Below are 58,150 nucleotides of genomic sequence, written 5' to 3' on the forward strand. Positions count from 1 at the left end.
TTTTAATCTCTCTATGTTCCTGTCCCTCAATAGGGCATGGACAACATCCTCCAATGCAGTCGTGGAAGGCGTATTGAGAAAGTGTGTTTAAAAATACAAACTAATATTTTTGTGGGGGAACTGTATAAGAGAACACATTACGCAGCACCTTAAATAATGCAAAATTTTTAATACCCAAGGTGGGCTGCAGGGGGAGTCCATATTATTTGTGATGGCCAGAATCCTGTATGCTAGTCATCTCAGGTTTTGGAGAGTGAATACATTTTTTCTGACCACAAAAATTCTTTAAAGTGTTGTCTCCTAAAGAAGGCCACCATATGTACCAGCACGAAGGCCCACCGACAACGCACAGCAAAGTGCAGCAGCACAGGGGCAAAATACAGCACCAATTACTTCAGCAGTAAGTACAGCTGCATTCTTTTTTTTTTTTTTTTTTAAATATGTCCTTTCAAGTTAAAGACATTGTGTCTTAGCAGTTACATGACTGCTGCAGCCAATCACCACTCTGATGGAATACTGAAAGGCTGCAGCAAAATCAGCAGTCGCTGACTAATGTGATGCTACCGGACTGAGAACACAGCACCAACATCGCTGAAGCTGTGCCCATCTAAAAGGGTTTTTTTGTGTTTATTTTTTATTCTGGGGCACTTTAGCCGTTCAGTAGTAGACAACCCATTTAGATATACTTATGTATAAACCAAGCATACTAACCCAAAAACAAAAAATTCACTGGTTTCCAGATGTACACCAAGAGCGGCTCAGCACAGACCTTTGCTTAGTTAACACAGGCGAGCCAAAACCGGTGACAGATTCCCTTTAACTGCTGCAGAACCTCTTTTGGAGTAATATGAAATTCCCATCTACCCTTTACTTGAAATGTGAACAGAAATCAGCATAATAACCACACGACAATATCAGCTCACATGTAAACTACTTTTATTAAAAGGAAACTTTTTTCTGACCAGAAAGCTTTGCTCCCTTTTATTATTCCCTCCGCAAACACCCAGGGGCCAGTCTGCCACAATACTGTATTATCTGTATGAAACAGTCATCCATACACAGGTGTGCACACATCCTAGAGCATTTACTGTTCACGGCACGAGAAAGCACACTACACTTATTGCTGTTAACGCGTTTAAAGAAACTCTTGCTCGATAAAAAATTTAGACATTAAGGGTGATGGCGGTCTCAGTGCAATGAAGGATGAAAGGGAGGGAAGAGTGAAAGGGAGGGATGGACAAGGGCTAATACTGGGCCTCCTGGAGTGGACAGGGTCAGAATATGGAATGTGAGTGCGGCTCCGCAGGCAGAGCTTTATGCACTGTACAGATACTTCAGCAGTAAGGCTTCTCCTGCCGCTAACCTCAGCCTCTGTAGAGGAACACTGCTGCCTTCTTTCCTCTCCGAGTTTGAGCTCAGAACTACTGAACACTGCTCCGGTATATTCGCATGTGCTATGGACACCTCCGTCTCCTCCTCGGGAGCAAAGTTTACTACAGTCACGAATCTTTCATTTTGGTCCCAACTTCGCACAAAAGCTAGCGCCTTGTCAGTGTGGTGGAGTAGTGTGAAGTCTCCATGAAGAAGGGATCGCTCTTTGCCCCGCAGGTCGCTCAGCCGCTTATAAAGACTGAGTAAAGAATCTTTATCTTCTTCCTGGGCCTAGAGAAAGTTAAAAAAATAAAGTCATAAAAAGTTTGTGAAAGACATTTTAGCCCTGACCTCATGTTCTCTTATCTGTCTGTAGCAAAGTAGGGTAAAGGTTGTATCCAAGAATCCATGGCACAGGATTAGGAGCACACAATACAATGAGCCGAGTCAGGAGGGGGATAAATGCGCTGCTGCAGAGAAAGCTGCCGACAGCAAGGACAAAACTGCAGCGTGAGCAGATATCGGGAACAAAGAGCAAAGAAAACATCCAAGTGCATAGGTTACTGCTGAGAATAAAGGTTAGAGAGATAGACACCATTACACCAGCTGATGCCTGCCCCCCTGCTCGGCCACCCCTTTGCACAGTCAGTCGACGCCTCGTCCCCCCGCACAGTCTGGCCGCTGGCACCACCCATGCCCCCGACACCATCCAACAGCCACCTGCCCCTCTGACAATTGCCCCCTGCTCAATGACACATTTGCATTATGCGGATCTTTATGGACTAGGTATATGCTCAAAATCCGAGCATCTAACAATCACCATTAAACCATAGTCCCAACTCTCTATTGTCCTCCATGGCCAGTTAGAGGCGTTGTCCACTTCTGCATAAGAGGTGAATGATGCACATGAGGTTATGACCCCTAAACACCCGCCATGATACTAATGAACAGGTTCCGTGCACGATTCCATGCCGATGGTGAATGCATCTCGGCAGATCTGTCGGGTTGTGAAGAATAGCACTGTCATCTCTGATGCAAAAACAAACCCTTTAGAGAAAACCCTTTAAATCTTTCAGCAAATAAAATGCTTTCCCAGACTCCTGAGCGGCAGGTCGGTCTGTGCATGCAATGATGTATTGTAATGCACTGCATAGACACAGGCTGAACGGCTTATATCGACACTTTGCTGACAACAAAATTTTGTTCAGGATTTCAACATGTCTGATCTTTGCGCTCAAGGGAGACAAGCAACAGCCAGATGTGGTTGAGATGCTTATTCCCTTCTCCCCAATGAAGAACATGTGTATGAGGACCTGTGGGAAGTTGTCCTTTGACAGTTCCTTCTAGCATCTGAAGATTTCTTTTTAAAGCCCCTCTAAGTAATAGTTACACACATCATCCATCTTTCAAAAATAAACACACTGTTCAATTATTCTCAGTTTGAAGAACATGCGAGAAGTCAACCACACAAGGACTTGTATGACCGAGGTCATATACATGTTTTGTACTAGAATATATCTACTCCTTACCTTAAATGAGATGTTCATGTTGAGGTCATTCACCTCATCCACTGTGCCTTCAGAGAAGCCATGATTTTTACCGCCATCCCACTGCATGTACGGGGCACGTGCCGGCTGCGGAGGAGGGAACACGTAAGGAACAACGTGCAGACTAGTCGGGGGCAGATTAACAGATTTGGCATAGACCACTTCATGTCTAGGCTTGTCCGCTGATGTCATCTTATTGTAAAGCCCTTACCTGTCCAGGCAAATCTTTAAGTCCAATCTCATCCCCATACAAAGTTAAAGGTGTTCCTTCAAGAGTGAAGAGCAGGAGCTGATACACACGCAGCAACTCATCCTTCACTGCAGACGCCACATGTCCTAAACGTGGTCGGATCTATAGGAAAGAAACATTATAAATGTTAGCATCGATCGATATACTTCAGCTTCCAGTATATGGCAAAGTCCAGGTATACTCACCGCCCACAGAATCTTGTCCTGTTCCCAAGCAAACCCTTGATACTGCCGTATCCGCTCCCCAAGAGAGTTGTCGCTTTCATTCCCTTTGCTCAACAGATAGCTGGTGCTTAATATCCCAGTGGTTGTGTCATTGAGGATACTCATTATCTGGTTGTTGGGGGAATCATTAGAGGAAATGAGCAGTACCCTGTCAAGAGAAAATACAAAACATGTCAACACGTGTCTTCAAACAATGAGAAGGACGCTACGGTACGAGAACATCCTAGATACTTGCCTGGCTTTACCCTCTGTGCTGTGGTTCGCAGTGATGTTCTGCAGCTCAGGAATGAGCTCACTGGGCTGTGAAGGGAAGAACAAAAAAAGTTTTATCACCGAACTAAGGATGTAACATGACGGAGCCTACTATAAAAGTGTAAGACAAACAGACTTACATTCTGGATCTTCTCAAATCCACTGATGAAGATTCCGCCAACACCCTTTTCAAGCCAGAAATGCATGGCATCCTGCAAGACGATAAATAAAAAAAGTTATTTCTTTCTTTACGATTGAACAGGAAAAAAAAAAAAGCAATTTCATGAGAAAATAGGGCCTGCATCACTTTCCATGAGAGTGGTGGTGCCATTTAAATAGCTGCACCACTCCAAGGGAAAAAGACGCTGGGGCAAATTTCTTAATCCAAATAGTATACACGTGGACGAGACAATCTGACTGTAGGGCTTCCCCAAATGTTCACCTGCGCTTGGTATTGCAGTGTTAAAGTAAATGGGACAAGACTGCAGTACCCAGCAAACGTGCCACTGTGTAGATGAAGTGCAGGAAATGCTGTGGCATCCTCTACGGGTCATAGTACAGCTGAACGACAAGAGTAGGCAGACACTGCCCAATGGGATACGGATAGAATATTCTGAACCTAAAAATGCCCCACATAAAAGGGTTTTTTAGTTTCAAAAAACAAACTGCACCTGTGGACAGTGGTTTTTGCTTCGAATCTTTGCCATTGTATTGACTGCGCTGCAGCCAATCACTAAGCTAAACAGCTACATCAGAGATGACAGCACGAGCAGCTAAGTTCACTTATTGTCTGCTGCATTGCTGACGTAACATCAGTAATACAGGCAGACCCCAGGAGGAGCAGTGGACAGTCCGTGCTGGACCAGGGGAGGGTGAATAAATAGGTTTATTTTTTTAAAGCAAACTGCAGCTAAAAAGACAGGAGTTTTCCTATAGTGGAAAACCCCTTTAAGCTTTATAGGACACAATCAAAGTAGTCAGCATTATGTAGGCAGAGCACATACTCATTGTTGGATAGGCCTGTATTTGTGGTCTCACCTGTATTTGTGTTAGCAGGGCACTCTCTGACCGTTTCATTTCCTCGTTGAACCAGACATCTTCCCCTCTGTAGTTAGGAGTGAGGTCCAAAACTATCTGAATGCCTAAAAATAAATGAAGAAATCTGCTTAATACACTCACTGCTATTCTCGTAGTTCACCAGCAGCACTGTCTCCTCGGGGATCCCATCATTGCTAGCACCTGCCTGAAGGGCACAACACATGGCACTCACTTTTCTTACGAGCAGCATCTAATAGGCTTTTGAAGTCTTCTATGGTTCCGTATTTCTGGTCAATCTCCTTGAGCCTGGTACTGGAAGGATCATCTTTAGAATTGATGTGCAAAGGTCCGATCACCAGACCCTTCACTTTCAGGCTGCTGAGGGAATCCAGGCGTTGCTGTATTCCTGGACATCGAAGGAACAGAAATGATGGGTGTTATTCTGCAACTTCTAACAATAGTATTTATCACCAACTTAACGTCCTCTACATCACGCAATCTGTATGTATCTGGCAGCACATTTTCTGAATAATGGCGCTCACCACAAACCCACTTCTTGGACTATAATGATCTTCATTTTAGCAAGACAAAAAGTTGTGGCCCTAAAGGGGATTCTCTACAAATATGCAGATGCTGAGACCCACCATGATCATCTGTAACCTGTCAAGACAGAAGGTCCTCTGTAGCGCCACCACAGGAGACATGAAGCACTACATAGTGCTCAATGAACTAAAAGGGGGTTGAAGATTTTCGAACGGCAACAGAAGGTAGTGGATGCATTAAGATTCAAGATAAAATACATTTACCCCAGCTGTCCTGTCAAGAGATGCCCTTAGGGTGACAGCTGCAAACAATCACTGCCCAGCATAAGACAGGAGGCCAGTGATCAGCTGCAGCTGTCATCTGTGAATGGTCAGTGCTGGGGTTTTAACAGTAAGAGTACAAGATATGTTCTATTAATGCTTCTGCCACCATTTAAAAAATCCTCAACCCCTTTTAATTCAATGGGCGCCAAGTAATGCTTCATACCTCCTGTGCAGCGCTGTAACATTTTCTTTAGCGGTGGCAATAATTCCTTATGAAGAAGATTTATCTGATATCCCCAAGATGATCAAGGTGCAACCAATCACAAGAACAGGGGTCTCAGGTGGGAATGATCATCGTTGTACACTTTATATGGGCACCGAGAACAGCGCCACCCACTACGACACAGGGACCGCCATTCTGGAGGGGATAAGTATTGATTACAGGGAGTTATCCCATAGTGTATGGACCGCCATTCTGGAGGGGATAAGTGTTGATTGCAGGGGGTCAAGCCATAGTGTATGGAGGGGCTTCTGGAGGGGAGAAGTGTTGATTACAGGGGGTCATAACAGTGTATGGACATCCATTCTGGAGGGGATAAGTGTTAATCACAGGGGCGGGGATCATCCCACAGTGTATGGAGGGGCTCCTTGCAGCCATTTTTAGATACTTTGAGAACAGTGACATGTGGCATAATGACAAGTACATGTCATGTAAGAAGCGGCACAGGCAGGAGCTAATGCAACACAGACTTCCGGTGACGTCACCCTGCCCGCAGTGACGTGTACAGCGCAGTCCCCATTCATTACTCACCAGCGATGTCCCCGACCCCGTCCTGGCCCTGGGCGTCCTGGAAGGTGGCGGGGTCTCCGATCTGGTAGAGAGGTCCCTTGTTCCACCACTCCATGGCCGGCAGGGGGCGGCAGCGCGGGGCCTGGACGATGATGACCACCGCTCCGGCCAGCATGCCGGCCCAGCCCAGCCAGAAGAGGACGAGCAGCGCCCAGCGCACCCGCACCCAGCCCGCGGTGCCGGCCACCTTCAGCAGCTCCTCCTTGGACAGGCCGGTGAACTTCACTGGCCGGCTGCCGCCATCATCGTCCTCGTCCTCCAGCTTCACCTTCACCACCCCGTTTTTCTCGCCCCCCACTGGGGAATCTCCTGCCCCCGCCGCCATTGGCTGCTTCTCCAGGTCCATCTCGTTCAGCTCCACGTCCTTCATGTCTAGCGCCGTGTCCTGCGTCATGTCTGCGGGGAAGAAGCCTGAGGAGAGAGGAGACACATGAGCTCCGGGCCTGTCCGCCACATCTACTCTGTGTACGGCCGGCTTGTGCCGCTCACCCGTAAGTGTATGTGTCAGCGATCAGCTGCAGACTGGCCGCGGAGGAGCAGGCTCCCCTATATAAGCACTCGGCTCCTCCCACTACTAAGGCTGGCCCCGCCCCTGCACGGGAGACACTGATGCAACAGCCGGAGACGATTTCCTAAAATGTGAAAGGAGCCCGAGTCACAGCGGAGCAGGCAGTCACTGACCCCCTACCACATAGTGCAGACGAGGAGATAGCATAAGGAAAGGCACAATGACATCCCCCACAGCACAAAGAGCATGATCACTTCTCATCACTCAGCACTGCAACTGTACACTGGGTAATCCGCTGCATAAAGGACTCCTGGGAAGCCCAAGGGCTTGTTCACATTTGCGTTTTTCAAGAGTAATAAAAAAAACACTGCAGTTTACAGTGCCAGCAAAGTGAATTATATTTCTAAAATCTCATGCACACGCTGCTTTTTTTCCTTGTAGATTTTAACCATTAATGCATTTTTTTTAATCTGCAGCAGGTCAATTCTTTCAGTGTTTTTGCTGCATTTTCCACCCAGGCAAATTAATAGGAGAAAAAAAAATATACACATAAGGGCTCTTTCCTGTAGTGGAAAAAAACAATACCGGAGATATCTGTGTCCCTGTGTGTGATACGTGTGGCAAACGTGTGCCGCATCAGTATTACACGTACCGGCGCCTGGGAATCAGCGGTACAGCTAGCACTGTTCCCAAGCGTCAGGTGCTGGACGCTGCCTCATCATTGTCCCCTGTCAGTGCGAGAAAGGGACAATGTTGACAGTAGTATTTTGCTCCCGCTGTCTCCTAATGTAAAAATAATAGAAATAAAAAAAATCCTTATACTCACTTGTCTGAAGGTGAAATAAGTGTCCCACGCAGTAATCCATCTGACCGCACATGCTGAGCAGCAGAGGAGAATGACTCGCTGCAGCTAGCGGGCCCCTGCACTGCACTGAGCTCACTGAGTGGTGTCCTGTCACTCTGAGCTCAGTGCAGTTCAGGGGCCCGCTAGCTGCAGCGAGTCATTCTCCTCTGCTCCTCAGCGTGTGCGGTCGGCCTCTAGCCATTACAGACGCTGATGCAGAATTGTTGGTCAGGTGGATTACAGCGTGGGACAGTATGTCGGACAGGTGAGCATTATGGTTGTATTTTATTTTTTTCGTTTTTTTACAGGGGACAATGGCTTCAGGGAATTAGGTGTAAAGGAGAGTATAATGTTTTTTATTTTACACTTGCTCGACACAGCGGGGACAGAATACAGCTATCAACATTGTCCCCTGCTGAGGCTGATCACAGCGCGAGCAGGGGACAATGATGACAGATGCCTGCTGCACCCGGCGCTTGGGAACAGCGCTACCTGTACCTCTGATTCCCAGGCGCCAATATGTGTCACGGATGACATCCGTGTGTCATCAGTGTGCACGTGAGCGGGACGTTTTGCTGCCCGTGCTGCAGGTAACAAACAGACATGTCAGCGTGTTTTGCCTACAGTCACACGGTCCATGGAAACACACTGACATGTGCACGGAATCTAGGTGTGTCAGTGTCTCCTGTACGTATGGAAACGGATGCCACACATACTCGGAACACGGACATGTAAGAGCCCTAAAAGTGCAACAAAAACGTGTACTGTATACAAAACTTTTCCTGACAACACTGAGTATGTGCAGAGGATCTCTCTGCTAAAAAAAAAAAAAACGTAGCCGCAGAGTTTTTTAGTGAAACATCTATTCTGACAAATTTTGTAGCGACTTTGCTGCTGGAGTTTTTTTTTTTTTTTTTTATTGTATGTATTAAAGCGAATCTGTCAGCAGGTTTTTGCTATTGAATCTGAGAGCAGCACAATAAAGAGCAAGAGACCCTGATTCCAGTGATGAGTCACTTACTAGGCTGCTTGCTGTAGTTTCATTACAATCAGTGTTTTATCAGCAGGAGATTATCACTCGCCAATCAGTGGTGCGGGCAGGGTTATGCGCAGCTCAGCATTCTGAGTTCTGCTACACCTACAACAAATAAAACAGAGATTTTATCAAAACTGCAGCAAGCAGTTTAGTAAGTGGCACAATCGCTGGAATCAGGGTCTCTGGCCATACGCCGCTTTCAGATTACATTGCAAAACCTGTTTATGGATTCCCTTGTAGGGTATGTGCACAAGTTGAGTAATTTGTGCACAGAAATTTCTGCATCTCTTGGTAGGAAAATGCAGCCTCAAAAATGTTGCGGTTTTGCTGCATTTTTGCCTGCATTTTCCACCCATTGAATGCACAGAAAAAAACACAGGCAAAAATGCAGCAAAACCGCACAGAGAATTGACGTGCTGCAGATTATTTTCTGCACGAAATCTGCAAGTCAAAAATACTCGACGTGTGCATGACACTTCAGGTCTCATTCACTTTGCTGGCATCAGGGTTTGCTAGCAAATCGGCACCAAATGTGCAACGTGTGCACACAGCCTAATACACTGTGTTCAGAATTATTAGGCAAGTTGTATTTTCGAGGATTATTTTTATTATTGATCAACAACTATGTTCTCAATCAACCCAAAAGACTCATAAATATTCAAGCTTAATATTTTTGGAAGTTGGAGAGGGTTTTTTTTAGATTTGGCTATCTTAGGAGGATATCTGTTTGTGCAGGTAACTATTACTGTGCAGAATTATTAGGCAACTTAATAAAAACCAAATATAATCCCATCTCACTTGTTTATTTTCACCAGGTAAACCAATATCAGTGCACGAAATTTAGAAATAAACATTTCTGACATGCAAAACCAAAACAATTAGTGATCAATATAGCCACCTTTCTTTATGATGACCCTCAGCAGCCTCCATCCATAGATTCTGTCAGTTGCTTGATCTGTTTTCGATCAACATTGCGTGCAGCAGTCACCACAGCCTCCCAGACACTGTTCCGAGAGGTGTACTGTTTTCCCTCCCTGTAGATCTCAAATTTTATGATGGACCACAGGTTCTCTATGGGGTTCAGATCAGGTGAACAAGGGGGCCATGTCATTTTTTCTTCTTTTAGACCTTCACTGGCCAGCCACGCTGTGGAGTAGTTGGATGCATGTGATGGAGCATTGTCCTGCATGAAAATCATCTTTTTCTTGAACGATACCGACTTCTTCCTGTACCACTGCTTGAAGAAGTTGTCTTCCAGAAACTGGCAGTAGGTCTGGGAGTAGAGCTTCACTCCATCCTCAACCCGAAAAGGTCCCACAAGTTCATCTTTGATGATACCAGCCCATACCAGTACCCCACCTACACCTTGCTGGCGTCTGAGTCGGAGTGGAGCTCTCTGCCCTTTATTGATCCAGCCTCTGGCCCATCAAGAGTCACTCTCATTTCATCAGTCCATAAAACCTTTGAAAAATCAGTCTTAAGATATTTCTTGGCCCATTCTTGACGTTTTATCTTATGTTTCTTGGTCAAAGGTGGTCATTTTTCAGCCTTCCTTACCTTGGCCATGTCCCTGAGTATCGCACACCTTGTGCTTTTTGATACTCCAGTAACGTTGCAGCTCTGAAATATGGCAAAACTGGTGGCGAATGGCATCTTGGCAGCTTCACGCTTGATTTTCCTCAATTCATGGGCAGTTATTTTGCGCCTTTTTTGGCCAACACGCTTCTTGTGACCCTGTTGGCTATTTGCCATGAAACGCTTGATTGTTCGGTGATCACGCTTCAAAAGTTTGGAAATTTCAAGACTGCTGCATCCCTCTGCAAGACATCTCACAATTTTGGACTTTTCAGAGCCCGTCAAATCTCTCTTCTGACCCATTTTGCCAAAGGAAAGGAAGTTGCCTAATAATTAAGCACACCTTATATAGGGTGTTGATGTCATTAGACAACACCCCTCCTCATTACAGAGATGCACATCCCCAGATTTACTTAATTGGTAGTTGGCTCTCAAGTCTATGCAGCTTGGAGTAGGACAACACGTATAAAAAGTATCATGTGATCAAAATACGCATTTGCCTAATAATTCTGCACACAGTGTAGTGGTGTCTCCCAAGCAGAATGGACAGGTGAGACTTTTAGCCTCTTCATGGCTTTCGAAGTATGAAATAATTAAAAAAAAGTTTCAAAAGACGGAACATGTGCACAGCAAGTTGTTTTGACATATATATGTTCATACTTTATGTTTTTTTGTAGCGCTTTTTCAGCCATAATCCACCTGATAAAGAGGTCTTGTGCATATATGTTCATACGTGGTTTTTTTTTTTTGTTCCTGCAGCAAAAATACTGCATTCTACGGTATTAGCAAAGTGAATGACATTTTTTAAAAAAATCCACATTTGGAATTCGTCTCAAGAAAATTCCCAAGGCATCACCAAGCAAAACTTCATTCACCTGATGGAGGTCAAAACGGTGTCCTTTTATGTTGGTGCACTATTTTTTTTTTTTAGTTTACTAGGAGAGAAAGCCATATTCTACCAAGTTTTCTATGCAGAGGCATCAAATTAAAAAAAAAAAATTACCATGAACTTTTTTTCCTTTTTTTTGTGGGTGCAGTATGCCCCTTAATGCGAACCTGTCACCAGGTTTGACCGATATGAGATACAGCCTCCACCTTTCAACTCTGATATACAGCATTCTATAAGGCCGGTTTCACATTTCCATATATTTACAGTAGCCAAAATACAGATTGTGGGCTTTAATAAATATGGGAGTCAAGTTTCTATTCTGTGACACAAGAGTCACTTTGGCACATACATAGCAAAAATAATCTGCTATGTAAGGCCGGTTTCACACGTCTGTATATTTCCGGTACCGGAGATGTCTGTGTGTGCCGCATCAGGAGCACACGTACCGGCGCCTGGGAATCAGCGGTACAGTTAGCGCTTTTCCCAAGTGCCAGGTGCTGAACTCTGCTCTCATCATTGTTCCCTGATGGGGCTGTGATCAGCACCAGCAGGGACAATGATAACAGAAGTAGTGTCTGCTCCCGCAGTGTCCCTGTGTAAAAATAAGAATAAAATAACAAAATCCATAAGAAATCCTCCGGCCATACAGTGTTATTGCAGACATTAAGGACAGACTAATGTGAACGGAGCCTATACCTGACCTTACCTTCCTATTTAGTATGTTTTAAAAATGCTGGTAAATTGTTCGGATATCTCAGAGACCTCCACCAATCCTGAGAATGAAGCTGATTTAGTGCTGTCCCATTCTTTCCAGACACCCTTTTGTGTAAGGAAGTATATTTACTTGAATGGGGCTCGGATTCAGATCCTTCCCGACAGCTGCCAGAGGTGCAGGAAGAGGACATACACCAAAACTTCGTCAGCTACATTGTCAGGATCAATGGGGGGTCCCACATGTCGGCCCCACACTGATCATAAAGTCATGTCTCATCCTAGAGATTTTTCTACAGACATGAACATCCATCTCTTATTCTCCAAGATGTACATTGTCTGCCACTAGGGCCGTTTCACAAAACTGCATGTATGAATTAATCCCTATCAAACATGTGTTCACACATATGTTCACCTATCTTGAGGATGGGTTCACAAAAGCATAGTTCATGGTCTATAACTGGACCGCAATGCCTGGTCTGGCTGTGTGTGTGTCTCATAACCCAAACTTACAACTCTGTAGACACATATGAGGATATCAGTTTGGGTCGGGAGACCTGCAACCAGACTGGGCATTTATGGTCTATATATGGACCCTGAACTACGCTTTTAAGAATCTAGCCAAGTTATTAAATTGCTTTAGTTAGTCGGACAACATGAAAATAGAAAAGTTCGCAATTGACTTGCTTCTTCTATCTGCTGTCATTCTTCTTCAATGAGTACTTTTATCTTACATAGCATACAGCTAGTTTTCACATACATAGCTGGACCCAAGTACTTTCCCAGACCATGGCCGAGAGTAAGTACATTCTAGGAGTTAACTCCCAACATACCAGCCACCACTCTCAATCCAACTGATTTTTATACAGGAATTATCTGTTCACCTTCCTCCACCCTCTCTCTCAGCTCATGACAAGCCGCTGTTATAAATTTTGCAAAATCACCAGCACCCACAATCTGCTGCTCCCAGAGCAGTTCTCCTAATCACAGCTCTTACTTTCCTGAGCAGTGTGCTTGTTCAAATGCCCTGTTATTTCTATGAGTAAATACAGTGTTAGCAGTGAAGGCTTAAAACAAACCACTGACAGCTGAATGTGTTAGTGCTGAGCTTTATAGTTCAGCTGCTCACCACAACAAGGAGGACAGCCAGTGCCCACCCTGCCAGGATCCAGGAAGTGAGGGGGACTGCATAGCTCTGAGCTGCTCAAGAGACAACTGGAAAATACCCTTTTAAAAAGGTAAAAATCACCTTGATCCCAATGCAGTCGAAACCCCACTCACCTGCCAGAGGAATTTTCAATAAAACTGCAGACTTGGCTGGGTTTTTGGCCACATAAGCAGCTGGCCTGTGAGATTTTACCCCCAGCCATTTAGAAACTTCAAATGACTCTAACTGTGGTACCGGCTCCCTCAGTTCACATAAACGATCCAGTGCCGGATCTTTTGTAAATGACCCATTATTACATGTGATCTGGCGGGTCACGTGGTGATGAGATTATTGGTGATAGCCAATTTTGATATGGTGCAAATTACAAAGCTGCTTTGGTGCATGTAGAGACACGTTTTTATCATGTTATTCCTGGAAAAAAAAAACCTGTCTAATTGTTAGCTTCTGTGTATCTGTCTGTGTTGCATTATGAATATCACTGCTCAGTGTGGGACATAAGTAAATAATGTTTTCCTGACCAAGATTCCTGTGTCAGCTCGTCTTCACGTGAGTCACCGGCACCGACAGTAAACATGTTCTAGAGATGAACTCGATCGTATTGCAGGACGATCTATAATAAGACTTGATACTAGGAAGAAGGCGATGTCAGGACGCTGTTTACAGCCGACGTTCTGTGTGCGGGGAACATGGTCAGCAGCAATAATAACATTCACAGGGGACCCATGGAGTCTGGTAAATAAGGGGCCACATGACAGCTGGGGGGGGGCCACGAGGCTCACTATATATACAATATAGTCAGAGTAGGATACATCTCCTGTATGATATGTGCTGAATCTTTTATAAAACATATGTCCTTATGCTCGGAGTTTAAAGGCCCCCCCCATACACATACACATTACAGAAATGTAGGCCGACATCAATTATCTAATAATATTGAAAATTCTGAAGGATTCACAAACTTTTAAGCACCTCTGTAGCTGTCGGACAAACAAACAATCTACTGTGTATAAGAGAGGGTTTGAGGGCCCCAAATACATTTTTTTACATCAGTAAGGCGATTTATTATTGCAGCTAAAAGTGGTGTAAAAAAAGGTTTCACATTATGGTGTAACTTCTTTGGGTTTTTCCACCAAGTACATCACTTTTCTGATAAAAAAAAAAAAAAAAAAAAAAAAGACAAAAGGAATTGGGGCTAAACATGGCCCCACAAATGTAATATAATGTACACCTGAACGTGGCTGACATAGATGTGTATATCTGGCTATGTGAGCTAATAAATCGGTCACATCTCAGCGTGCCTTTTATTAAGAACTTTATGCCGGACTCTCCTCCATTTTTTGTTTTTTAGTTTTACACCAAATTCATTGAATGGGGGATGAATTTAGTGCTCATTTTTTGTCTCTCTTGCACCTTTTACAATAAAAAGTCACACGATGCTTTCAATAAGCATTAAAATGTTGCACGTTATTTTTCAACTGCGCAAAAAAAAAAAAATTTAGATGGATTTTGTACTTTACCAGACAGCAGGAATAATATTGCGCAAAAATGGTAACATTTTGAAAAGTCACAAATAGGTTAAAACATCTAGATAACCAAAGCATGCATAATAAAATACGCTCAAATTAATGTACATATTCATTATACAAGAACGATTTGCTGTTCGTATGTTCAGCTGTTCAAAAAAAGGGACAAGTCCACCCAACAGGCGATTTCCGCAAGGAAGAAGCTCCCTACTTTATAAGTAGAAGTCATTGTAAAGGTTAACAATAGCGCCTAGAAGACACCCCCCCCCCCCCAGCGAGTACTTTTTTTTGTCAGGATTTCCGCCATTTAAAAAAAAAAAAAAAAAGAAAAGCTAGAATTGTCTTAAAATTTATGGAGATAATAAAATGCCATAAAAACACTCTGCCACTCCCCCCCCCCAAAAAAAGTTGGGAAGTGACCCCCAATAAACAGTAGCAAAAAAAAAACTTTTAAAGTTTACAAAACTCCAGAGAAAAGCGAGTTTCCTGAGGTGTCTTCTGCTGGATGTTTTTGACTGCCAGAAAAAGACATCCTTAAGGATGTGTTCACATTATAACTTTAAAAAGGGGTCGGACAGACACCCTCCATCAGGATGCGTCCAACATATATTAAACAAACCATGTGACAACAACATAGTTCAAAAATGTTTCTACTTTTACTTTCAGACGTCTCTGCAAAAAAAGGCATAGAACCATATTTAGAATAGGAAAAAGATGAAAAAAGCAGCAATGACTCGGCCCTAAGGCTGCGTGCCCACTATGCGTTTTTCAAGCGTTTTTGGTGCAGAATTTCCACAGCAGAAATGCTTTAAAAACGCTTGGTAATCCGCCCCCATGATCCCCAATGAAAATCTGCATGTTCTGTGCCCATGCTGCAGAATTTTCTGCAGCGGATTTTCCTTGCGGAAAAATCTGCAGCATGTCCATTATTTGTGCGTTTCGGCATGCGGATTTGAGGTCCCAATGCACTTGAAAAACGCAAGTCAAATCCGCATGTAAAAACGCGTCTAAAATCCGCAAGCGTTTTTGACTGCCAAGAACATGCAGAAACGCTGCAGAAATTTTCTGCTTTATTTCTGCATCGTGGGCACATAGCCTTGCCGTACAGCATATGTCTGAAAACCTTTTTCTGGCCCCAGATGTATAATAACTGTACAGGAAAAAGTGGTTTACATTGACGCTTGCTGCACTTCTCTACATCTGGCATATCGGCACAGATTTCGACTACATGGCTAGTACAGAATATCGCATTGCATTTAATTGTCAGTGTGTTGGGCGAGAAAAGCAACAACAAAAAGCCAAACTGCTGGACTTCTGGTTGCAGGTCACACGCACAATCCATATAAATATATATTTATTTATTTCACACACCTTTTTTACTTTATATATGCAAAAAAAATAATAAAATAATATATTATATATATATTATATATATATATATATAAAAAAGCGATTCTTGCATTATTTTGTCTTTGTGCAGTATAAAAATAACCAGGTAATGGGACTCTATGGATCAGCATGATTATGGCAAAACTAAACTTGCAATTTTTTTTATATATATTTAACTGGAGGAAAAAATAAATTAGAAATTTGCATTAAAAAACCCACATTTTTTTGAAAGCTGTAATGTCTTTTGTCTCTTTGCTGGAGCGGTGCGATGTCTCGTTTTATTTGCAGGGCGAGCTGACGTTTTTATTGATACCATTTTGGCATACATACAAAGATGTGATCGCTTTTTATTGCATTTCTTTTTTCCGAAAGGGACAAACCGTACAATTCTGCATTTTTTTATTTTCTCTTTTCAACATTTATCTTATGGGATTGAATTAACATTTTTTGTTTGATCGGACTTTTGTGAATTTGGAGATACCAAGTATTTTTTATTATTATTATTATTATCATCATCCCTTTCCTAAAATCGGACGTACTGGTACTTCTTATGTCGGGTCCCCATCATACCAAGCGGAGTCACGCTGCTTTTAACCCTATAAATGCCACTCTTGCATCTTTTGATGCCACTTGCCGATGTACTGTCATGGCAGTCGGGGGGTCTACTGAAGGCCCTCCGTGCCTGCTACGACGGTGTGGCTGGCGTTCATAGGAGACCGATTTATTTTTACAAATATACATGTATTTTTATTTAGTTTTTCTTTTAAAACTGCAATCGTCTGATCACTTCTTCCATATTCTGTGGTATAGCGTTAAAACAATGGTCTCTTATGAAGCCTGAATAGTCGGGCTGACTTTCACAAGAGGACGAAGATGGCGGCCATAACTTGCCCATTCAAAATAATGGGAGAATGGGAAAAATTGGATGAGCCAGGCGTGTGTCATCCATGCGCAATCAATTAGTTACTGTGTAATGGGAAGGAGAGGCTAATATTTTATTATTGCCTATATGAAAAATGTATGTCATCAGTTAGTGGAGACATCACCTCATGAACTGATTCCAGTACGACCAGTTTATGAGGGAATTGCCATTTATGCAGTTTCCTCACTCACAAACATGGATGATTGTGGAGACAAGACAGAGGTTCCTGTACTGGGGGAGTAACAGTATGGAGGAGGGGGCAGACACAGCCGGCATGTACCGGACAGGAGCAGTCCTGCCGGGCAACATCCGGGAATTCATCCTCCACAAATCACCTCAGACACAAGCAGTGCGGTGCGCGCGCTAAGGAAATGGCGCCCAGCGGCCACAGCACCGAGATAAACACTATTATATTCTCATCGCCCTCAGTCAGCAGGCGTTGTTAAGAAGCCCTCCACCATTTTCCCCTTGTTTTTCTCCGCCTGCCTCGGCCAGACCACGCCTTATCCTCTCTCCCCTTTCACTAAATAGAAAGTCAATGCACAATTGCACAACACATAAAATGGCCGCGGGTGGAGCCGCGAAATGGCGGCAGAGCCGTGACAGATTATTTCCTGATGATTGTGAACACTGTGCGATAATAGCAGCAACTTATTATTTATTTTTTACCCAAAGCAGCTGTTTTGTCCTACACGTCGTTACATTAAAAAAATGGACCCATGCTGTCTGCTTTGTAAAGTGGGTAATGTCACCAGCTTGTGCCACAGGAAGGACAGTGGGCATTAGTGACGAGGGGCAAGGACAGCTTCTCCTATATTTCACATATAGGGAAGCCTTGTCTGGTCGTGGCCATATTCATCACTATGACGACCGCTGCGTATGCAACGTTTACCTGCGGGCGCCATCTGCTTCCCGTAATGATGACAGGGGACACTGTAGCAATTCTTTGGTGTAATGTGATTGTTCAACCACGTGTGAATGGGGCCTAAGGCTGAATGCGTGTGTCCATGTTAGAGGGCTTGTGCTCGTACCACAGAACCCAGGCCGACCGCCATTTTGCTTTTGGAAAAAGAATTTGGGTGCAGCAATATGGTGCCGCGCAGTAGCATCTGTCAGCAAGCGATAAATGCTACTGCGCGGGCACCATTTTGCTAGAGGAAAAATAAATTTGCCTGCAGCATTTGGCCCGCGCTTGCACAGTAGCATCTCGGCGACCAAAAGATGCTACTGCGCATGCGTGGGTGCCGGCAGCCATATTGGGGGATGCAAATTTTCACTTTTGAACAGAAATTACACAGGCAATATTTAAAACCGTAGACAGGTCACTGAAAGCACAGCGACCTGTCAGAGGCCAGAGATAGGCATACATAATGAGAGCACCAGCTACAGCCCCTCCCCAGAGCACGAGCATATCATTATGGCAGACATGAAAATAAAGATTATAAAAGAATCGCTTGACAGATTTCATCAAGCAAGGTATCATTTTACTCAGTGTAATGACGCCCACCTGACAGTGTATGTAGTTTAATAAGCAAAATCTTGCTGACAGGTGCACTTTAACACAGTATGATGCCCCCGCAGTGCATCCCCCCACATGATGTCCTCACAGTATCCCCACATACAGTACAATGCCCCAGCAGTGCATCCCCCCCACCCACAATGCCCTCACAGTATCCCCACATACAATAAGATACTCCTGGTGCCCTGACACATAATGCCCTCACAGTATGACGCCCCGACACATAATGCCCTCACAGTATGACGCCCCCACACAATGCCCTCACAGTATGACGCCCCCACACATAATGCCCTCACAGTATGACGCCCCCACACATAATGCCTTCACACATAATGCCCTCACAGTATGACGCCCCACACATAATGCCCTCACAGTGTGACGCCCCCACACATAATGCCCTCACAGTGTGACGCCCCCACACATAATGCCCTCACAGTGTGACGCCCCCACACATAATGCCCTCACAGTGTGACGCCCCCACACATAATGCCCTCACAGTATGACGCCCCCACACATAATGCCCTCACAGTATGATGCTCCCAGCGCCCCTACAGTATCCCCAGATGTGGTATAATGCCCCTCACACACACAGCCCTTACAGTGTGTCCTCCACACATGATGCCCTCACAGTATCCCCACATACAGTGTGATGTTCCCAGTGCATAAGCAGACATTACAGCCATTTCTGATGTAAGACAGTAAGGCCACGGTCACACGTTCAGTATTTTACATCAGTATTTATAAGCCAAAACCAGGAGAGGAACAATCAGAGGAAAAGTATAATAGAAACACGTCACCACTGCTGCAGTTTTTACCCACTCCTGGTTTTGGCTTACAAATACTGATGTAAAATACTGACCAAATACTGAACGTGGCCCAAGGCCACAGACCACTATCAGTATTCGGTCAGTATTTTTTCTCAGGAGTGGGCTCCAAAACCAGGAGTGGGTGATAAATGCAGAATTGGTGACTTTTGTCTACTATACCTTCTCTCTGATTGTTCCTCACCTGGTTTTGGGTCCCACTCCTGAGAAAAAATACTGACCGAATACTGATAGTGGGGCCGTGGCCTAAGACTGGTATACTAGATGCTAGGATCCTATTTCTACAGTATATTGACCATTATATGGCAAAATATTGAAGTATAAGTCACATTTCTGACAGGTCACAAACCTATAATCTCCTTGCCGTCAGGTGACGTAGAAGTATGTCGCTGTATGCTTAGATCATCCCAGAAAAAAGGCCATACTTACCAATACCGATGTACTGCAGGATGCAGCAGCCTCCATGATAAAGGTGGGGGCAGAACAGGTGCAAAATACTGATGAACAACCACTCTCACACACCGACCAGAGGTGGATTAAGAGTAGCCAGGGCCCCGAGCAGTTTAGCAGGCGTGGGCCCCCCACCAGTTACCCAGTGGAACACGTGACATGTCACATGATCCCTTTTTGATTGATCATGTGATAGGTCATGTAAGTAACACACAGGTGCTCTGGTGCACATTTGTAGATGGAAAAAAGATAAAGATAGTGGCGCACATAATGCACCGCGCAAATTTTTCTTTTGTGTACAGCACTATACATAACATAGCGCTATACAAAATAGAGCAGGGGTGGGAGATTAATTTTCCTAAGGGGCCACATGAGAGACTGTGACTGTTGTTGACTCGCCCCCTGGGCCATGGGGCACTCGGGACCGGGCTTCAGGGCAATGCTGGGAGTAGTAGTGGCGAGCCGGTCCCGTGGCTCATGGTGGTCAGACCAAGGTTGTGGCAGTCTCTGTATCAGTATAATGCAATGTCCGACTACGCCACCCGTGGATTGCGGTCAATAAGAACCGCCGCTGCTGAACCGACCTCTGAGGCTGATGTTGTGAGGGCAGCAGAGTGTAGCATAACTCCCCATGGGAGGAGTCTAGCCTCAGGGCAATGTAGAGCGATGATGGTGGTTGTGGTGCGGGGCGTCCCAGTACTAGTAGTGCTGTACGCGGTGAGAAAGCACAGAGACAAGGTGTTGCAGTTCAGGTTCTTTACTCACAGTTCTCATTTAGGTCACTTGTGCACAGGTAGGACCGCCTGAGCTGTGCTGCGTCCACCAGGCAGGGGGCTCGATCAACCCCCAGGCAATTCCGGAGTGTGGCACAGGACTCCCTTCTATCCTTTCGTCAGCTGTGCCCCACCAGTGACACTACTTCTGTCCAGCTGCCTCGGGTCTTCTCCTGGGAGGGCTAGGTGCCCACTTCCCTGACCCTATGTGGTGTGCCTTCCTAGTAGGTGTAGTGAGGGGTCGCACCAGTAAATGATCACGACCACCGGTTCTTGGCCAGGTATTAGTCACCTCCACCAACTTGGGATCCGGTACCCTGTTCTGCCAGCCCGTCGCCCGCAATCTCCTGGGTCCTTAGGGTTCCTTCTGCCTTCGTGTCTCTGGACCTCTCCTGGTGTTCTGTTCCTTCTTACTTTCCTTTCTGTTCTCTTCTCTTCCCTCAGGCCCCGGCCTCTACTCTAGGCCTGGCCCTGGAGCAGAGCTCCAGCAGATCCTCTGCTCCCTGTCTTCTTCTCTCACTCTCTGTCTGACTGAACTGAACCCTGATCTAAGATGGTGCCTACCTTTTATACCTCCCTCTCTGTGTATGAGCCCAGGTGACCTGCAACCAATGGGCTCCTACCTATGCCCAGAAACCAGCCCCTATCTGCTCCCACATCACTAGGTTCCCCACCTCCCCACTCCAGGCAGGGAACAAGGTCACTCGTGCCTGCATTTATATTAATGGGAGCACCATCGAGCTGTCCCCCCCCCCCCCCCCTGAATGAGGAGTGTAATGTGTGCAGCTACCGGAGCCCTGGTCCACAAACCATCCTTACCCGGGAGTGGGATATCACACCTCTGGATGAGGTGCAATACCTCTGTAGCGACTGAGACCTCGGGGCGCTACATTGTGGAGGCCGAACCAATCGGCTGAAATTAATTCTGCTCAATATTAACATATTAATTATAATTAATTGTTTACATTAATTGAATGACTTAATATTGAGTGCAATTAAGTATCCTGACATCTCCCTATATACAGTATGAACCCCCATATAGCTCCCTATATACAGTATGAGCCCCCATATAGCCTCCTAGATACAGTATGAGCCCTCATACAGCTCCTTATATACAGCATGAGCCCCCATATAGCCTCCTAGATACAGTATGAGACCCCACATAGCTCCTTATATACAGTATGAGCCCCCACAAAGCCTCCTAGATACAGTATGAGCCCCATATAGCCTCCTAGATACAGTATGAGCCCTCATACAGCTCCCTATATACAGCATGAGCCCCCATATAGCCTCTTAGATACAGTATAAGTCCCACATAGCTCCCTATATACAGTATGAGCCCCCATATAGCCTAGATACAGTATGAGCCCCCACATAGCTCCTTATATACAGTATGAGCCCCCACATAGCTTCCTAGATACAGTATGAGCCCCATATAGCCTCCTAGATACAGTATGAGCCCCCACATAGCCTCCTAGATACAGTATGAGCCCCCACATAGCCTCCTAGATACAGTATGAGCCCCCACATAGCCTCCTAGATACAGTATGAGCCCCCACATAGCCTCCTATATACAGTATGAGCCCCCACATAGCCTCCTATATACAGTATGAGCCCCCCACATAGCTCCCTATATACAGTATGAGGTGCCACATAGCCTCCTAGATACAGTATGAGCCCCACACAGCTCCCTAGATACAGTATGAGGCCGCACATAGCCTCCTAGATACAGTATGAGCCCCCACACAGCTCCCTAGATACAGTATGAGGCCGCACGTAGCTCCCTAGATACAGTATGAGGTCGAACGTAGCTCCCTAGATGCAGTATGAGGCCGCACATAGCTCCCTAGATGCAGTATGAGGCCGCACGTGGCTCCCTAGATGCAGTATGAGGCCGCACGTGGCTCCCTAGATGCAGTATGAGGCCGCACGTGGCTCCCTAGATGCAGTATGAGGCCGCACGTGGCTCCCTAGATGCAGTATGAGGCCGCACGTGGCTCCCTAGATGCAGTATGAGGCCGCACGTGGCTCCCTAGATGCAGTATGAGGCCGCACGTAGCTCCCTAGATGCAGTATGAGGCCGCACGTAGCTCCCTAGATGCAGTATGAGGCCGCACGTAGCTCCCTAGATGCAGTATGAGGCCGCACGTAGCTCCCTAGATGCAGTATGAGGCCGCACGTAGCTCCCTAGATGCAGTATGAGGCCGCACGTAGCTCCCTAGATGCAGTATGAGGCCGCACGTAGCTCCCTAGATGCAGTATGAGGCCGCACGTAGCTCCCTAGATGCAGTCAGACACCAGCAGGCACGCACACACAGTCATGCACATGCAGTCACACACGCATATACATATACACACACAAATGCAGTCAGACACCAGCAGGCACGCACACGCAGTCTTGTACACACACATGTAGTCACATACACACACACAAATGTAGTCACGCACATACACACACATGTAGTCAGACATCAGCAGGCATGTGACGCGCCCCCTGGGCCGTGGGGTACTCGGTGCCAGGCTGGTCGTTGCTAGGGGAGATGTCACAGTGGCGGTGACCCGGTCCGTGATCCAGGGCGGTCAATCAAAAGGGGAATTATTTACAGGGGATTTATAGTTTTTATATACAGTTCGTGACGCCACCTGTGGTATGCGGCTAAAGGGAGCTGCCGCTGCGGGGCAGGTCCTCTGGAGCTGGTGTAAATGCAGCAGAGTTGGTTTAGCTCTCCACAGGTAGAGCTTAGCTCCAGGGCTGTGCTGAGTTGTTATGGATGTTGCGGTGTAGTGCAGGGGGTGACCGCGCAGCAATAACTTCACAGAGACAGAGGGGTGCAGTCTTCAGAATTTACTCACAGTTGTTAAGTTCCTCAGGTTGCACTGTCCAGCTTACAGCCTCCCACGTTGTGTTCACCAGGCAGGGGTTCAGCAAACTCCCAGGTGTTTCAAGAGTGCCTGACAGGACCCCGTTCTATATGACTTTCTCAGCCGTCTTTCTGTGCTGGCCCTCACCCTTCTTGCCCTGCGCCTCGCCAAACAATGTCCCAAGCTGGTATCCTCGGATCTTTCTGGGCAACCTGGAGTTCCCTGGATCCTATGTGGTTACCTTTTTGGCGACTTGAGTGTGGATGTGGCAACTGCACCCTGAAAGTACAGAAGCCTCCGATTTCCAGTTGAACCTTGTAATTCTCACTGGTCAGGGGCCAGTCCCCTCTGCGGCTTGATCCCTCCACCGCTTGGCAGATTCGGGCGTACGGGTGGCCTCCAGCACTGGGATCCCTTTCACTTTCCTGGAGCCTTTCTCCTGCTCCTCTCTCCTTCCTCTTCTCCTCCTCAGTCTTGGGCCTCTCTGCTAGGCCCTGCTCCTTCTCTGAGCAGAGCCCCTGCAGAGCCCCTGCAGAGCTCCTGCTCCCAATACTTCTCCTTCTCTGACTGATCTATCTGACTGACCTGTCTTTCCAAGATGGTTCCCTCTTTTATATCACTTCTAACAAGTGCTCCCCTGATCTACGTCCTCCACCCACACCCACTACATGGTTCCCCGTACTTTGGTTCCCCCCACTCCAACCAGGGTCAGGGCTCAGCAGGAAGCGCGACACATCTTGCCCCTCCAGCTGGTCTGGAGTAGTGTAGTGTTGGATGCAGGTGTTAGGGTCCCGGGCAGCACTCCATCCTTACCTGAGAGTGGGATACCACACCTCTGGGTGAGATACAGTACCTCTGTGGCGACTGAACCCGCAGGGGCGCCACACATGCACATGCAGTCACACACACGCACATACACACTCACGCATGCAGTCACACACATAGTCACGCACACACGCAGTCAGACACCAGAAAGCATACACACACAGTCATGCACATGCAGTCGCACACGCAGTCACGCATACTTATGCAGACTTGCACATATACGAGTCGCAGAAATGTGCACACACAAATATATGAAAAGACACATTCAGAAGAAATCTGATAAATATACAGCCTATATTGCTGCACTTCCAACTTAAACACAATATGAAAAAATCAGGAAGCTGAAACAGCTCTTAAAATAAAATCATGATTTTTATTAGCTACAATATTAAACTTGTTGGCCCTTTTGCCTTCACTCTGCAGTCCAGCTCACCCCAAACCATCTCGATTGGGTTCAGGTCTGGTGACTGTGGAGGCCAGGTCATCTGGTGTAGCACCCCATCACTCTCCTTCTTGGTCAAATAGCCCTTACACAGCCTGGAGGTGTGTTTGGGTTCATTGTCCTGTTGAAAAATAAATGATGGTCCAACTAAACGCAAACCGGATGGAATAGCATGCCTCTGCAAGATGCTGTGGTAGCCATGCTGGTTCAGTATGCCTTCAATTTTGAATAAATCCCCAACAGTGTCACCAGCAAAGCACCCCCACACCATCACACCTCCTCCTCCATGCTTCACGGTGGGAACCAGGCATGTAGAGTCCATCCGTTCACCTTTTCTGCGTCGCACAAAGACACGGTGGTTGGAACCAAAGATCTCAAATTTGGACACATCAGACCAAAGCACAGATTTCCACTGGTCTAATGTCCATTCCTTGTGTTCTTTAGCCCAAACAAGTCTCTTCTGCTTGTTGCCTGTCCTTAGCAGTGGTTTCCTAGCAGCTATTTTACCATGAAGGCCTGCTGCACAAAGTCTCCTCTTAACAGTTGTTGTAGAGATGTGTCTGCTGCTAAAACTCTGTGTGGCATTGACCTGGTCTCTAATCTGAGCTGCTGTTAACCTGCGATTTCTGAGGCTGGTGACTCGGATAAACTTATCCTCAGAAGCAGAGGTGACTCTTGGTCTTCCTTTCCTGGGGCGGTCCTCATGTGAGCCAGTTTCTTTGTAGCGCTTGATGGTTTTTGCAACTGCACTTGGTGACACTTTCAAAGTTTGGCCAATTTTTCGGACTGACTGACCTTAATTTCTTAAAGTAATGATGGCCACTTGTTTTTCTTTACTTAGCTGCTTTTTTCTTGCCATAATACAAATTCTAACAGTCTATTCAGTAGGACTATCAGCTGTGTATCCACCTGACTTCTGCACAACACAACTGATGGTCCCAACCCCATTTATAAGGCAAGAAATCCCACTTATAAAACCTGACAGGGAACACCTGTGAAGTAAAAACCATTTCCGGTGACTACCTCTTGAAGCTCATCAAGAGAATGCCAAGAGTGTGCAAAGCAGTCATCAAAGCAAAAGGTGGCTACTTTGAAGAACCTAGAATATAAGACATATTTTCAGTTGTTTCACACTTTTTTGTTAACTATATAATTCCACATGTGTTAATTCATAGTTTTGATGCCTTCAGTGTGAATGTACAATTTTCAAAGTCATGAAAATACAGAAAAATCTTTAAATGAGAAGGTGTGTCCAAACTTTTGGTCTGTACTGTATATATATTACATTTACAGATATATGCAACCTTAGATACATACAAGACACATAGTGCTCACCTGCTGTGTCGCTTGCCTACGGTCCGGCCCACACTCCTGTTTGGGATCCTGTTCTTTAAGTCTCCCGCGCTCCGTGACTGGCAGATTCGACTGTGCACAGCATGGTATGTCACGCGGCTGCGTCTGCTATACCATGATGCCGTCGGCCGGGCACAGCAGCATGCAGAAGTACAGTGCCGGGGACCAGCGCAGCTCTCTGATCGGCACCAGAGTCACAGAAGATCCGGGGCTCAGGCCAAGAAGGCCCCAGATTTTTTATTACAGCGGCGCACAGAACATTATAATGAGGGCAATCTGGCCATGGGCCCCCCCGGAGCCTCGGGCCCCAGGCGGTAGCCCAGATTGCCCTCATTATAATCCGCCTATGCCACCGGCCATTCACGGATTGGGTGGTTGCCTAGTATTATAAATGCATACAGATAAAACTTGTATAGGGCGGCAGTCATACAAATGCGTGTAGTGCACCCTGCCCGCTTATTGGTCATGCCCATACTATTAGATCAGGCAGGCTGTGATGCCTCCGCCTTTATAAAGGGGGCTGCTGCATCCTGCAGTATATTGGTACTGGTAAGGATGGGCTTTTAATCTGCGATGTTTTTGGATTAGATGTCCCTTTCAGCATCAGAACGGTCACAGGAGCCATTCACATGAGACTGGCGGTAACAGCAAGCCACGCAGGCATGCGGAAGAGGTGACTTTCTTTATTTTAGTTTTTTCTTTACTGCACTATAGGCTCATTCAGATGAGCAAATTATATGGACACGTTCTGTCTTGGTAAAAATCATACAGCACCAGGACCAATGTTATTCTGTGGGGCTGTTCACTTGACTTTTTTTTTTACATAGACCTAGTGTCCAGGTGAAAAAAATCACAGCACACACTATTCTGTTTTGTATTACCAACGAGACTCATCTATTCAAGTTTATGGGTGCACAATGAAAAGAAAAATTGGATCCCATATAGATCAGCCCTATATCATTTGGTTACGTGATGTCAAGTATGCAATTTGCATACTTACAGTCACATTCCAATTAGACGTGTCAGGCCGCACTCAATACACTTGTATTGAGGAAGGTTGCAAACGTCTAGTCGGCATGTGACTGCATGTATGCAAATCGCTGAAACATATAATATTAATAAAAATGTTTCCAAAGGGGTTAAAGAAACAAATATTAACGTTACGATTATCAAGCTACTAAAAAGAATCTCAAAAGAACTGCCTTAATCTCACGCTAGTAGGGTTTAAAAGCTCACTCTGGGCATACCAGGAGAAAAATGTTTTCCAAATCCTATTAGAAATGTGCATAGTTTGTTAATCATGCCTCAATTACCTCTGACTTAAGACAGGATTTAACCTGCCTAGAGTCCTGCAGCTAGTGTTCACAGGAGAAAGCCTGTTTGTAAGGTCTCATGCACATGGTAGTGTTACCACTGAGATTTTGGAGCCAATGAAATGTCACTCATAGAAGCGTAAGTGTCCCTACTGTACACACAGACCCAATAGAAAAAATAAATCAGCTCCATCAGATGCTGTACTGCAGAATTATTTTCTCTTTTAGGAAGGTATTAAAGCGGATGTCCTGTGGATAGGTGATAACTGATGATCGGTGGGTTTCCTCAGCACCCATTGGCAGAGTGAGGAATTTTAACTCCTGAAGGGGATCTTTTATCCCCCTAATAAAATTGCACAGCAGGTTGGACACCCGACCGCCGCTACATTCATTCTTTATGGGGCTGCTGGAAAAAGCAGAGCACAGTCTTATAGGGAATAAATGGAGTGGGGATCGAGCATGTGCACAGTGGCTCCATTCCTCCGGGGATAAAGTTCCCTATTCTGCCTATCAATGCCGGTCCCAGCAGTCAGACTCTGCACCGATCACCAGGTAATCACCTATCACACGGATAGGTGATAACTTGTTTTAACCGGACAACCCCTTTAATTTTCTGTCTTCGGAAGCTTTTTGTGATGTACAGCGATTGTCATCTGTTTGATACGCCATTAATGTCTGATTTGTGGGGGTTCAACCACCGGTACCCACATCAATTCCGAGAACAAAGAGTCTTTGGACTTTTTACAAGAGGCCACACAAGACCAAACAGGTGAATGGGGACATTCTCACACATTGCTGGGTCACGGGGCAGCGCTGATTAGCAAAATAGCTAAAAGACCTTTTTTTTTATATTAGACAAGTTTGTATTTGCATATCAATTATTTTCATATTTAATAATATATAACCTACAAATATTGGCAGCAAGCCAGTGGGCCAATGTAACAGAGGCATAATGTCTGATAGAGGCATTAATATAGGCTTTGGGTGATTGTCTTACAGCGTGAGCCACATTCTCTTAAGGTTCAGCTCTTGGACAGATGTCCTAACATTTTCCTCTAGAATTATGGGCATAATTCAGAATTCATTGTTTCAATAATAATAGAAGCCGTCTTGCCCAGATGCAGCAGAACGCACCCAATCCATGATACTACCACCATCTTTTTTACAGACAGTATGAGGGTTTAAGGGAACGTTCACTTCTGCGTATATAAAGTAGCTGAGATTCTCAGCCAGAAAAATTGGAGAGTGTCAGGCGAGTGTCACACGTTTTTTTTCTCACCTAGCATCCGTATGACATACATATGCAATGCGTTTTTAACATCAGCTTTTACATACAGTAATTCTCTGTCATTTCAAACTAGTTTTCGAACTAAGGCTATGTTCCCACGATGCAGAAATGCTGCATATTTTTTACGCTTCTCCCTGGCAGGAAAAACGCTTGTGGATTTTACATGCGTTTTTCCCGCCAGGTAGAAGCGTTTGTGAAGCGTCTTTGCATGCATTTCTGCATGCGGGTTATCAAGCGCTTTTCCAGGCGATTTTAGCATCACTTGGAAAGTGCTTGACCACTTGTTCAGATTATATAAATCCGTGCAACCAGCATGGATTCATAGCAGTGTGACCAAGTTAGTTAAAAAAAAATAATAAAATGGTAAAAAATAAAAAAATTAAGTTTATACTCACCTTCCGGTGTCCTCCCGGTGTTTTCTCTGCTGCGTCCGGTGTGTTGCACTGCTCGCGATGGTGTGAAGGACCAGCGGTGAAGTCATTGAGCCATGTGATGAGTCACATGACTCAGTGACGTCATGGCAGGTCCTTCACAACAGCGGGAGCATTCCAAGAGAGCGGATGCGGCAGAGATAACACCGGGAGGACATCAGAAGGTGAGTATAAACTTTATTTTTTATTTTAAATTCTTTTTTTTACAGTTTCTATGGTACCCAGGTCTGGATGAGAGTCTTCTCTCCTCCAGACTTGGGTACCATCCGCACATTGAAACGCATATAATTCGTGTGTACAAATGTACTGACACGGATTATATGCGTCTCAATGCAAGTCAATGACGGCGATTACGCTGCATGTCCGCAAAATTAATGGACATGCTGTGGATTTTTGAGCGCAGCATAAACGCTGCGGAAAAATCCGCAGCATGGGCATTGACAGTTCGGCTTGTCATTGGGGACCATGGGGGGCGGATTACCAAGCGTTTTTGAAGCGTTTACGCTGCGGAAATTCCACAGCATATACGCTTGTAAAACACTACGTGGGCACATACCCTAATAAAACAATCTTATTGATAGATAGATAATAGTAAGAAATATGTCATTGATATATATAATTAGTACTTTGAATGTGCAGCTTTCTGTACATGTATTTAGCTAATAAATTAATAAAAGAAAAAGAATGGCATGGGGTTCCCCTTATTTTTATTAACCAGCTGAGGGAAAGCAGACAGCTGAGAGCTGGTCTTAATAGTCTGTGAAGTGGGCAATAAACATGGATCTTCCCAGGCTATTAATATCAGCTCACAGCTGTCTAAATAGCCTTTACTGGTTATTAAAAAGGAGGGACTAAAAAAAAATGACGTGGAGTCCACCCTATTTTTAATAACCAGCAAAGGCTAAGCAGACAACTGTGGGCTGATCTTAATAGGTCGGGAAGGGGCCATGGATATTGGCCCCCTTTCAAACTGATAACACCAGCCCTCAGCAGCCCCAGAGATGGCGCATCCATTAAATGCGCCAATTCTGGCGCTTAGCCTTGGCTCTTCCCACTTGCCCTGGTGCGTTGGCAAGCAGGATAATGGTCTTGGGGTTGATGTCAGTTGTGTTATATCCGCTGACATCAAGCCGAGGGGTTAGTAATGGAGAGGCATCTATAAGACACCCCCATTACTAACCCATAGTAAAGAGCAATAAACACACATGCACAGAAAAGTCCTTTAATTGTAAAAAGCACTCCCGGACAATTACCCTCTTTTATCCATTTATTACCTTTACAAAATAAAATAATCCAAAGAGGTCCGCTGTAAATCCATCCCACAACAATCCTCAAATCTGCTACATCTGGATGATGTGTTGAGCGGTGACATGAGTAATGTGACCGCTCAGCACGCAAACCGGAACACACTGACAGACTGCTGCGACGAGTGCTGACGTCACTAAGGTTATCGCAGTTCATAGCCAATGAACTCCAGCCACTTAACTGATGTCACCACTTGCAGCGTGAGAAATTTCAAGTGAACTACTTTACTGCCATTAAGGTACATTTTTTATTGACATATGGATCCCAAGAACCATAACCAATCTTCTGTTTATGTTATCATAATTACCAGGGGCGAACACTGACAGCTTGGGGCCCCTGTGCAAGAAATGTGTTTGCCCCCCCCCCTCCTTTAATGGCAACCAAGCTAAAAAAAAAAAATATATATATATGTATATATATATTTTACATAGTCTCCTCTCATTATGTATATTGCTGCCCTTTATTACACAATGCCCTCTCTTACCATGTACAGCACCGAGCACCGTCTCTTACATATCAGATTCTCTTGTTATTTTTGCTATTTAGAACGCCCTGTTCTTTATTACTTACCATCCTCTATTGTGAGATATAAACTGAAATGATGGCTGATGGAGCATGGGAAAGCTTCTTTACTGATGGAGAAGGCAGATGGACTGGTCTTTTGGTCCGATGCTGCTCTATCAGCAGTCATTTCATTTTATATCTATTAAGAGAGGACTCTATGTAATGAAGAGAGAGCGCTGTGAATACCAAAAATAATGAGAATACTCTATGTAAGGGATGATGCTATATATAACAAGACATATTACTATGTAATTATAACACAACCAACCTTTGACCAATGTCAGAGGGATGGGACACTGGTGCAATTACTATGCATAGTAACTGCACCAATGTCCCATCCCTTTGATTTTGGTAAAAGGTTGGTTGTGTTATAATTCTAATTAGGTGCATCCCATACTGCATATAGGTTGATTTAAGGAATGTTGATGATAATACTATGTAATAATGGGACAGCACTGTACATAACAGAGGACACTGCATAATAAGGGACCGCCCTATACAAAGCTAGATAGGATGATACGGAATAAGGGACGCCCCTTCCTGGGATAATGACTCACAATCTGGCCTCCTTCTTGATATATTGTCCCTCATCCTGGTCCCCTTCCTGGTATAATGTGCCCTACCCTGGTATAATGTGCCCCAACCTGGTATGTATGCCCCCCATCCTAGTATAATGTGTCCCATCCAGTTACATATGGCCCGATCCTAGTATAGTGTGCCCTATCCTCGTATATATGTCCCCCATCCTGCTATAATGTGCCCATCCTTGTATATACATTATGTTCCCATCCTCTTATATATGTGCCCCATCCTCGTATATATGTCCCCATCCTGGTATAATGTGCCCCATCCTGGTTTTAATGTGCCCCATCCAGGTATACTGTATATATGTGCTCCATTCTGGTATAATGTGCCCCATCCTGGTATAATGTGCCCCATCCTGGTTTTAATGTGCCCCATCCAGGTATACTGTATATATGTGCTCCATTCTGGTATAATGTGCCCTATCCTGGTATAATGTGCCCCATCCTGGTATAATGTGCCCCATCCTGGTATAATGTGCCCCATCCTGGTATAATGTGCCCCATCCTAGTATATATGTCCCCCATCCTTGTATATATGTCCCCATCCAGGTATAATGTGACCCATCTAGGTATATACAGTGCCTACAAGTAGTATTCAACCCCCTGCAGATTTAGCTGGTTGACACATGCGGAATCAACTTGGCATTGTGACATTTGTACTGTAGATCAGCCTGGAAGTGGGAAATGCACTGCAGCAAATTTTGTTTTTGTTTTTTTTTAAAACGTTAAAAGTTAATTCAGAGTGTCATTTATTATTCAACCCCTCAAACCACAAGAATTCTGTTTGGTCCCCCTAAAGTATTAAGAAGTAGTTCAGGCATCAAGAATAATGAGCTTCACATGTGTGGATTAAAGATCTCTTTTGCCAGCCTTTTCTGACTATTTAAGACCCTCCCCAAACTTGTGAACAGCACTCAGACATGGTCAACATGGGAAAGACAAAGGAGCATTCCAAGGCCATCAGAGACAAGATCGTGGAGGGTCACAAGGCTGGCAAGGGGTACAAAACCCTTTCCAAGGAGTTGGGCCTACCTGTCTCCACTGTTGGGAGCATCATCCGTAAGTGGAAGGCTTATGGAACTACTGTTAGCCTTCCACGGCCTGGACAGCCTTTGAAAGTGTCCTCCCGTGCCGAGGCCAGGCTTGTCCGAAGAGTCAAGGCTAACCCAAGGACAACAGGGAAGGAGCTCCGGGAAGATCTCATGGCAGTGGGGACATTGGTTTCAGTCAATACCATAAGTAACGTACTCCACCGCAATAGTCTCCGTTCCAGACGAGCCCGTAAGGTACCTTTACTTTCAAAGCGTCATGTCAAGGCCCGTCTACAGTTTGCTCATGATCACTTGGAGGACTCTGAGACAGACTGGTTCAAGGTTCTATGGTCTGATGAGACCAAGATCGAGATCTTTGGTGCCAACCACACACGTGACGTTTGGAGACTGGATGGCACTGCATACGACCCCAAGAATACCATCCCTACAGTCAAGCATGGTGGTGGCAGCATCATGCTGTGGGGTTGTTTCTCAGCCAAGGGGCCTGGCCATCTGGTCCGCATCCATGGGAAGATGGATAGCACGGCCTACCGGGAGATTTTGGCCAAGAACCTCCGCTCCTCCATCAAGGATCTTAAGATAGGTCGTAATTTCATCTTCCAACAAGACAACGACCCAAAGCACACAGCCTAGAAAACCAAGGCCTGGTTCAAGAGGGAAAAAGTCAAGGTGTTGGAGTGGCCTAGTCAGTCTCCTGACCTTAACCCAATTGAAAACTTGTGGAAGGAGCTCAAGAATAAAGTCCACATGAGACACCCAAAGAACCTAGATAACTTGGAGAAGATCTACATGGAGGAGTGGGCCAAGATAACTCCACAGACCTGTGCCGGCCTGATCAGGTCTTATAAAAGACGATTATTAGCTGTAATTGCAAACAAGGGTTATTCCACAAAATATTAAACATAGGGGTTGAATAATAATTGACCCACACTTTTATGTTTAAAATTTAATAAAATTCAACTGAGCAACATAACTTTTTGGTTTGTAAGATTTATGCTTCTGTTCATAAAACCTACTCTCGTTTGCAGTTTGAAGGCTCTAACTTATTTGCATCTTATCACACCAGCTAAATCTGCAGGGGGTTGAATACTACTTGTAGGCACTGTATATGAGACCCATCCTCGTATATATTTCCCCCATCCTGGTGTAATGTGCCCCATCCTCATTTATATGTCCCCATCCTTGTATAATGTGCCCCACCCTCGTATTTATTTCATCCACCCTGGTGTAATGTACCCCATCCTCATTTATATGTCCCCCTCCTTGTATAATGTGCCCCATCCTCGTATTTATTTCATCCACCCTGGTGTAATGTGCCCCATCCTCATTTATATGTCCCCCTCCTTGTATAATATGCCCCATCCTCATTTATATTTTCCCCTCCTTGTATAATGTGCCCCATCCTCATTTATATGTCCCCATCCCTGTGTAATCTGCCCCATCCTCATTTATATGTCCCCATCCTGGTATAATGTGCCCCATCCTCGTATACATTTCCCCCATCCTGGTGTAATGTGCCCCATCCTCATTTATATGTCCCCATCCTTGTATAATGTCCCCATCCAGGTATATATATATCTTCCCATCCTGGTATAATGTGCCCCATCCTCATATATATGTTCCCATCCTGGTATAATGTGTCCCCCATCCTCGTATATATATGTCCCACATCCAGGTATATTGTGCCCTGTTTTTGTAATACATCAAAAAGAAACGATACTACTCACCTTTCCCCACGGCACGTGGGGTCTTCCTCTACAGCTGGCGCAGGAGCCGGCAGCTGACTTCGGTGTCCCCGTCATGGTGCATGACGTCACTGTCATGTGCCCCCAGTCACGGGCACGCCGATGTCAGCTGCCGGCCTTTGAATGGCCAGTGGCGTGTATTGCAGCGCAGCGAGCTGGCGGGTTCCCTGTCCCGCAATACATTTCAGCACAATGTGCATCCTTGGAAACACATCCAGGTGAAGTGGTCACTGGTGGCGGCGGGCCTTCCTCCACCTTCTAGCCCCGGTGCAACTGCACTGGCAATATGTCCTCCCCTGATAATTATCACAACTCTCACTGTTAGTATGTGCTGTTTTTGGAGAATATCTTGACTTTAAAGTCTGAACTGGATATCTTCTCTCTTTCTAAAAGGTTCTGAGCGCATCAGCCTGACACCTAGTGTTAAGAAAGTGTAATACATAGCAGACGTAGAGGATATAGGACACGCCTTTATTTGTCTTCCAAGGGCCAAGAATGGAGGAGAGACCGATATTTTTCCACAGAAGGGTTATGGGCATGGGCGTACCCAGGATCAAAACTAGGGGGGGCAAGCCATGGTCGTTCAGGTTGTAAAATTTTAAAACGAAAAAGGTGAATGAAATTAAAATTTTAAGAAAATGATATGCATTTATAGAAGTACTTTATTAGTTATTACAATTATTTGCTTGCAAAAAAATTTGATTTTTATTCTAATTACATGTCTTAGGGTTATCCTGCACTCTGGGTGCGGGATAATGGCGCTGACACTCGGGGTACGGGATTTTATTAATATTTTATTTATTTATATATAATAGTGCTATTGCTATAATAATTAAGGTCCCCCCAGCTGGCCCAGCATTAACCACCTGTCCTTTCTCCAGGTCCGGTTCCTACTCCCAAGGCCCAGGCCCTTCCAAATTTCAATAATTACACAGTGAGTGAGTGTATTGTGTAATTTACACTGGCTAGCTGCCACAGTCACTGGCAGCCGGCCCACAGTAACAGGACAAGTGCTCCGCTCCGGCGGGATTCTCAGAGACAGGAAACAGGGGAGGCAGGCAGCGCGCTACGTCAGCACGCCTCAGGCTAAGTGCCCACGTAGCGTTTTTCAAGCGTATATGCTGCGGAATTTCCGCAGCATAAACGCTTGTTAAACGATAGGTAATCCGTCCCCCATGGTCCCCAAGGGGATTCCGGAAGTTCTATGCCAATGCTGCGGATTTTTCCGCAGCGTTTATGCTGCGCTCAAAAATCCGCAGCATGTCCATTAATTTTGCGGAAGCGCGGCGTAATCGCCGCCATTGACTTGCATTGAGACGCACATAATCCGTGTCAGTACATTTGTACTCATGGATTATATGCGTTTCAATGTGCGCATGGTACCCAGTTCTGGAGGAGAAGAGACTCTCATCCAGACCTGGGTACCATTGTACCTGTAAAAAAAAGAAGAAAATAAAAAATAAAGTTTATATTCACCTTCCGACGGCCCCCGGTCTCCTCCTCTATGCTTGCGGGCAGGACTGAAGGACCTGCGGTGATGTCACAGTCATGTGACCGCAGGCCCTTCAGTGCAGTGTCCCGCAATCAGCTGGCAGACAGGAGCGAGCGCAGCAACACACGTCAGGCCATCGGAAGGTAAGTATAGGTTTATTTTTAAACATTCTTACGGTCACACTATATAAATCCATGCTGTTTGCATGGATTTATATAGTGTGACCAAGTTGTCAAGCACTTTCCAAGTGATGCTAAAATCGCCTGGAAAGCGCTTGTCAATCCGCATGCGGAAATGCATGTGAATAACGCTTCAAATCCGCATGTATTTGGCAGGAAAAAAGCATGTACAATCTGCATACGTTTTTTCTGCCAGGGAGATGCAGAAATGCTGCAGAAATTTTCTGCTTCATTTCTGCATCGTGGGCACATAGCCTCAGGAGTCAGGACCCTGATCAGGTGACATGCGGCGTGCTGTGTCACTCAGCGTGCGTTAAAGGTAATCCCGGCCGAACCCCATGCAGTGACACTGCGCAGTTCCGGCCGCCGGGTGCAGAGCAGAGCAGTCACCTGCGGCCGGCCGCAGAGGAAACTTTCACTGGCCGCGACCGCCGCTGATCTAATTGTGTGTGCGGCGTGCGGCCCTGCTTCTAGGGAGGGGCAGCTGCCCCACGGTGGGTACCCCCATGACTATGGGGCATTTAAAAGCCAATAAATTAAAAGGATAAACCTATATTAGATATGAGTAATTATATTCATAGGATATGCCATAAATGTTTGGCAGATGTGGGTCTCAACGCTGGGACCTGCAGCTTTCTCAAAAACCGACTACTTTGGAAACTTCCATAGAAATGAAAGTAGAGAGCAGCGGACATGTACACGACTACTGTCCACACTCAGCAGGTCTTATGGATGTGCCAGAAATTAATGACATGAGCCAACCATTCAAGAAACAAAAGTCTGGTTTACGTGGGCCCAATGGCAGAATCATCACAATGTAGAAATGATAGGAAATAAATATAAGGGATGCATCAGTTTAGAAGATTTTTGTTGCTGCAACTACTGCAAAATTGTGAACAAATGTTGCAACTTCACAAAAACAATGTATTTTTGCTGTGATTTTGTTGTAGTTGCAGCCGTAAAGGTGACACGACCGCTCTATTAAAAAGCCACTGTCAATCTCTAACAGCAGCATTTAAGTGACGCAATCCCAGTGGATCGAACCTTAGGGTGCCCAAAATTCCCTCCCTACTTGCCTCCCAGCGACTGAATTGTGGGGTGCCAATGGGTTGCCGTACAGCTGGGAGCCTGGTGAAGGGTCCTGGGCTTCACAGGAGATTGTGCTTTTTATTATATACTGCAGAACTGAAGTACTGCAGTATATAGTACAAATGATTGCAGGTTCAAGTGCTCTAAGATGGCTGAAAAATAAAGTGAGAATAAAATAAAAAAAAAAACAGTTTTAAAATATAATTTAAACCAACCTCTTTTTCGTCATAAAAAAAAACTGATTTAAAAAAGTAAGTATATTTAATATTCCTGTGCCCGTAAAAGTCCAATCTATCAAAATATAAAATTATTTATGTATGTCGAGGGGGGAAAATTGAAAAGTTATGGCTCTTGGGAGAAGAGGAAGAAAAAAATGAAAGTGTAAAGACTTGGACAGCCCCTCCTCAATCACCATATTTCCCCCATGTAAAATAATAACAGCTAATACCCCTTGTGAGAATAAAGCAGACCATTAGCAGTTGTCCAGCTGCTGATTGGCTGCAGGGCTCCCATAACAATGTCTCACAATCCCTGGGAGAGCAGATAGGCTGTTATGGGTGAACTAGAGTAGAGTAATGGACAGCCCCTTTAATACATCCCTGGTAATAAGTATTGTCATCCTGCTGATTCTAACATACAGAATTGGTGTTGGTTACAGCAGCCAATCAGATCCCAGCTTTTCTCCCGGACGTGTTTGGTTGTTATGTGGGACTACAGTGGTTAGAATACAGAGAGTTCCGGAAGTTGAGAATCAGAATTCTGTTCAAATTCTCAACACGTGACATCCAGTAGAGTCAGCAGCGGGCTATAGAGTGCGCGATTGTTGATAAAGTTTATTGAGGTTTAAAAAAAAAAAAAAAAAAAAAAAAACTAGTGAAGGCGAGCTTGCGCATTCGCGTTCTTTCCCGCCATGCTTTGCGAGGAGTTCCTTTGCTATAAAAGCGCCCGCTCGCTTACCATTCGGTCATTTCGGACGGCGTGAGTTTAGAGATGGTGAGTAGTAATCTGCCTGTGGGTTGGAGCACGTGGTGTTCCGGGGGTAGTGTACGGCCTCTGGTATAGTGTGTGTTCTATGGGCGGTGGCCAGGATGAGATTATTCACAGACCTGTTCTGAGACCTGTGAGGACAGCTGAAGTCTCTGAGCTCCTCGTCATTGTCGCTGATGTCTGGGAGCTTCTGCATCGTCAGATGGACACTGATGAGAGCTGTTTGTTTCCTTAGGTGCAGATCGTACCTGGCAGGAAGGATAAGTGCCCTGACCTGTTCTCCACAGCTTCTATCGGGATATCTTATGTGTAAGAACTTTCAGCTAAATGTCTGATTACTGAGGAGCCCTGGCTGCTAGGACCTTGCTCATCGCAAGAATGATGGGAGCAGTAGTGCATGTGTGATCAGTCATTCATTCATTGATGACCACGTGCTTGTCTTTGGTCCCATAGGCTGTGAACTGAGTGGTGACTGCACATGTGTACAACTGCTCCCATCATTCTTATAATCAGAGTCCTAGCGGTCAGGGCTCTGTTTATCTGAAAACTCCTAATTATGTGCCCCACTATACCAGTCACATGACTGATGCCAGCAGCTCCACATGGAGCCTGGTGTCTGTCCTTTTGTCCTACATTGTGTATATATAGCAATATCTGGAGACGCTCCCATGCAGATGCAAATGCTCATTCTGCTTCACTATGTAATGGCCAGCTCTTAACAGTTTTAATCCAATAGTCGTCTAAATTGTGGGCTATATAATTTAAGCCTATAGACCACTGCAGGGTTCCTAAATGAGGGTAGTTAGATCACTCTTGGCCAGTTGTTGCTCTAATATTTCCACTTGCTCTCCTTAGTAAATAAGTGTAACTATGTCTGTGCTGGGGTGACTTCATGTATTATGGGCTCAGCAGCTGAGACCTCTCTACATGCAGTTGCTGATTATATTAAATAGCCAGTATCAATCTATCATCTGTGGCTAGTGACCGCCATGGTGAGTCTGACAACATAAACTCAAGCACATGCTGGCTCCCAGTGGTGGCCTGTGATTATGATCATGGTGTGCAAATGGGTCTTTTAAAGGCTCCAGTTGCCATCACTGTCCTCCTCTAAAGCGCCATATATTGCACAATACTATGGTATTGCTGTAGATTGTATAAGTGATCAAACCATTGTAGGTTCATTCCCCCCTACCCAGGGGTTGGCAAAGTGAAAAAGCAAATTGCTCTCACTACCAACCCCCCCTTTTAAAAATGAAGACACTAAGAATGCACATGTGCTTATTGCAGTGTTCGTAAAAATCTGCTTTCAAAATATAAAGGTAGTTTACCAGTAAATGCTGTAATAAGGAAATTGCCAGAATTGTGTTTTTTCCTAGTAGTAGACAACCCCTTTTAATAGCATTACTAACCTGCATGTAGATGGCCGCTGCAGGGGGAGAATGAAATTTCCTAGCAGCATTTGGTTTCAGTCATGGGTGCTGGTTTTCACTGCACTGAGTATAGAGCAGCAGCTCTAACCGGGCCTCCAGCCTTGACTGACAACCAGCCCCAATGCAGATCCAGTGTCAGGGCTGGGAAAGTTAATTTTCTCCATGCTATGTTCAGGTGACAGACAGGCTAGTAACTTGACTAAGCCCATATCTGCAAGTTAAAGGGAATCTGTCACCCTGTGGTAGATATCAGACCTCTACTATGGGCATACAAGTTATAGAAAAGTAAATGTATACTTGCTGTATGGCCCATAGTAGAGGTCTGATTGCGGAGAAATCTGTTTTTATAAACTCTATTTTGCACAGACTTGGCATCACCAGACGCCAAGAAATACCCTCCTATGTGTATTATCACTCCCTCTCCTGCACATCACAGGGCCCTGTGATGTGCACTGTGCTCCCTGACTTGCTGGACATGTGCAAAGTGCCACTCACATAGAGCGTGCTGTGCTTCATCCTGACCCCGTTTCTCTGTGCAATGCGCTGCAGGGTTCTATTGCGCAGGCACTGAAGTGAATGACTCCCTGGCACCTGTGCAATAGAACCCTGTGGCACAGTGTACAGAGACAGCTGGGATGAAGCAAAGTGCGCTCTGTGAGTGGCGCTTTATGCATGCCCAGGAAGTCGGGGAGCATGTTGCAGGGGGAGGAATATGGTAACTATCATTCCCCGAAATCCCCACCTATATGCTTAAACAGTTGGGCAAGGATTTCTTTGTGTCCAGGGGATGCCAAGCTCTGTGGAAAACAAGAGTGCAGAGAAAAGTGTTTTTAAAATCAAACCTCTATGGGCCATACAGGTATGTGTAGATTTAGCTTTCTGTAACCTGTATGCCCATAGTAGAGGTCTGAACTCCAAAGTGGTGACAGATTCCCTTTAATAGTGTTTTTGCTGGTGACAGGTTCCCTTTAAAGAATCGCAACATAAAATCCTCTTTAAAATGGAAGCTTGATATTAAAAATACACCCCTCCCCCAAAAAAACAGCATTGTATGTTTTTAATAACTTTACCCATTTTAGATTTTTTTTACCAGTTATTCAGTACATGATGCCATACAGTTAGTAGTGGTTATCAATAAAATACTACTTGTCCCACAAAAAAAATAAGCTGATACAGCAATGTTGTCAAAATAGTTATGAATCTTTGAGAAAAAACAAAAGCAAGAAAAATTCTGTTCCCGAAGGGGTTAAAGGGAATCTCGCAAGGATTATACCTCCTGAACAGTATAGGTCATAGGAAGCTGAATAAAATGGTAACTTGATATCTACAACCTGTGGAATCTGTCCAGCCCATAGATCTTCCCTGAGAATCTGCAGTTTATTTTTAAATGAAAGGGGAGTTGCCAGTGTGAGACATGTAATGACAGTTGGCTCTCCTGAGCTACATGTCTCACACTAGTAACACTGGCTCTCACTTAAAATAAGCTACAGGTATGGATTCTCAGAGAGAATCTGACGGATCCATAGATCTTAAGTTTTGTCTGGTCCAAATCGACAAGTCTACAGATAAAAGGTATCATTTTATTCATGTTCATTTGACTTGCATGTAGTCTGTTTAGGGGTGTTTGATCCTACTGATAAAGGGAATTTTAAGGTGTAAGACTCCTTGGTGGGATTTGATACTCAGACCTCCAGTGCTGCAAAGCAACAATGCTAACCACTGAGCCACGCTGCTGCCCCTTAACTCTAAGGTTAAGTGCACACAGTATGGTTTTGGTGCATTTTTTTTTTCAGCATGGAAATGGGCCAAAAATGCATTGCTTACTTTATCCCATGAGTTTCTATGACATTTTGCAAGTTCTGTTTCATGACTGGATTTCATGTGCAGGAAAAAAAAAACGCATTCTATATGCATTTCTGCATGTGGTTTTGCCTAAAAAATGCATGTAAACCCTGCAGATTTTCCGCAACATTTTTGCTCCCAAGAGGTGGAAAAATTTCTGCAAGCAATTCCTGAATGTGTGCACATAGCCTAAAGTGGGATTTCAGGTAGCCAGACTCGGTGGTTAAGATTTTATCTTGCTAGACAATGCGTTGCTTCCTGTAGGAAGGAGAACTCTCCCCACCATGGTCCATAGCTTGCATAAATAATGCTTGTACATGAGCCACAAAGATGAAAACTCTTGAACTCTCTCTTTCTGAGCTGACAGTGGAGATGACCTCACTGGCTGAGTGGCGATGGTACTTGCAGTCTTGTGTGAAGTTGGTGCTGCCATACTGACTGTTCAGCCCTCTGCCCTGTTCCTGGCATAAGCTCTAATCTAAACATGCCTTATAATGGAGCCAAGCTATTGACCTCTTGAAGGAACAGCTGAATGTGGACGTTGACAGGCTTCTGCATTTGCAGTATGTGAAATATACCTTTTTTTTATCTTTTTTTGTAGTGCCACTTGTATTTCCCCTGAAGATGGTGGATGATGGCAGCAGGTGAGTCTGTATGTCAAAGTAACTTGGTTGCTTCTTGCCTCATCTCTGATGAATATTTTAGACAAGCATATGTCTGACTTGTTAGTGATGCCACCTTTATTCTGAGATAAGGCTGCACTCTGCAGAGGTGCACCAAGCTCTCCGGGATGTCCTATTGATGGTTTTCTCTTTCCTTAGGGCTGACTTAAGGTCACACTGCAAAGAAACAGATCACTGGATGGCTTCCAGGTGACTGTTATGGAGTGGAGGCTCCTGTGCTAGGTAAGTCTCTTCTCATCAAGCATACATGGCACATATATTTGTCCTACTGACCTACCCAAATGATGAAACCATCACACGTCCGACCTTCTGTATGGTGCCAGAGCCTGAAAAGGTGAACCCACTGGCATCATCAGCAGGAGAGGAAGGATGCAATGTTCCAGCAGGAATGGTCTGACAAGGGTTAGAACTTCATGCCTTGTCACTGTATGTCAGGAGGAAGTTTTGGAAGAAACTTATTTTACTTTGGATAATGTTAGTTACTTGCGCCCTAACATTGTCTCTTTAACTTTGCAGGAGGTGCAGATCTCATCCCCACCACTGCTCTGGATTGATTTGGCAAGTAGTGAACTGTGATTCTAGCTGAGACCTATGATGATCTTGGTTACCGCCCCAGTCTGATGTTCAGTGACTGACTGGTTACAAACTGAGTTTCTTTGGAAAATTAATACCAGAGCCTTAAAAGGTGAACCCACTGGTATGATCAGCAGGAGAGGAAGGCTGTAATGTTCCAGAAGGAACAGTCTGACAATGGTTGGATTTACTGCTCCTTCCTCTTAATGCAACTTTAAGATTATGATGCATCTGGAAAGTGTCTTGTCACTCACTTTGTCTTTAACTTTTCAGGTGTTGCCAACCCCCTGAAATAACTTTGCCAGGTAATTCATAATGTCAGTGAGAATTATTCTAGCTGTGAGATCTATGATGACTTCTGTTACCGCCCCAGTCTGATGTTTGGTGACTGACTGGTTACATACTGAGCTTCTCGCAGAAAAACTTAGTGATGGTCTGTAATGTATATAGCAGAATCCTAAACTTTGCTGTTATTACAGGATGAATGGAGAATGAGTCTGCACTGCGACATAGCAGGTAGGTGACTATACAGGGACCTGTAGAGATGATGAGACTGCAATGATGAGGCAAACTAGCTCACTTTGATAACACAATGAAAATGTATGAACTCCTGAGCAGCCTGTGACCTTTTCAGCACTTGGTTAATATTGGCTCCAAGTCTAACTAGTCTGTCTTCTGCAGGATCAAGGCACTGGAAAATGCATAGAAGCCCTGCAGCTGTAGTTGCAGGTAAGTGCTCTACATGAAATGGTATATGCACAGGGTGGTAAGTTTTCCACCTTCAGTAACGTGATCTACAGGCAGGAATAGCTGATTAGATTAATATACACTTTTGTGGAAGAGGCTTCAGGTAACCTTGCATTTTACATATTGACTTTATGCAAGAGTCCAGTGGGTGGAGCCATCAGTGTTTGACAGTCTTCCCTGTGACTGCATGCAGATGCAGCTGACAGTCGGTAAAACCACTCAATGAACTTTGTAAAGAAATTTCTATGCTTAAAAGGTTATACTGAATTTTTCCTATAAACCTGTGTATTCTACTCATTTTCTCTACAATGTAGTACAGATTGGACTACTTTAAAGGAAACCTGATCTTGCACTACTGTTAACTGCATAGAAAAATGATCTTGAATAGCTTTAGCCAGTGTTTGATGAGCAGCCCTGAAGTTATCCACTGCAAAAACTTAAAAATGGGCACGTGGCTGTAGAGAGAGTGCTTTATTCTACCCCCCTCCCCCCTACCGTTCGTCATCACCATTGATGCCCCACTTTGGTCTCTTCAGTGCGTATGCCACTGATTTTAAATATAAAAAATTGGTCTATGGATGATGTAATTACTAAGTCTAGATGCCAACATCTGGGTAAGCAATATGCTACCATTGTTTTAGGTGAGGGCTCATGGTATAGCTGGCCAATGATTGGGGGTCCCCCATTTAGCCGTATGGCCAGCTGCACCACTTATTCTTCCCATAAAGCAATATTTGTTAGTGGTCTCCTGCCCAAATGATGAAACCTTCACACATCCGACCTTCTGTATGGTGCCAGAGCCTGAAAAGGTGAACCCACTGGCATCATCAGCAGGAGAGGAAGGATGCAATGTTCCAGCAGGAACGGTCTGACAGGGGTTGGAACTTCATGCATTGTCACTGTATGCCAGGAGCAAGTTTTGGAAGAAACTTATTTTGGATATTGTTACTTGCGCACTAACGTTGTCTCTTTAACGTTGCAGGAGGTGCAGATCTCATCCCCACCACTGCTTTGGATTGATTTGCCAGGTAATGCAGTGTGATGTAGTGAGCGGTCATTCTAGCCATGAGATCTATGATGATCTTTGTTACCGCCCCAGTCTGATGTTAGGTGACTGACTGGTTACATACTGAGTTTCTTTCAAAAATAATGGTGACTTGTCAAGTATACAGCAGAATCTTAAACTTTTTCTGTTCTTGCAGAATTACTGCAGAGCAAGGATCCACATGGTACATGCTAAAAAAAAGGTAACTGCAGATTATAATTTCTATTACTAATCATTTAACATATTATACTCCCTAGGCAGAACAGCACGCTGTACATTTATATGCATGTTCCTAGGGGGCAGCACACCAGCTGACATGATGAATTTCTATTGGAATCTCGTTCGTCTGAATAGACCTGATGAGAATTATTGTTTCTGACAGCTTGAAGGTTAAAGGAAGCAAAAAAATGCCTTCAAATGCTTCTGTCAAACTTGTAATAACTCAATGACTCGTCCCTCTTGTAGTGTTCAAATGGTGACTACAGCAGTGGAGACCAGAATGACCTACTCGGGTAAGGAGCATTACATTTGTCTTCAAATAGACTTTTAAAGTTAAGAAGCTAAAGCTTTGGGTGTCTTGTATTTCATATGGTTTATGGGCTGCTACAAACTTCAATCTCTTCTGTCTGCTTTGATAAATTGGCCTGCTACCTAGAACACCAACTGGCTGGCCACAAGCCTTTTTTGGTCCCTTTTGCAAGCTGTCCATGTTTATAGAAAATCTGCCTTAGGGAATGGTATGAAGTTAAGCTTTTTGATAATGGCAGAACTCTTAAATCCATGGAAATCCTACTTAAAGTGTTTGAAGGTGCACTCTAAAGCAGATCTAGCCATGAAGCTGTAATCTAAAGGCAATTTGTTTTTCTGCGGTTTCATGAGGTTGGGTTGTCTCACCAGGCATGAATATCTAAATTTCCCCCACCACTGAGACCCAAGGGGTTCTCCAGGAATATAACATGGCCCAATCACTTAATGCAAACAGCAGCACTTCCTGGTCATGTGTTGGACAGGCTGCAATCTAAAATGCTGCTCCTGTGACCTGAGGCTCAACTGACAGAAGACCAGTATCATAAGTACACATCTGTGAGGTAGTGTGGCTGGAGACTTCATAAAACAGACTACAGACTTTCTCCAGCCCTAGTTGGCTGAGCATTTTTCTTCTCCAGCACATCACTGGTACTTGTGCTTATGGTACAGCTCCTGTTAGTTGCAACACTGGTCTCTGAGCAGGATGTCTCGTGCATATTTGACATCCCCATAATAGACAATGTCTTCTCTGAGACCACCCTTTTTAATGTGAGTACTTTACAACTAGCTTTCCTGTGTTTTATTTGTAAAAACTTCAAAAGGGGTCTCCAGTGATGAATCATCCACTATACCCTGAGCTGGCACTTGTGTTGGCAGTGACAAGGATCGTCGCTATCCTGATGAGATCCCCTCTTAATAAAGCTGTGACCTTCTTTTAATCTTTAACTCTCTAATGTAAGCTTTTTGTTATCCCTTTTTTTGCAGGCCATGGTGTCGGCTCTCCGGTAAGTGTCTATTGTATGTGTGAGTAATGTAATATCAGCTGTGATGATCTGTTATACCGCCCCAGACTGATGTCTGTGACTGAGAGGTACTTTCTGAGCTTCTGCATCGTGACATTGTTCCTATCACCGTTGTCTTGGTTCTGCATGAAATGTTCTGGCGTAACACTTGTTTGTTCTTCAGATTTCCAGATGCCAAATACGTAGTGACATGTCCATCGCTGCACAGAATAAGTCCATGGAGGACTCCCAACATCTTTCTCTGGATCCTCAAATGAACCTACTGAAGTTTGCTGGAAACTGTGCAGGATCTTGCAGTGTGGCCATATAATATATTATATATGCACTTGTTTCATTGTTGAATAATTGTAACTTCTAATAAAGATGAAGTTGTAACATGACTGCAATGTAGTTGTATTGGAGTTGGCAGCATCTAGAGTTCCTGGTCAAATGACTTGATAAGGGTATGTGCACAAGTTTAGTTTCGTGTGCAGAAATTTATACATCTCTTGGCAGGAAAACACAGCCTCAAACGTTGCTTCTTTGCCTGTGTTTTCAGTGCGTGAAAAGGTCACAATTGACATGCTGCAGATTATCTGCACATCTGTTACTCAACATGTGGATGACCTTTCCGGTTTCTCATTCACTTTGCTGGCCTCTCTGCATGGCAAAAAAAAACCACACCAAATTTGCATCTGTCAATCAAATGCTGCTAAAAGAATTGCACCACCCTGACACTACAAATAAGTCAAAGTCTTCATGAGACTACACCCTTTTCCCTCACCCATGATGGCACCTGAGTGGGATCCACCCCAATCGCTGGACAGGAAGCCCAGAGCACAAAATAAAAAATACAACTCCCACTGCCTCCTTCAATGTGATTTCCTGTCCTTTGGCTATAGGAACCTGGAGTAGCCATGAATTGTAAAACACCATAGCTTGTTCTGTAGCAACCTAGTAAGAATAGCAGAGTACATGGGCCCAGTTGGGTGCTGAAATGCTAACATCAGATAGGGGCAAGTAGTGTCAAACTCAAATACAAACTCCTGGTGAGATGACCAGCTGCTAATTTGGCCACAAGCAGCTCCCACAATGCCCCTCACCTGATGGTCTAGTGTTCCCTATATATTTAGAAGCTCTTTAAGGGGTGCACGAGTGCTGGGTTGTGCACACGTGCTGGGCTGTACAAAGTGACCTTGGAGATAAGTGGCAGTTATTTCAGAGGCAGTTAGTCAGGGCAGGAGTCAGGTAACCAACACTTTGACCACTTACTCTCTTTTAACTGTTTCTGTTAGCTCTCACTTTTTCCTCTATAGTCCTCCACTTTCTAGTAACCCCTCAAATCCCTACACCTAATAAGAAACACTTCATCTCTCCCTCCATCCTCCCCATTCATCTCGCCTCCTCCGAATTATTCCTCAACATTCAATCCTGGATCTCCAAACACAGCCACCTCATGCTCTCTTGCTCCCACCTTCTAACACTTTCTCTGCTCCTCCTCTCTGCTGGAGATATCTCTCCAAATCCTGGTCCTCCTCGCCATATCCCCAGTTACTTCTACCTCCTATCCACAACCTTCCACAAACTGTCGCAACCCTTCTAACCTCATACCCATCCAACTAATCCCCACTTCCTTAGTTGCTCTGACAGGAGCTCTATGGAACGCTCGCTCCGTCTGCAACAAACTTTCCTACATCCACAACCTTTTCATTACTAACAAACTTTCCTTCCTTGCCATTACCGAAACCTGGCTCACCCCCTCTGACACCGCCTCCCCAGCTGCACTTTCATATGGTGGATTCCACCCCCCCCCCCCCCCCAACTGCAAACATGGCGGAGGCGTAGGTTTTCTCCTGTCAGATACCTGCACTTTCACCCAAATATCACTGCCACCCTCTGTTACACTCCCCTCTTTTGAGGTGCACGCATCTTTTCCCTCTCTGACCTCCAACTGGCCATCATTTACCGACACCCCCCCCCAGGGCTAGCCACCACTTTCTTAGACTACTTCACCACCTGGCTGCTTCACTTCCTTTCCACTGACATCCCCACTATCATGATGGGTGACTTCAACATCCCCATTGCCACTTCCCACTCTGTCTCTAAGCTCCTATCCCTCACATCCTCCTTCGGCCTTGCTCAATGGTCTTCGGCAGCTACTCATAAAGATGGCCACACACTGGACCTCATCTCCACCTGCCTCTGTTCCCTATCTAACCTCTAACTCACCCCTCCCTTTCTCTGACCATAACCTCCTCACATTCTCTACCCTCTCCTCTCCAAATGAACAATCCCCACTCCACAAACTTGCACACGCTCACAGAAACATCAAACACCTTGACCTACACTCGCTCTCTGAATCCCTTCTCCCTCTTAAATTCCTTACACAATGCAGATGTTGCTGCCGCTTCATATAACACCACAATAGCTGCAGCTCTCAACTCTATCGCCCCTCTCACACATACCAAATCTCGCACAAACAGGCAACCCTGGCACACCAAACTTACTAAAGAACTGCGACAGGCCTCCAGGGTTGCGGAGAGGAGATGGAAAAGTCTCACTCCATCGAGCACTGCATCACATTCAAACAATCCCTCACTATCTTCAAGTCCGCGCTCACTATAGCAAAACAAACCTACTTCTCATCTCTCATATCCTCCCTGTCTCACAACCCTAAACAGCTATTTAACACTTTTTCAATTCTCTCCTTCGTCCCCCAGCACCTCCTCCCTCTTCTCTCATCTCAGCCGAAGACTTGGTGTCAATCAGACAAGGCTTTTGCCTAAAGCCTGCACAACCCCTCATATCTACTCAACCTAACTCCTCCAAACCCCACTTCTCCACCATTACAGAAGGTCAAGTCTCCTCCTTACTCTCCAAATCACACCTCACCACCTGTGAACTTGACCCGATCCCATCCCACCTCATCCCTAACCTTACCAGTCTTCATCCCAACCCTAACCCACCTCTTCAACCTGTCACTAACAACCGGTGTCTTCCCCCTCATGTTTCAAACATGCCGCAATCACACCCATCCTCAAAGCCCTCCCTTGACCCATCCTCTCTGACTAGCTACCGCCCCATATCACTTCTCCCCTTTGCCTCAAAACTACTTGAACAACATGTCCACCTTGAACTGTCCTCCCACCTCTCCCCCTGTTCCCTCTTCGACCACCTACAATCTGGTTTCTGACCGCATCACTCGACTGAAGCTGCCCTGACCAAAGTCACAAACGACCTACTAACTGCCAAATCCAAGCGACACTACTCCATCCTCCTCCTTCTGGACCTGTCATCTGCCTTCGACACAGTGGACCATTCCCTCTTACTACAGATTCTCTCATCTCTTGGCATCACGGACTTGGCCCTATCTTGGATCTCCTCATACTTAACAGACAGGTCATTCAGCGTCTCCCACTCACACACCACCTCCTCATCTCGCCCCCTATCTGTCGGTGTCCCCCCCAAGGTTCAGTTCTAGGACCTCTGCTTTTCTCCATCTACACCTTTTTGGCCTGGGACAGCTTATAGTCTCACGGCTTTCAGTATCACCTCTATGCTGATGACACACAGATCTACCTCTCTGGACCCGATATCTCCTCCCTAACCAATATCCCACAATGTCTGTCTGCCATCTCATCCTTCTCTGCCAGATTTCTAATACGCAACATGGATAAAACAGAGGTCATCATCTTTCCACCCTCTCATTCATATCCCCCATCTGACCTATCCATCAACGTCAATGGCTGTTCACTCTCCCCAGTCCCACAAGCTCACTTCCTTGGGGTAACCCTGGACTCTGATCTCACCTTCAAACCACATATCCAAGCCCTTTCCACTTCTTGCCGACTCCAACTCAAAAATATCTCCCGGATCCGTGCATTCCTCAGCAAAGACTGCAAACACACTAGTGCATGTCCTCATCTTCTGCCTCAACTACTGCAACCTCCTGCTCTGTGGCATCCCTTCCAACACTCTTGCGCCCATCCAATCTATCCTAAACTCTGATGCTCAACTAATCCACCTGTCCCCCCCGCTATTCCCCGGCCTCTCTCTGGCAATCTCTTCACTGGCTCACCATTGCCCAGAGAATCCAGTTCAAAACCCTAACCACGGCATACAAAGCCATCCACAACCTATCTCTTCCATACATCTGTGACCTAGTCTCCCGGTACTTACCTGCACGCAACCTCCGATCCTCACAAGATCTCCTTCTCTACTCCCCTCTTATCTCCTCTTCCCACAATCGCATACAAGATTTCTCCCGTGCGTCCTCCCCTACTCTGGAACTCTACCCCAACACATCAGACTCTCGCCTACCATGGAAGCCTTCAAAAGAAACCTGAAGACCTACCTCTTCTGACAAGCCTACAACTTGCAGTAACCACCGCTCCACCACATTACTGCACGACCTCCTGTATCCTCACCCATCCCTTGTAGACTGTGAGCCCTCGCGGGCAGGGTCCTCTCTCCTCCTGTACCAGTCGCTGACTGTGTGCACGCGTCTTCTTGTGCAAAGTGGCTTCGGAGAGAAGTGGCAGTTATTTCAGAGGCCATGACTAACATTCGTCTTCTTCTTCTCTTCCCACAGGTATATGCTCTGCATAATTCCCCTGCTCCTATGTATGCTGTCTGCTAATGCTCTGCTGACCCGTCTCTCTGGTATATGCTCTGCATAATTCCCCTGCTTCATCTGTCCCACTCCAATCAATATTCACATATGTTTCTTCTTTCCCCACTATATACCTTATCTGATTTTTAGAGGTGTTAAACTGCAGAGACTTGTGTCCTGGCTCTGTCTTTGATCACCCAGCCATCTCCTGTTCAAATGACCAGCTGTTAATTTATCCACAAGCCGTTCCCACAATGCCCTACACCTGATATAGTTTAATGTGGCCTATATATTTAGACTCTCTGTAAGGGGTGCACGCGTGCTGGGGTGTGCACGCGTCTTCTTGTGCAAAGTGGCTTCGGAGAGAAGTGGCAGTTATTTCAGAGGCAGTTAGTCAGGGCAGGAGTCATATAACCAACACTTTGACCACTTACTCTCTTTTAACTATGTTTCTGTTAGCTCTCACTTTTTCCTCTATAGTCCTCCACTTTCTAATAACCCCTCAAATCCCTACACCAAGTAAGAAACTCTTCATCTCTCCCTCTATTCTCCCCATTCATCTCACCTCCTCCTCCAAATTATTCCTCAGCATTCAATCCTGGATCTCCAAACACAGACAGCCACCTCATGCTCTCTCTTGCTCCCACCTGCTAACACTTTCTCTGCTCCTCCTCACTGCTGGAGATATCTCTCCAAATCCTGGTCCTCCTCGCCATATCCCCACAGTCACTTCTACCTCCTATCCACGACCTTCCTCAAACTGTCGCAACCCTTCTAACCTCATACCCATCCAACTAATACCCACCTCCTCAGCTATACTAACAGGAGCTCTATGGAACGCTCGCTCTGTCTGCAACAAACTTTCCTTCATCCACGATCTTTTCATTACAAACAAACTCTCCTTCCTCGCCATCACTGAAACCTGGCTCACCCCCTCTGACACAGCCTCCCCAGCTGCCCTTTCATATGGCGGATTCCACCTTTCCCACACCCCCCGCCCCAATGGCAAACATGGTGGAGGCGTAGGTTTCCTCCTATCGGAACTCTGCGCTTTCACCAAAATCCCACTGCCACCCTCCGTTACACTCCCCTCTTTTGAGGTGCACTGTGTGCGCATCTATTCCCCCTCCAACCTCCAACTGGCCGTCGTTTACCGACCCCCAGGGCAAGCCACCACCTTCTTAGACCATTTCACTACCTGGCTGCTTCACTTCCTTTCCACTGACATCCCCACTATCATAATGGGTGACTTCAACATCCCCATTGACACTCCCCACTCGTCTGTCTCTAAGCTCCTATCCCTCACCTCCTCCTTTGGACTCACTCAATGGTCTTCCACACCCACCCACAAAGATGGCCACACACTGGACCTCATCTTCACCCGCCTCTGTTCCCTATCTAACCTCTCTAACTCACCACTCCCTCTCTCTGACCATAACCTCCTCACATTCTCTACCCTCTCCTCTCCGGGTGCACAATCCCCACTCCACAAACTCACACACCCTCGCAGAAATCTCAAACACCTTGACCTACACTCTCTCTCTGAATCCCTCCTTCCTCTCACAGACATAAATTCCTTGCACGATGCAGACGTTGCTGCTGCTTCATATAACACCACAATAGCTTCAGCTCTAGACTCGATCGCCCCTCTCACACACACCACACCTCGCACATTCAACAGGCAACCCTGGCACACTAAACTTACCAAAGAACTGCGCCGGGCCTCCAGGGTTGCGGAGCGGAGATGGAAAAGGTCTCACTCCATCGAGCACTTCATCGCATTCAAGCAATCCCTCACTAATTTCAAGTCCGCACTCACTACAGCAAAACAAACCTACTTCTCATCTCTCATATCCTCCCTATCTCACAACCCTAAACAGCTATTTAACACTTTCAACTCTCTCCTTCGTCCCCCAGCACCTCCTCCCTCTTCTCTCATCTCAGCCGACGACTTTGCCTCATTCTTCAAACAGAAGATTGACACCATCAGACAAAACTTTGGCCTAAAGTCCACACAACCCCTCCTCATATCTACTCAACCATCCTCCTCCAAACCCCACTTCTCCACCATTACAGAAGGTCAAGTCTCCTCTTTACTCTCCAAATCACACCTCACCACCTGCGAACTTGACCCAATCCCATCCCACCTCATCACTAACCTCACCTCAGTCTTCATCCCAACCCTAACCCACCTCTTCAATCTATCACTAACAACCGGAGTCTTCCCCTCATGTTTCAAACATGCCGCAATCACACCCATCCTCAAAAAGCCCTCCCTTGACCCTTCCTCTCTGACCAGCTACCGCCCCATATCACTTCTCCCCTTTGCCTCAAAACTTCTAGAACAACATGTCCACCTTGAACTGTCCTCCCACCTCTCCTCCTGCTCCCTCTTCGACCGTCTACAATCTGGCTTCCGACCGCATCACTCGACTGAAACTGCCCTGACCAAAGTCACAAACGACCTACTAAATGCCAAATCCGAGCGACACTACTCCATCCTCCTCCTTCTGGACCTGTCCTCTGCCTTTGACACAGTGGACCATTCCCTCTTACTCCAGATTCTCTCATCTCTTGGCATCACGGACTTGGCTCTATCTTGGATCTCCTCATACTTAACAGACAGGACATTCAGCGTCTCCCACTCACGCACCACCTCCTCATCTCGCCCCCTATCTGTCGGTGTCCCCCAAGGTTCAGTTCTAGGACCCCTGCTCTTCTCCATCTACACCTTCGGCCTGGGACAGCTCATAGAGTCTCACGGCTTTCAGTATCACCTCTATGCTGACGACACACAGATCTACCTCTCTGGACCCGATATCTCCTCCCTACTAACCAGAATCCCACAATGTCTGTCCGCCATCTCATCCTTCTTCTCCGACAGGTTTCTAAAACTCAACATGGATAAAACAGAGTTCATCATCTTTCCACCCTCTCATTCACATCCCCCATCCGACCTATCCATCAACGTCAATGGCTGTTCACTCTCCCCAGTCCCACAAGCTCGCTGCCTTGGGGTAACCCTGGACTCTGATCTCTCCTTCAAGCCACATATTCAAGCCCTTTCCACCTCCTGCCGACTCCAACTCAAAAACATCTCCCGGATCCGTGCATTCCTCAGCAAAGACTCTGCAAAAACACTAGTGCATGCCCTCATCATATCCCGCCTCGACTACTGCAACCTCCTGCTCCGTGGCATCCCTTCCAACACTCTTGCACCTCTCCAATCTATCCTAAACTCTGCTGCTCGACTAATCCACCTGTCCCCCCGCTATTCCCCGGCCTCTCCTCTCTGTCAATCCCTTCACTGGCTCCCTATTGCCCAGAGAATTCAGTTCAAAACTCTAACCATGGCATACAAAGCCATCCACAACCTGTCTCCCCCATACATCTGTGACCTAGTCTCCCGGTACTTACCTGCACGCAACCTCCGATCCTCACAAGATCTCCTGCTCTACTCCCCTCTTATCTCCTCCTCCCACACTCGTATACAAGATTTCTCCCGTGCTTCCCCCCTACTCTGGAACTCTCTACCCCAACATATCAGACTCTCGCCGACCGTGGAAACCTTCAAAAGGAACCTGAAGACCCACCTCTTCCGACAAGCCTACAACCTGCAGTAAACACCACTGCACGACCAGCTCTACCCTCACCTACTGTATCCTCACCCATCCCTCGTAGACTGTGAGCCCTCGCGGGCAGGGTCCTCGCTCCTCCTGTACCAGTCGCTGACTCGTTTTGTTAAGATTATGTAAATGCTTTTGTTATGTATATCCCTATCACATGTAAAGCGCCATGGAATACATGGCGCTATAATAATAAATAATAATAATAATTATGTAAATGTTTTTGCTATGTATATCCCGATCACATGTAAAGCGCCATGGAATAAATGGCGCTATAATAAATAATACAGAGGGCCAAAATTAAAAGCTTGAACAGAGTCTCTATCAACTTTGCAATTTATTTAAAAAAAAAAAAGTTGTATACTTTTCAAATATTACATGCTTTCATATAGAAACCAACCTAAGGGGTTTGTCCCATGAGTACTGCTGAGCGGAGGCCAGACTGACTGCTAACTCATTCCAGTGAGTGGCTCACTCAGGGGTTTCAAACGAATCATCACTCAGATTTAGATGGAAACCTCAATGTAAGTGCAGTGTAGAACGCTGGATAAATGTGATCCCAAATGTTTTGTAAAATGTCCCCACTCTGGTCCATCTGTAGTGAGGAGAGCCTGCTTAATTTACAGGTTACAGCACGAGCTGGGCAGTGTATTGGTATTAAAACTTATTGGTCACTACAACCAGGGCTGTGGAGTCTGTCGGTGTCCATTTTGGTGGAGTTTAGAAGATGGACTGCAACTCCAAAAATAACTGGATGCAGTTTGGGGAATATTTTTTTCATAATTTGGGAACATTATGAAATGTCCTATTCCTGATCTAAGGGTCTAGACTTTCAGCTGGGATGAATCTGCTACAGAAAATTTATCACTTAAACATGAGCCGTGTATGAGGGGGTCAGAGGTTTGGCTTACTGACTCCACAGCCCTGACTACAACGACAGTTTGCAATTTTCACTCTGTATCATCCACTGCTGCTTGCTTCTGGAAAAGGCCCATTGAGCCAAAAAAACTCACTACACCTGTAGATAAATTCCAAAATGTGGTCACTTAAGGGGGGATTCTGCTCTCCTAGCATTTAGGAGCTGTGTATATGGAGTCCATATACTATTCTAGCAAAATCTGCACTCCAGGAGGCAAATGGCACTCTGTCCCTCCCAAATCTCACAGTATGGCTAAGCATTACAGAACAGCCACATATTGGGGTGGGGGATTTCTAGCTGATGCGGCGGGCCCTGACATCCGCTGATGTCACGTCAAGTTCTGGCTGCAGCCGGGGGTGACCTAGTGACACTACCCGCTGATTGATGGGCTGTGGGCAGGGTTTCACCGCACATCACAGCCCAGCATCCACCATGTGCTTTTCCTCTCATTCATTGGGAGTGGGGTGCAGTGGATGCTGGGTTGTAATGCACAGGGAAGGGGGGAACCACACCCACAGCCCATCAATCAGCGGGGAGCGTGTCACTAGGTCACCCCCGGCTGCAGCCAGAACTTGATGTGACATCAGCAGTCAGAGCTGGCTGCAGACAGGGGTCACATTTTGCCTGTGAAGCACAACACAGGGTATTTCTAAACAAACATTTCCATCATTTAAATACGTTGGGGCATCTATAGTAGTGGACAACCCCCTCTTAAGAGGTGTAATTTGTAAAATGGTGGTTCTGGCAATTCAGGGGCTCTACCAATGTGACATGGCACCCTCAAACCAGTCAAGCAAAATCTGAACTCCAATATGGCGCGTCTCCTGAGCTCTGTACTGTAACTCAAAAGTAGTTTTTGACCACATATGAGGTAACTGCGTACTCAGGAGAAATTGCACAACAAATTTTGGGGTCCATTTTCTCCTGCTATCCTTGTGAAAATGGAGAAATGTGGTGCTAAAACAACAATTTTATGGGAAAACTATATATTTTCATTTTCGCAGCTCAACATTGTAAAATTCTGTGAAGCACCTGTGTGTTGAGCACCTTGACCCCATGTCTAAATTCCTTGAGGAATCTAGTTTCCAAACTGGGGTCACTCGTGAGGATTTTACACTGTTTAAACACATCAGGGGCTCTCCAAACATGACATGCAACCGCAGACCACTCCATCTGCATTCCAAAACCTCACTGCTTCCTGAGCCCCGCTGTGCGCCCAAACGGTAGTTTTCCCCTACATAGGGGGTATCTGTGTACTCGGGAGGAATTGCACAACAAATTTTGGGGTATATTTTCTCCTGTTACCCTTAAGAAAACGAAAAAAATTGAGGCTTAACATTTGTGGTAAGTTGATTTTTATTCTTCTGGCTCTACGTTATAAACTTCTGTGAAGCACCTTCTGGGTTCAAGATGCCCACCAAACCTCTGTATACATTCCCTGAGGGGTCTAGTTTCCAAAATGTCACTTGTGGGGAGTTTCCACTGTTTAGGCACATCGAGGGCTCTGTAAACGCAACATGGCTGCTGCTAATTTTTCCAGCAAATTTTGCATTCAGAAAGTTCAATGGTGCTCCTTCCCTTTCGAGCCCTGCCGTGCGCTCAAACTGTTTTTTTCCCCAGACTTTGGAATCCAAAAAATTGGGGCTAAACATTTGCTGGGAAAAAGTTAATGTTTTTTTTTTTTTTTCTTCCATTCCATTAATACGCAAAAGTGACACCATTCTAAAACTGCATCCTAAGATGCTCAACACCACATTCAAGAAGTTTATTAACACTTCAGATGCATCACAGGAATTAAAACAACATGGACAGAAAAAAATACAAATGTTACCTTCACCCACAAAAATGTTCCTTTAGTCCCACATTTCTCATGTTCGCAAGTATAACAGGAGAAAATGGACCATATAATGTTGCCCACTTTTTCCTGAGTACAAGGATACCCCATATTTTCTCAAACTCTTGTATGGGTGAAGGGAAGGAGTGCTATTTGATTTTTTTTTTTTTTTTGGAGTGCAAAATTGTCTGGAATAGATTGGATGCCATGTTGCGCTTGTAGAACCGCCAAGGTTCCAGAACAGAAACCCCCACTAGTGACCCCATTTTGGAAACTACACCTCTTTAAGAATTCCCCCAGACAGGAAGGGGACTTTAACTCCATATCGCCACCTGTTGGAAGCAGCAATCGTACAAGAGGTGTAATGAACATGTTAAACCCACAGGTATTTCACTGAATTGTATAAAATTGGGCTGTGAAAATTAAGTTATTTTTTTTCCACTAAAATGTTTTAGCCCCAAGTTTTTAATTTTCAAAAGGGATAATGGGAGAAAATGGACCACAATTTGTTACACAATGTCTCCTGAGTACCGCAATACGTCATGTTAAAAACTACTTTTTAGGCACAGTGCAAAACTCAGAAGGGGAAGGGGCGCCATATCGGAGTGCACATTTGCCTGGAATGGTTTGAGGGTTCCATGACCCACTGGAAGATCCCCCATAGGTGACACCATTTTACAAACTACACCAGGGGTCAGTGATCATATTAACACCACCTGCGTTATAAAGTTTTAGCCCCTGAGTTTACATTTTTACAAGGGGAAATAGGTAAAAAAATTACGGTATAATTTAGATTTTTTTGGGGGGAGGCAGAGTGAACAAAAAACAGCAACTCAGTTTGTTTGGGTTATTTTTATGCTGTTCACCATTTGGTAAAAGTGATAAGGAAGCTTTATTCTTCGGTTCAGTACGATTATAACGATACCACATTTTATATAATTTTGGACTCGCCGGTATGGGGCTGATAAACCATCAATTGCCCCAATCTACTCTCCTGCTATGGAGTGGTAAGATGAACTTGATGGTGCCAAGTCGGGCGGCACTATACCAGTCTGCCCCTCTAATGAAGGTGTGAGCTGGACTCACTGGTACGGGGCTGATAAACCATCAATATCCCGGTCTATCCTCCTAATTGGAGTTGCACGACAGACATGGTTATACCAGATCTGGTGAAAATATTTCAAGACCAGCGTATCCTCCTGGTTGAAGTTAGAAAATGCACTCATTGGAAATCAAGTCTGTGGAGCAATTATGCCCAATAAGTATTTCTGGATTGAAGTCATAAAGCTGGTAGATTGAACTAAGTGGCGATTTGGGTAAATATCCAGTC

The 58,150-nt window shown here is 45.3% G+C and overlaps 1 protein-coding gene and 11 non-coding genes across 12 annotated transcripts; 11 read left to right on the forward strand and 1 right to left on the reverse strand.

Annotated features, from left to right (window-relative positions):
• Positions 1–914: 914 nt before the first annotated feature.
• Positions 915–6,970, reverse strand: SLC3A2 (solute carrier family 3 member 2). The gene is made up of 10 exons (XM_073658480.1): positions 6,828–6,970; positions 6,300–6,749; positions 4,915–5,088; positions 4,683–4,786; positions 3,785–3,856; positions 3,628–3,692; positions 3,354–3,540; positions 3,130–3,270; positions 2,901–3,005; positions 915–1,662 (listed from the first exon to the last, which is right to left on the reverse strand). The coding sequence occupies exons 2-10, from the start codon at positions 6,730–6,732 to the stop codon at positions 1,315–1,317; spliced, it is 1,629 nt and encodes a 542-aa protein (XP_073514581.1). The 5' UTR covers positions 6,733–6,749; positions 6,828–6,970; the 3' UTR covers positions 915–1,314.
• Positions 6,971–38,073: 31,103 nt separating this feature from the next.
• Positions 38,074–38,141, forward strand: LOC141174739 (small nucleolar RNA U25). The gene has a single exon (XR_012252980.1). It is a non-coding gene; the product is annotated as a small nucleolar RNA U25 (small nucleolar RNA).
• Positions 38,142–41,574: 3,433 nt separating this feature from the next.
• Positions 41,575–41,646, forward strand: LOC141174722 (small nucleolar RNA SNORD26). The gene has a single exon (XR_012252965.1). It is a non-coding gene; the product is annotated as a small nucleolar RNA SNORD26 (small nucleolar RNA).
• A 565-nt stretch (positions 41,647–42,211) lies between these two features.
• LOC141174730 (small nucleolar RNA SNORD22) lies at positions 42,212–42,339 on the forward strand. Its single transcript, XR_012252972.1, has one exon. It is a non-coding gene; the product is annotated as a small nucleolar RNA SNORD22 (small nucleolar RNA).
• A 180-nt stretch (positions 42,340–42,519) lies between these two features.
• On the forward strand, positions 42,520–42,591 carry LOC141174728 (small nucleolar RNA SNORD31). The gene has a single exon (XR_012252970.1). It is a non-coding gene; the product is annotated as a small nucleolar RNA SNORD31 (small nucleolar RNA).
• Positions 42,592–42,600: 9 nt separating this feature from the next.
• LOC141174731 (small nucleolar RNA SNORD22) lies at positions 42,601–42,683 on the forward strand. Its single transcript, XR_012252973.1, has one exon. It is a non-coding gene; the product is annotated as a small nucleolar RNA SNORD22 (small nucleolar RNA).
• Positions 42,684–42,849: 166 nt separating this feature from the next.
• Positions 42,850–42,921, forward strand: LOC141174726 (small nucleolar RNA SNORD31). The gene has a single exon (XR_012252968.1). It is a non-coding gene; the product is annotated as a small nucleolar RNA SNORD31 (small nucleolar RNA).
• Positions 42,922–43,061: 140 nt separating this feature from the next.
• LOC141174720 (small nucleolar RNA SNORD29) lies at positions 43,062–43,127 on the forward strand. The gene has a single exon (XR_012252963.1). It is a non-coding gene; the product is annotated as a small nucleolar RNA SNORD29 (small nucleolar RNA).
• Positions 43,128–44,006: 879 nt separating this feature from the next.
• LOC141174729 (small nucleolar RNA SNORD22) lies at positions 44,007–44,134 on the forward strand. Its single transcript, XR_012252971.1, has one exon. It is a non-coding gene; the product is annotated as a small nucleolar RNA SNORD22 (small nucleolar RNA).
• A 188-nt stretch (positions 44,135–44,322) lies between these two features.
• On the forward strand, positions 44,323–44,394 carry LOC141174727 (small nucleolar RNA SNORD31). Its single transcript, XR_012252969.1, has one exon. It is a non-coding gene; the product is annotated as a small nucleolar RNA SNORD31 (small nucleolar RNA).
• A 218-nt stretch (positions 44,395–44,612) lies between these two features.
• LOC141174723 (small nucleolar RNA SNORD30) lies at positions 44,613–44,684 on the forward strand. Its single transcript, XR_012252966.1, has one exon. It is a non-coding gene; the product is annotated as a small nucleolar RNA SNORD30 (small nucleolar RNA).
• Positions 44,685–45,865: 1,181 nt separating this feature from the next.
• On the forward strand, positions 45,866–45,935 carry LOC141174725 (small nucleolar RNA SNORD31). The gene has a single exon (XR_012252967.1). It is a non-coding gene; the product is annotated as a small nucleolar RNA SNORD31 (small nucleolar RNA).
• The last annotated feature ends 12,215 nt before the right edge of the window (positions 45,936–58,150 follow it).

This window comes from Phyllobates terribilis, unplaced genomic scaffold, assembly GCF_046119375.1.
Source record: "Phyllobates terribilis strain yellow unplaced genomic scaffold, ASM4611937v1 Scaffold_13__5_contigs__length_258822181, whole genome shotgun sequence".
Taxonomy (NCBI): domain Eukaryota; kingdom Metazoa; phylum Chordata; class Amphibia; order Anura; family Dendrobatidae; genus Phyllobates; species Phyllobates terribilis.

What these genes read in the sequence shown, in the direction of transcription:
- SLC3A2 (XM_073658480.1), bottom strand. Translation starts at nt 6,732, where the DNA reads ATGACGCAGGACACGGCGCTAGACATGAAGGACGTGGAGCTGAACGAG. An exon ending in TTAAAGATTTGCCTGGACAG is followed by an intron (nt 3,006 to 3,129) that starts GTAAGGGCTTTA and finishes CCTCCTCCGCAG; the next exon opens with CCGGCACGTGCCCCGTACAT. An exon ending in ACATGAACATCTCATTTAAG is followed by an intron (nt 1,663 to 2,900) that starts GTAAGGAGTAGA and finishes AACTTTCTCTAG; the next exon opens with GCCCAGGAAGAAGATAAAGA.